The 52,025-nt window shown below is 34.8% G+C and overlaps 4 protein-coding genes across 15 annotated transcripts; all 4 read left to right on the plus strand.

Annotated features, from left to right (window-relative positions):
• Window positions 1–2,427: 2,427 nt before the first annotated feature.
• On the plus strand, window positions 2,428–3,806 carry LOC128204480 (uncharacterized protein DDB_G0271670-like; the record flags this gene model as incomplete). Its single annotated transcript, XM_052905894.1, has 2 exons — window positions 2,428–3,004; window positions 3,766–3,806. Coding segments are annotated over 2 exons (618 nt in total), but the record flags the coding sequence as incomplete, so codon positions are not given.
• A 3,775-nt stretch (window positions 3,807–7,581) lies between these two features.
• LOC128205628 (receptor-type tyrosine-protein phosphatase mu-like) lies at window positions 7,582–37,347 on the plus strand. 12 transcript variants are annotated; one of them, XM_052907417.1, is made up of 23 exons: window positions 7,582–7,623; window positions 20,456–20,563; window positions 24,520–24,840; window positions 25,366–25,803; window positions 26,128–28,359; window positions 28,656–28,794; window positions 29,095–29,138; window positions 29,347–29,710; window positions 30,008–30,306; window positions 30,497–30,584; window positions 30,917–30,981; window positions 31,268–31,304; window positions 31,949–32,052; window positions 32,264–32,389; window positions 32,816–32,964; window positions 33,921–34,056; window positions 34,271–34,402; window positions 34,718–34,817; window positions 35,067–35,140; window positions 35,671–35,916; window positions 36,090–36,238; window positions 36,349–36,484; window positions 36,774–37,347. In XM_052907417.1, the coding sequence occupies exons 7-23, from the start codon at window positions 29,130–29,132 to the stop codon at window positions 36,846–36,848; spliced, it is 2,289 nt and encodes a 762-aa protein (XP_052763377.1). In that variant the 5' UTR covers window positions 7,582–7,623; window positions 20,456–20,563; window positions 24,520–24,840; window positions 25,366–25,803; window positions 26,128–28,359; window positions 28,656–28,794; window positions 29,095–29,129; the 3' UTR covers window positions 36,849–37,347. The 12 variants fall into 12 exon arrangements, with proteins under 12 accessions (XP_052763377.1, XP_052763365.1, XP_052763375.1 ...); XM_052907405.1 differs by having other exon boundaries at window positions 29,579–29,710; XM_052907415.1 differs by having other exon boundaries at window positions 29,597–29,710.
• Window positions 8,340–21,908, plus strand: LOC128204481 (uncharacterized protein DDB_G0271670-like; the record flags this gene model as incomplete). The annotated part of the gene is made up of 2 exons (XM_052905895.1): window positions 8,340–8,928; window positions 21,790–21,908. Coding segments are annotated over 2 exons (708 nt in total), but the record flags the coding sequence as incomplete, so codon positions are not given.
• A 211-nt stretch (window positions 37,348–37,558) lies between the features above and the next one.
• Window positions 37,559–41,593, plus strand: LOC128204482 (uncharacterized protein K02A2.6-like). Its single transcript, XM_052905896.1, has one exon. It carries the CDS (start codon window positions 37,559–37,561, stop codon window positions 41,591–41,593), a length of 4,035 nt encoding a protein of 1,344 aa, XP_052761856.1.
• Window positions 41,594–52,025: the final 10,432 nt, after the last annotated feature.

A 52,025-nucleotide genomic window follows, 5' to 3' on the forward strand; every position in this document is an offset into this window, starting at 1 on the left:
CTCTATGTTGATTTACTATTTGTAATTAAATGCAATGTGATAACGAACGGCTATTGTATATACTTTTGTTTCAATATTCGTTCATTTCAACATAATTATATACTTTTATTTCCAGGTCACAAGTTTATTATTATTTTTTATATGTTATGTATATCGGTTATTCATGTCGGAAAAAAGCTCATTGAACTCATGTTTCTTGTTAACACATACCCGACTGTAAATAAAGATTCTTGTATCTTGTATCTTGTATCTTGTAAGTCTTTAGCTTGAATAAAAAGTCATAATCATTTAACAATGAATGTCCAAAACAGTCGACCTTTCACGGCCGCGGTAATCTTAATTCACAGCCGTCCTTGTGGAGCACATATACTATATATAGGTCAAAGACGCATTCATCCATTGCCACTATTGCTGCATATTAGAAGGGATTTTCAACTATGTTACTTAGTTCTGCTATGTGTACCATGTGACGCAAATTATCAGATAGGTCGTACAAACAATGGTCATTCTTAAGAAAGTTAATGTTGAAACCTCAAGTGAAAATGATATATATCATTATCTGAATCGAATTTGCATATATCAATAATCATCTTATTGAGTTTTAACAAATAGTAAACTTTTTATAGTGGATATCGCTGATTTGGGTTATCGGCTTAATATGTATACCAAAATAAGGCATTGAAATTAAATACAATGTTGTTGTTTGTTATATATAAAATGTGTAAATATTTTTAATATAAATATATACTTATAAATGTATACGAGTCATAATATATATTTTTTTTACCATTTTAGACTATGATAGGAAATATGTTTTAAAAAGGTGCAAATATAAATACTTGGTTTTATTAATCAATAAAATTCAATTGTTGAAAGAAATTAAGTTCTTATCATTTTATAATCATCATCATGTCACTACATGCGATAGCCTATTAAGAATGCGTGCAAAGTGTTGATAATTGTATTGGTTCAATTTCCTGAGCCACTTCTCAAAATGATAAGTCGGATACGCAGTTTTCGTAGATTGAGTGGATATAAAGCTTACGGAAATTAAATGTAGTTAACAAATGCTTGAAACTCCATCACAACAAACGATAACAATCATACAATTATATTAACTGTACTAATTGGAATTATCATAGATGAATGTGCTGATACCGCAACGAAATAAAATAATGTGTTTGTTTGTATTTTTGGTAGCCTTCAAGCCTGTTCGATGATTAAAAATCCCTCTTATTGCACGTTCTCAGTATGTCTACAATGTTTAAAATTACAACAAGATTGCCACCACTAAGTTTTTCACCATAGTAGAGACGAGACGAAGTCATTCACAATAATAATTTTGCTATATGCTGTGGTACAGAATAATAGCATTTCATATTGAAAGCATTTAACATGGCGGGGAAAGGAAAATGTTAAAGTTAAGATCACTCATGTACGTTTTAAAAAAAATTGTTCATAATATTACCAACACTATTTTAGGTAAATTCATTTTCATTGTAATATTATAAATCAGCATTTGAAAATTTTATATATATTAAACCAAAGTTTGGTGATCGGAAAACTGATGTTATCTGAAAATGTAAATATATAGGAAATCCGCAATTACAAGATATGTTTAAGATAATTTAAAGGGTTTCTCAACAAGGACATAAACATTAAACATTTTAACAGGAGACGGATACTGTGACATTGAGATTTAAATACGTGCACAATATATGTAAGTTTGTTATTTAATAGTTTAATACAGAACTATCTATGCTGTAAATTTAATTTAAAAATACCATAATAAACATATTTCTTTAACAAAGTCATTATTTATTTATATAATCACTTAAATGATTAACAATGCAACATATACTACTATCAAATTGAATCATGAACACTGTTATGATTAATCATCTGTTTATTATTTAAATTATTATCTTTAAACCTTTAACCAATTATCATGAATTTCCAAAACGAATTTGCTTAGAATTAAGTCATTTTCAGCAAATATTAAAGATGCACTCTTACCCCAAAAATAAGATTTACCACAATTAATACTATTGTTTTAATATTACAAAAAGGATTGATAATGTCGAGCACAATTGTTCTTATGAAGGATACCGAGTTTAATTTGAACGAAAAATTATTTCAGTAATAGACTTTACTAATAAATCATCAAACAACATGTTTTAAAATTACATACAGAACCAACAACAGTATTCCTTTCACATATTTGTTCGGTTCAAAAAGAGGGCAAAGGTGATGACGTACATAGCTTACTCCATATGTTGATTGGCAACGTATACAGCTTACGATTAACGGTATTTGTTTGTCGACAACGTCTACAGTTAACTGTTAAGAAAGGTATTTCGTCTCAACGCCATCACCACCAGAAGTAGGAGTAGTAGTAGCAGCAGCAGCAGCAGTAAAATAAGTAGTAGTAGTAGTAGTAGTAGTAGTAGTAGTAGTAGTAGTAGTAGTAGTAGTAGTAGTAGTAGTAGTAGTAGTAATAGTAGTAGTAGTAGTAGTAGTAGTAGTAGTAGTAGTAGTAGTAGTAGTAGTAGTAAAAGTAGTAGTAGTAGTAGTAGTAGCAGTAGTAGTAGTAGTAGTAGTAGTAGTAGTAGTAGTAGTAGTAGTAGTAGTAGTAGTAGTAGTAGTAGTAGTAGTTGTAGTAGTAGTAGTAGTAGTAGTAGTAGTAGTAGTAGTAGTAGTAGTAGTAGAAGTAGAAGTAGTAGTAGTAGTAGTAGTAGTAGTAGTAGTAGTAGTAGTAGTAGTTGTTGTAGTAGTAGCAGTAGTAGTAGTAGTAGTAGTAGTAGTAGTAGTAGTAGTAGTAGTAGTAGTAGAAGTAGTAGTAGTAGTAGTAGTAGTAGTAGTAGTATTAGTAGTAGTAGTAGAAGTAGTAGTAGAAGTAGTAGTAGAGGTAGTGGTAGTAGTAGTAGTAGTAGTAGTAGTAGTAGTAGTAGTAGTAGTAGTAGAAGTAGTAGTAGTAGAAGTAGTAGTAGTAGTAGTAGTAATGGTATGTATGTACGTTTTCCAAATGTTTAGTCTTATATAGGTGCCAATTAGTGTATGGATATGCACGTATAAACTACTTTAAAACCTCAGATAACTCATGTTTAAGTGGCCGTTTCAACTCGGTAATCATCTCATTTATTGACAAAGCTATTTTGATGCCGGTGTGGTCTGTGTCTTTGAATCCTTATTTTGTGCCTATCACGAGGGTTATAATCAAACTCTTTACTATTAGGCTTTACCCTGTAGTCTTCTTTTACATAATGTAAATACATGTTTGAAACAACACATACATTTTCTGCAAGTGTGTGTACAGTTTCGTATCACTTAAACGAAAAAGATGCATTAGATAAAATGTTATGCCTACAAAAAATAGTTCATGTAACTGCGGAATGATCTGAATATACATTAAGTTAATGCTGTGCGTTGAACCGTACATAAAGTAAGCCTGACTTATGAGCTAAGCTATCCTAGTACAAGATAACCGGCGGTCACCTGGGGTGCCTAGGCCACTCATTTCCTTTACCCTCAATTTATATCAGAAACTAAGTTATATATACCGCCAATTTGATATGTTATTATTCAGTACCAAAGTATATAACAAAATGAATTATGATAGTGAATGTCCTAATTATTGTGTGAATTTTAGTGGTGGCAATCTCGTTGTAATTTTAAACTTTGTGGCCATACTGAAAGTTTGCAATATGTGTTTTTTTAATCAGCCGATATGATTATAATAGATTGACTGATAAGTTCCTTCTCTAGTAACTGATACAGCTCGGAAGATTGAAAACCTACCAAACTGAATAACTACAAGCAAACGATTTAAAATGTTTCGTTTGTATATCAGCACATATATCAATTATTAATCCAATTAGTACAATAAATATAATTATATGATTGTTATCGTTTGTTGTGATGGAGTTTCACGCATTTGTTAACTACATTTAATTTCCGTAAGCTTTATCTCCACACATTTAAGGAAATTGCCTATCAGACTCATCATTTTGAATAGAGGCATAATCAGTCATTGAAGTCATCAGGAAATTGAACCATTCAAATGATCACCACTTAGCCGGCAATCTTGCTAGGCTATTCAGTGTGGTGTGAACAATTTATCACAAATCGCATATCGTGACATGATTATGATTATAAAATGATAAGAACTTAATTTCTTTCAACAATTTTATTGATTAATAAAGCCGAGTATTTATAGTTGCACCTTTTTTAAAACTTATTAATTATCATGGTCTGGAATTAAATTAAAATATATTTTAACTCATATACATATATGTACAAAATTATATTATATGTATTTATACATTTGATATTACAAACAACGTCATTGTATTTAACTTCAATAACTTATTTTCAAATGGCATACATTTTGAGCCGGTATCCTAAATCAGCGATAAACACTTTGAAAAATTTGCTATTTGTTTACAAACAGATCCTTTAGGGTCATATAAATTATGTGTTTATTGATACATGCAATTTAGAAGCAGTTAATGAGATACATCATTTTCAGTTTACGTTTCAGTATTTACAATCTTAAATATGATCACTGTTTGTACAATCTATCCGATAAAGTGCAACACATGTCACAAATAGCAGAATTCATTGACATAGTTGAAAATCCATCCTTATAGGCAGCAAAAGTGTCAATGGATGTAGGCGTCTTTGACCTATACATTATAATAGCATATATGCTCCACAAGGTCGGCGGTTATTCAAGATGACCGCGGACATGATAGGTAACATGTTTTGGACATTCATTGGATAACGATTATGACTTTTTATAAAATGAGGTAGGATTACATGGAAGACACATGATTCAGTATTCTAGCTTTCCCGACCACCAGCACCCATTTACAAGACAAAAATTGTGACAGTGTGCATTTTTCGCCTAATATAATAGCAATGACATATACCTAGATGGCATAACCAGTCAGATTCGGGATATTGTTGACACTGCGTTTGAAAATTTGAACATTACTCTGGTAATTGTATGCCAAATGTTGCATTGATATTGTATCACTATACGATCTCGCTAACCAACTGAAATTGATTAATTGTCATAAATCTGACTGTAACTTACTTTTAAACAGTTTTATCAAATTCCGCAGAATTAGCAAGCGCTTCGAGAAATATGCTTAAAGAAAGTCGTTGTGTTCTTTGGGGTGCGGAACATGGACATGCCTTGTATAAGTTTTGGTCTGTGATCATTAAAAAGGCTGACGTAACACTTAAGGTCAACAAGAGCCAAACTTTCAATTTTTGTGTACTTTTACAGCATGAAAAGCATGCAATATATGTGGACAACTGTAACATTTTGAATTGGCAAAGTTTTGTGCATATTTGCTATCGTATGTGTTCGGATGTAATCGGTCTGATGCTAAGGGTATTATGAGAGTTAGCTGGTCAGTTAAGACCAATGAATTGTGTATGACAGTATTTGAAATTGGGTAGTCTTGAAACTTCAAATATTTTACAATACGGGTCTAATAACAACGTGTGATTTTCGTCATTTAATTGAAATATTTCAGTGGCTAGAATTTTCCAAAGTCGGCATTTGTAAGCATAGGATATTTTGTAGCAAGTATATCGGTTATTACGAAATGATCGGCGATTGATGACATTTTATAAGACTTTCGTCATTTCAGGCCATATAATTTTTTTAGGTTTTTTAAAAACATTTTATTACTCAAGAATCTGGTCTTATGTCGCCTGTCAATATGGTTCGGGTATATTGCACATGTCGCTTTTAGGTAGGACATCTTTAATTTAATATACCCTTGAAAGAACTAACCATTTTACAGTGGTGTGTCAACTAGTGGAACTGTGCGCGTGTGGATTGCCCGTACAGCTTGGAAAACCTGTTGATGTTATCACGGTTTTCAATGCTCTATGTTGATTTACTATTTGTAATTAAATGCAATGTGATAACGAACGGCTATTGTATATACTTTTGTTTCAATATTCGTTCATTTCAACATAATTATATACTTTTATTTCCAGGTCACAAGTTTATTATTATTTTTTATATGTTATGTATATCGGTTATTCATGTCGGAAAAAAGCTCATTGAACTCATGTTTCTTGTTAACACATACCCGACTGTAAATAAAGATTCTTGTATCTTGTATCTTGTATCTTGTAAGTCTTTAGCTTGAATAAAAAGTCATAATCATTTAACAATGAATGTCCAAAACAGTCGACCTTTCACGGCCGCGGTAATCTTAATTCACAGCCGTCCTTGTGGAGCACATATACTATATATAGGTCAAAGACGCATTCATCCATTGCCACTATTGCTGCATATTAGAAGGGATTTTCAACTATGTTACTTAGTTCTGCTATGTATACCATGTGACGCAAATTATCAGATAGGTCGTACAAACAATGGTCATTCTTAAGAAAGTTAATGTTGAAACCTCAAGTGAAAATGATATATATCATTATCTGAATCGAATTTGCATATATCAATAATCATCTTATTGAGTTTTAACAAATAGTAAACTTTTTATAGTGGATATCGCTGATTTGGGTTATCGGCTTAATATGTATACCAAAATAAGGCATTGAAATTAAATACAATGTTGTTGTTTGTTATATATAAAATGTGTAAATATTTTTAATATAAATATATACTTATAAATGTATACGAGTCATAATATATATTTTTTTTACCATTTTAGACTATGATAGGAAATATGTTTTAAAAAGGTGCAAATATAAATACTTGGTTTTATTAATCAATAAAATTCAATTGTTGAAAGAAATTAAGTTCTTATCATTTTATAATCATCATCATGTCACTACATGCGATAGCCTATTAAGAATGCGTGCAAAGTGTTGATAATTGTATTGGTTCAATTTCCTGAGCCACTTCTCAAAATGATAAGTCGGATACGCAGTTTTCGTAGATTGAGTGGATATAAAGCTTACGGAAATTAAATGTAGTTAACAAATGCTTGAAACTCCATCACAACAAACGATAACAATCATACAATTATATTAACTGTACTAATTGGAATTATCATAGATGAATGTGCTGATACCGCAACGAAATAAAATAATGTGTTTGTTTGTATTTTTGGTAGCCTTCAAGCCTGTTCGATGATTAAAAATCCCTCTTATTGCACGTTCTCAGTATGTCTACAATGTTTAAAATTACAACAAGATTGCCACCACTAAGTTTTTCACCATAGTAGAGACGAGACGAAGTCATTCACAATAATAATTTTGCTATATGCTGTGGTACAGAATAATAGCATTTCATATTGAAAGCATTTAACATGGCGGGGAAAGGAAAATGTTAAAGTTAAGATCACTCATGTACGTTTTAAAAAAAATTGTTCATAATATTACCAACACTATTTTAGGTAAATTCATTTTCATTGTAATATTATAAATCAGCATTTGAAAATTTTATATATATTAAACCAAAGTTTGGTGATCGGAAAACTGATGTTATCTGAAAATGTAAATATATAGGAAATCCGCAATTACAAGATATGTTTAAGATAATTTAAAGGGTTTCTCAACAAGGACATAAACATTAAACATTTTAACAGGAGACGGATACTGTGACATTGAGATTTAAATACGTGCACAATATATGTAAGTTTGTTATTTAATAGTTTAATACAGAACTATCTATGCTGTAAATTTAATTTAAAAATACCATAATAAACATATTTCTTTAACAAAGTCATTATTTATTTATATAATCACTTAAATGATTAACAATGCAACATATACTACTATCAAATTGAATCATGAACACTGTTATGATTAATCATCTGTTTATTATTTAAATTATTATCTTTAAACCTTTAACCAATTATCATGAATTTCCAAAACGAATTTGCTTAGAATTAAGTCATTTTCAGCAAATATTAAAGATGCACTCTTACCCCAAAAATAAGATTTACCACAATTAATACTATTGTTTTAATATTACAAAAAGGATTGATAATGTCGAGCACAATTGTTCTTATGAAGGATACCGAGTTTAATTTGAACGAAAAATTATTTCAGTAATAGACTTTACTAATAAATCATCAAACAACATGTTTTAAAATTACATACAGAACCAACAACAGTATTCCTTTCACATATTTGTTCGGTTCAAAAAGAGGGCAAAGGTGATGACGTACATAGCTTACTCCATATGTTGATTGGCAACGTATACAGCTTACGATTAACGGTATTTGTTTGTCGACAACGTCTACAGTTAACTGTTAAGAAAGGTATTTCGTCTCAACGCCATCACCACCAGAAGTAGGAGTAGTAGTAGCAGCAGCAGCAGCAGTAAAATAAGTAGTAGTAGTAGTAGTAGTAGTAGTAGTAGTAGTAGTAGTAGTAGTAGTAGTAGTAGTAGTAGTAGTAGTAGTAGTAGTAGTAGTAATAGTAGTAGTAGTAGTAGTAGTAGTAGTAGTAGTAGTAGTAGTAGTAGTAGTAGTAGTAAAAGTAGTAGTAGTAGTAGTAGTAGCAGTAGTAGTAGTAGTAGTAGTAGTAGTAGTAGTAGTAGTAGTAGTAGTAGTAGTAGTAGTAGTAGTAGTAGTAGTAGTAGTTGTAGTAGTAGTAGTAGTAGTAGTAGTAGTAGTAGTAGTAGTAGTAGTAGTAGTAGAAGTAGAAGTAGTAGTAGTAGTAGTAGTAGTAGTAGTAGTAGTAGTAGTAGTAGTTGTTGTAGTAGTAGCAGTAGTAGTAGTAGTAGTAGTAGTAGTAGTAGTAGTAGTAGTAGTAGTAGAAGTAGTAGTAGTAGTAGTAGTAGTAGTAGTAGTATTAGTAGTAGTAGTAGAAGTAGTAGTAGAAGTAGTAGTAGAGGTAGTGGTAGTAGTAGTAGTAGTAGTAGTAGTAGTAGTAGTAGTAGTAGTAGTAGAAGTAGTAGTAGTAGAAGTAGTAGTAGTAGTAGTAGTAATGGTATGTATGTACGTTTTCCAAATGTTTAGTCTTATATAGGTGCCAATTAGTGTATGGATATGCACGTATAAACTACTTTAAAACCTCAGATAACTCATGTTTAAGTGGCCGTTTCAACTCGGTAATCATCTCATTTATTGACAAAGCTATTTTGATGCCGGTGTGGTCTGTGTCTTTGAATCCTTATTTTGTGCCTATCACGAGGGTTATAATCAAACTCTTTACTATTAGGCTTTACCCTGTAGTCTTCTTTTACATAATGTAAATACATGTTTGAAACAACACATACATTTTCTGCAAGTGTGTGTACAGTTTCGTATCACTTAAACGAAAAAGATGCATTAGATAAAATGTTATGCCTACAAAAAATAGTTCATGTAACTGCGGAATGATCTGAATATACATTAAGTTAATGCTGTGCGTTGAACCGTACATAAAGTAAGCCTGACTTATGAGCTAAGCTATCCTAGTACAAGATAACCGGCGGTCACCTGGGGTGCCTAGGCCACTCATTTCCTTTACCCTCAATTTATATCAGAAACTAAGTTATATATACCGCCAATTTGATATGTTATTATTCAGTACCAAAGTATATAACAAAATGAATTATGATAGTGAATGTCCTAATTATTGTGTGAATTTTAGTGGTGGCAATCTCGTTGTAATTTTAAACTTTGTGGCCATACTGAAAGTTTGCAATATGTGTTTTTTTAATCAGCCGATATGATTATAATAGATTGACTGATAAGTTCCTTCTCTAGTAACTGATACAGCTCGGAAGATTGAAAACCTACCAAACTGAATAACTACAAGCAAACGATTTAAAATGTTTCGTTTGTATATCAGCACATATATCAATTATTAATCCAATTAGTACAATAAATATAATTATATGATTGTTATCGTTTGTTGTGATGGAGTTTCACGCATTTGTTAACTACATTTAATTTCCGTAAGCTTTATCTCCACACATTTAAGGAAATTGCCTATCAGACTCATCATTTTGAATAGAGGCATAATCAGTCATTGAAGTCATCAGGAAATTGAACCATTCAAATGATCACCACTTAGCCGGCAATCTTGCTAGGCTATTCAGTGTGGTGTGAACAATTTATCACAAATCGCATATCGTGACATGATTATGATTATAAAATGATAAGAACTTAATTTCTTTCAACAATTTTATTGATTAATAAAGCCGAGTATTTATAGTTGCACCTTTTTTAAAACTTATTAATTATCATGGTCTGGAATTAAATTAAAATATATTTTAACTCATATACATATATGTACAAAATTATATTATATGTATTTATACATTTGATATTACAAACAACGTCATTGTATTTAACTTCAATAACTTATTTTCAAATGGCATACATTTTGAGCCGGTATCCTAAATCAGCGATAAACACTTTGAAAAATTTGCTATTTGTTTACAAACAGATCCTTTAGGGTCATATAAATTATGTGTTTATTGATACATGCAATTTAGAAGCAGTTAATGAGATACATCATTTTCAGTTTACGTTTCAGTATTTACAATCTTAAATATGATCACTGTTTGTACAATCTATCCGATAAAGTGCAACACATGTCACAAATAGCAGAATTCATTGACATAGTTGAAAATCCATCCTTATAGGCAGCAAAAGTGTCAATGGATGTAGGCGTCTTTGACCTATACATTATAATAGCATATATGCTCCACAAGGTCGGCGGTTATTCAAGATGACCGCGGACATGATAGGTAACATGTTTTGGACATTCATTGGATAACGATTATGACTTTTTATAAAATGAGGTAGGATTACATGGAAGACACATGATTCAGTATTCTAGCTTTCCCGACCACCAGCACCCATTTACAAGACAAAAATTGTGACAGTGTGCATTTTTCGCCTAATATAATAGCAATGACATATACCTAGATGGCATAACCAGTCAGATTCGGGATATTGTTGACACTGCGTTTGAAAATTTGAACATTACTCTGGTAATTGTATGCCAAATGTTGCATTGATATTGTATCACTATACGATCTCGCTAACCAACTGAAATTGATTAATTGTCATAAATCTGACTGTAACTTACTTTTAAACAGTTTTATCAAATTCCGCAGAATTAGCAAGCGCTTCGAGAAATATGCTTAAAGAAAGTCGTTGTGTTCTTTGGGGTGCGGAACATGGACATGCCTTGTATAAGTTTTGGTCTGTGATCATTAAAAAGGCTGACGTAACACTTAAGGTCAACAAGAGCCAAACTTTCAATTTTTGTGTACTTTTACAGCATGAAAAGCATGCAATATATGTGGACAACTGTAACATTTTGAATTGGCAAAGTTTTGTGCATATTTGCTATCGTATGTGTTCGGATGTAATCGGTCTGATGCTAAGGGTATTATGAGAGTTAGCTGGTCAGTTAAGACCAATGAATTGTGTATGACAGTATTTGAAATTGGGTAGTCTTGAAACTTCAAATATTTTACAATACGGGTCTAATAACAACGTGTGATTTTCGTCATTTAATTGAAATATTTCAGTGGCTAGAATTTTCCAAAGTCGGCATTTGTAAGCATAGGATATTTTGTAGCAAGTATATCGGTTATTACGAAATGATCGGCGATTGATGACATTTTATAAGACTTTCGTCATTTCAGGCCATATAATTTTTTTAGGTTTTTTAAAAACATTTTATTACTCAAGAATCTGGTCTTATGTCGCCTGTCAATATGGTTCGGGTATATTGCACATGTCGCTTTTAGGTAGGACATCTTTAATGACCGTTATTTTACCCCTCATATACAATAATAGGAGTATGTTTTGGGACATACATAACAATTTTTAGGCCAAAAAAAACCCCAAAACGAATCGTGAATTTCATTGCTAGCAATTCCGGCTCTGCATTGGCTTCTCGTCTGATCATGTTCAATTGTGACCATTCATCAACATGCCAGCCATGGCTCAATGAGCATGTAGGTCCGATTCTTTGCCAGATTAAGATGTAAGTAGCGGCAACATAGCGTGTCATATACTGGAATAGATTTACCCGATACATACACAATATAAAAGTAATAATCTTTGCAAACGTGGTGCAGCTCTGTGCAGACAATACTTAAAATACTGACCATTGGCGTGTAGTCTCATGTCACATGTCTTTCGTAGTTATGTTGTCTTAACCTCAATAAGAATAATGTCCAAGAGTGAGGCTTTTTGCCAAGGTCAAGGTACGAAATGTATAAAAAGTATTTTTAGTATTATACTGAACTATTGGTCGAACATAGTCGAGCCAACTGGAGGTTCGTGATGCAGAAATAGAAAGCACATGCTAAAGTCTCATAAAAGTCCATTTCTAATAATATACGTCAGTTCGGATACATCACAATCTCCCGTTACATCGCAAACAAGTTCGCATATTCTTGAACAGGTATATCCTGATCACACACCATCAATACATCCTCATATACACCAGCAATCACCATCCATAGTAAAGGGCATTCACAAGCAAAGTTTCATATTGTTGTGAACCAGCAAAAAAAGCAAAAGCGACGGGTTAGAAATGATGAAAATAACAATAACCTTTGTATTAGGTCAGGGAAACAAATCAGAAAACTGAGCAGCTAGATGTGTAAATTGTCAACGCTTTAAATTCTGTTCTTTTCTGTTATATTTTCCATTTATTGCTGTTTTCATCTGACTTTGTTTGAAAAGACAAAGTGTGGAAAATTATAGCATGGTTATATATAAAAAATGAAAGCCTGTGTCTATTTAATGTCAATTATAATGTTTCATGCGAAAAACAACACCAAAGTAACACTTAGAAACAATGAGTTAAGCAACACACCCAAAATGTAAACAGATGTTAGCAATGAAAGTAACTGCTAGGAACTCCATTGGGAAGTTTTGCTAGAGAAATTGAACTTTTTCATGGTATATTGCAAATTTTTAGTATGTGCCCTTAGTGGTCTTAATTGAATATATTCAACTTAATGTATACATGAAGAGAGAGATGTTGTATTATTTATTAACAAAGCAACACCACTAAGGACATCAACAGTCAGATAATATTTGTTTGCATTAATTCCCTTTAGTGAGATACCAGGTAATATATATTGTATACTGCTTGAGAACAGATTCGATACCGCTTGTTTATCGGACGCTGTAACGTTTTGTGTTAGTATTACTATATCGCATAAAGGACAATTCCTTCCTTGGGTTGTCGTTAATGTATGTATTGACAGTTGTCTGGTACATTTGGCGAATTTTAGAGAATGTAATTAAGGGCGTTTAAGCAGGTAATAAAAGTTGTTAATTAAATTATTGATCTTTTCTAAAATAAGTACACTGCAATTTATAATTTTAACTATTAATTTTACTCTTTTGTTAATTACTGAAATAACAATTTAAAACAAAATGGCGCTGCTCCTTCCATTTGCAGAAGTTACGTTATGTGGTAGACAAACGAAACGTCTTGTTGGGGGTGCTAAGCTCACAATGCCACGCCCCCAAACAGTCAGATGAAACAGCGACCAACGTATATTCGGAATTACTCTAAATGAATATATATGTGATGGTTTCATAGTTCAATGAACTGATATGCTGTTAAACAAATACGGATTTTCAATAAGTTTAATCATGATAAAGTTCAGGCCATTCTTCTACATGTTTTAAACAGCTGCGGCTGAGTATACGCTTTGTACAGATGGCTTGATGGCTGAGCAAGCTCTTGTCAGTCCTCCACGAAGCGCCTTACTATTTCTTATAGGACAATGCCTTATTTATGAATGTTGTGCACTCAAAATGTTTTGTCTTTTATCACATATTCGTTTCGTGTAGTGCATATCTTTATAATTTCAACTTCCTAATTCTGACATATTAATAAGAGTGTTTACCGATGACAATAGGAACACTCGCAATACTGAAATGCACCATAATTGATTGTAAATTCTGGAGGGGGGATTTTTATTCCGAAGGACAACTATCATACTTAAATATATTTAAACAGTTCTGGCCGAGTATACACATTGCCCGGAGAGCTGGATGGCTGAACATATCATTTGCTATTACTTCAACGAAGTTCCACATAACTTCACGGAAGCGCAGGATTGTGATTGTGTATGGAGCAACTAATCTATAATATATCATTTCCGACTTTGTTTGAATTTGCGAATGATGCACATGATAAATAATTTCTCAAATCGGTCAAATATATACGTATTAAGTTTTGACAACGACTGATAACCTAGTTTCAAAACTTTTTTAGCATAACGTAAAACATTGATGTACTTAAAAACCCATATGCAGGTCGGTGCTAATGCACATAAAGTAAGATAGTGTACAGGTTATTATGTTGAAGGTAACGTCTTAGTCATATCTTTCACTATGAAGAAGAAACATTAACTGTAACAGTCCACATAAATGGTCAGAAGTATTGGTCATGTCTTTCACCATAAAGAAGAAAGTTTAAATATAAAAGTCCAAAGAAACTGTTCTAAATCTTGGTCAAATTAGATAACGAAATGTTGTGCAACATTCACACACATATGCCATTATTTCTCGTTTGAATATGATGGCGTTTTCATGTCGAATTGCCACTGCGTAACTATTTCATTTTAGCAGCAATTATAATGAACTTGTCAGAAAGTAGTCATTCCGTCTTCTTTCATTCTTAGCGACATTTCATTTATATTTTATTTGTTCAAGAACTTATTTATACAATTTGTTCAGCTACACATTCATGTCTGCTTTTAACGTACTTTAAATACCAATTTTGTCAATCTGTCGCTTCAAACATCTATACCAAACTTTTAATACGTTGAAAACAATCTGGTTATATATTGTATTGCTATATAAAAAGAAACAAAGCATGCCTAGGATTTCCAAACGCGTCATATTCATGTTTAATATTTGTAAATAAGCGAGAACCATCATATCTATAACGAACATTGTGTTAGAAAATATATGTAAAGTATGGACATTGCTTTTTACATTTTGCATTTATTAAGGAAGTCATGTCAATTAAACAGAGTTATTGAACAAAGTGTACTTTATCTGCTGACACGTGACCCAACCTGAGCTGTGTAACAAATGAGCAAAACATAGTGGGTCTCAACATAGGACTTGTTCTTTAAACCTTATACGAGTCCGTATAAAACTCTTTGTATTAGATTTGTGCACTTAACATGGTAAATACAATGTTATCTTATTAATTATTCTGTGTTTTATTTAAGTATTAGTTAATTAATAAATGGACGATTATTTGTAAACACATGCGATATAATCTCTACATGAACTATTGCTATATCTTTACCCTGACACTCATGACCGAGTTGCAGTAAAATCCATACATTATCGGCGTTCGTCGGCGTAGGCAAATCATATGGCTCTGCCAGAAACCATTAGGCTGAATAAATATAGTGGCATCTATCAGGTCATCGTTCGGACAGTTCTCTGCCCACAACGGCGTTATTTACAACTTTCCGTTCTAGGAATTATATAAACTTACAAACAAAACCACAGACAGCATGTTTAACCAATAATAGAAACCTTCTGAATACATGGAGATATATGTGCATAGGGTAAGAAATGTAAAGATGTTTTAAAGTCGTGACAATAGTTGATCATGATAAAGGTTCATCGTGACATTTTAAATACTCTTGTTATACGTATTGAACATGTATATTAATATTTCATCAGAAGCATTTATAGGTCATTCACATTCTACACTCTTATAGATTACATCTCAAGAACACATACCATGTTATGTACATGATTTAAAAGGGAAAACGAATTAAATATTTGTATCTGCAAACAACACTGCATAATTGTCAGTGTTATTGTCATTGGCATTCTGGTAAATGGGTTGTTCTGTTAGCATTCGTTTTGTGACATGTTTTACATCCTGCGTAACAAGGGCTATCACAAATATCACCAGTAAGACCATCAGCACATGCACTCCAACAGTAGCCGTCACTTTTCCTACAGTTTGTTCCTGGCGAACAATGAGTACATTTATGTTCAAAAGTTTCTCCATAATAATATCTATCAACGCACGAGTCACAGCTATCTAATGAAGTACATGTTGAGCAATTAGCGGGACAAGAACTAGGAACACATTTTCCTACTTCCAGCTTGTACTCTTTTCCACATGCACATGACCCATTGTCTTGGTCGCATCTATTATTTAAACAATGTTGCCGACAAGTTTCATTACAAAGACTACCATATGTTTCTTCTTCACATGCATCACATTTCTCGGCCATTAGACGATGTTCTGGGCATTGGTTATCTTTACACGAACTACATGTAAGACTGCACGAAGGCCCGAAATAATTGTCTTTACATCCAATGCAGCTGTTGTTTTGATCGCATTTGCAATTAACAGGACAAGTATTTTGTTCACATCTTGGTCCATAAAATCCTTCCTTACAACCTTCAATGCAAGAACCATCCTGAGAGCAAATGCCGTTATTGCAATTTTCTGAACACGAAACATTGCAATAATCCCCAAAATATCCATTCTTACATGAACCGCATATACTCAAGCTTGAACAATTATCGTTGTAGCAATTATCCGGGCATTCCAACTTCACGGAGCACGTGATACCATTAAACCCTCTTTTACATGAACTACATTTAGTTGCAGAATCACAAGATAGACAATTTAGAGGGCAATTTAAATCGCACTGACTGCCATATTTTCCTTTAATGCACCTATCACATGTACCACCAGTGAAATTTTGGTCAGCACATTCCAGGCAATTTCCATTTAAGTCGCACTCTGATTCCTTGCACTTATCAATGCAGGGGTACTGGAAATAGTCTTGGCACCATGCCTGGAAAACAAAAGGTAAAATCAATACAAATGGGCGTACATTTAATCGCTTGTTTCTGCAGTTTAATTAAAAGAAATTGTCTTGAAATTATACCGTAACATCTGATAGCTGAACCTCGTCATTATACTAATATGTTGTTTCTTGTTCAATAAGACCGTTTTTTTACATGTATGTTGCGTCTTATAGTAACACATGATATGCATTGAGCGTGTACAATCAAGTCGATAACACAATGTACCATTATTGGTCAAGCTCAAGATTCAATATTAAACAATAGTATTCATTGTAATGCATAACACGCTTAAGAAATAAACAGCGTTATTAAAAGCCTTAAAATGAATGTACTAATTCAACAGCCTTTTAAATAACACTTACATAATGTCAGAAGAAGTGTTGTGAATGCAATAATGGTTGATCCGCCTTTGATCTTCATCATTCTGTCGTTCTGATCGTAGTTCTTAATTGCTTATCCAATATACAATTTCCGGGAAATGTGTATTACATGTTCGATTCTGTAACGGTAGGAAAGTATGTAGATAACACAGATAAATTATTTTAAAGACTTTGAATATGTCTAGAACTGTATAGTTTAACAATAATGTATAATAAAGAAAACGGCGGTTTACTTCAGGTCCCATGGGAGTAGGATGGACGTGTTCACCCTTACCAGCCCCAACCCGACCCTTCAGTTGGAATCCAAAACACAGTTTATTAAGGACCGAAATGAATAAAACGCTCAATTTTTAACTGAAATCTGCATTATATACTATATAGTACAACTATTTACCGTGTATATACTTGTATAACACGTAATAACCCCTACGGTAGGGATGCAGGTATATGTTTATTAAAGTATGCCTGTTATCTTAAACCTTGAATGTTTCCTGCACAACTAAGACAACTAATAACATATGTCTTTTCCTTTAATGTCTACGTTTAACTAAAAGAAAATAGAGGATAATTGTTACTGTCAGTGAGTTATAATTTCTGTGCGCCCTGAAACATGATTGAAACTGAGAACGGGCTAAAATATAAAGTCAGAAGAAAAATGTTTTACTGATATTTCACTGATGAGTCTCAAAAGTTTCACAGGAAAGCAAATCATGAGTATTATTTAATAATATTTTGATATTTCAATTACTTTCAAAAAGTCAAATATATTTTATACATAGAATTAAGTTAAGCAAAATTTTAATGTATTTTTTTGCATTTTTATTTTATTGCTAATGGCATACGTATGCTATCTATTACAATCTTGACACATTCATACAGTAACACATGACATACTACTACTACTTCTACTACTACTACTACTACTACTACTACTACTACTACTACTACTACTACTACTACTACTCCTACTACTACTACTACTACTACTACTACTACTACTACTACTACTACTACTACTACTACTACTACTACTACTACTACAACTACTGGTGATACATATTGATTGATCTTGCGTGAGACTATTTTTTCCAGCCTTAAGTATTGCAAAGTCAACATGAATGTTGTACTTGATTAGAAAGGGCAATCTAAAATCAAAACAAGAACACGTTTGTTTATAAATGTATAGTTTCACTATAATGGAGTGTGGTAGTTTGGCACTCCATTCTGATATACACATTATTCTCAATAAAGACTAAATCATAAAATGACGTTATCATGTCGAACATTAACTCAAGACCCTTCAAAAATAAACCTCCTGGGCAAATCAATTGCTACGTTTAAATAAAATATAATACCCACGCGAACTATAAGCATCTTCCATGGCCGAGAGTGTAAGAGTGTGGGAGGTTTATCCAAACCCGAGCGAAGAGTGTTTTGCGGAAACGTGGTTTATCGAATTTTCATAGAACACCATGCGCGAGGGTTCAGATGGACCGATCATACACGAAAGGCTATGGTAGATGTTTTTTATTCCATCTTTATTTCAGTAAGACAAAATAAAGTGTTTAGCTTGAGCTCGATGAACGTAGTGAAAATAATATGCGTAAAGATATTTGATGGTTCGTGGTTGTCATGGACATGCGCGCAGTGATTCAGATCATGTAAATAGTCGTTCTTTAAATAGTTCTGATGAGAGTGTAACATTATTATTGAATTCAGCATGTAAGCCTTTTTGGTGCCATTTGAACCGAAGAATAATTATTTTTGATTTAAAATATCGCCACAAGACAAGGTTTTTATGATGATACAGAAGAAGTTTTTTAACAAGGGGGGGTAATTGTGTAATGACAAGAAACAGGAGTTCCAAACGGGTATTTGTTTAATCTTTGCCCGTGGGCAAGATAAGAATTTGCAGCATGGCCAAATTTTTGGTTTCTACTTATCCTGAGGTTGAGGAAAATATGATCTCACCTTCGGACTTCGCCAACCCAGAATTTACACCCGTTGCAATTGGTTTTTGCGTATATAAATAAGCACATATTTGCCTCCCCCCACCCCATTAAATCCCATTATTTAAACGCGACATTTGATAATCGCTTTTGTCATTTTGTAATGAATTGAGCGATTTAAAGCAACTGTGCACCAGATGATCAATTTGCAAGAAAAAAAGAAAATTGTCGAAAACTGACATAAACTTGGTATTAATGTGTACAATGCATTGAAATTTATTAACTGAAGTACCACATAGTTTACAATTTATTTAAGTTTAGCAGTTATTTCGTATTTTTCCATTAAAAAAGATTACTGGTTATGTCGACCTAGTAGAATTTATTCCTTATGCGTGATTGGCTAGTCGATGTTATCACGTGATATTACCAAGTTAGGTATATAGATTAAATATACCACTCGTTTGGGGTAAGTCTTCGTAGCACAGTGGAAACAACACTAGTCTGCAAATTTGGCGACACGGGTTCGAACCCGGTCTCCGACACAATTTTTTTTACATTTTGGTACTTTTTTTACAATTATGATATCAAAGCGTTACATTCTATGAAATAATTATCCTGAGATTCCATACAGAAAAAAAACTTTTTTTGGTGCCAATCTGGTGTACAGTCCCTTTAACGTTTGTATAGATACATTTAACAAAGTTTTGCTGACCGCAATACTTGAAGTTATCAGAAAATATGAATGATCGGAAATCCGTATTTACAGGACACAGACAATATACTCATGTGGTTTAATAAACAAATATTTATATACACAAATCGATAGTTAGAAATCTTGAGCATCTATACTGTGACTTAGACAATGATAGTGAACCTACGTCGAAAAAATGTATGTTTGTTACTGTATAGTTAAAAACGAGACTATGCATTCTGTGATTGCACTCTAAAAAAATAAACATCTTAGTTTAATATGGTCATTACTATTCAATTTTATACTAATATATAAAACATAAATCATATACATTTAGACGGTGTTATAATTCATCATCTGTTTATTATTTTTGTTATAATCTTAGAACTTTTCAGCAATTACATGGACTTAAAAATCGAATTTGCCAAAAATGTACATTGCATCAGCCAACATTTAGCACTATAAGGATTTCGCCTGCCTTTTGTACGCCAGATTCTTGCCCATTGTTGTGTTTTTTTCAGATGCCGTGCCTAAGAACGCCAGATTCTTTACTATCATAGTGATGTTTTTAAATGCTAGATGTACGTAAAGTTCCAGCGAATGTATATGTTGTTTTAGATGCCGAAATTAGGCTTCCTTCTCATTATTACGCTATTTCAGATGCCGAGCTGAATTACGCCGGGTAAGCGCCCATTATTGCGGTATTTAAGATGCCAAGTTTAGTTACGCCGGGTAAAAGCCCATACTTGCGGAATTTCAGATGACAAGGTTAGTTACGCCGGGTTCCAACCCATTATTGCGGTATTTCAGATGCCGACATTAGCAATGCCGGTTTCAGCCCATTATTGCGATATTTCAGATGCCGACATTAGCAATGCCGGTTTCAGCCCATTATTGCGGTATTTCAGATGCTGACGTTAGTTATGAAGGGTTCCACCCCATATTTATGGTATTTCAAATGCAGGTATTAAGTATGCAGCTTACCAGCCCATTATTTGTTTAAACAATCTTTATTTTAAAAGGAAAAGGATACACAAGGTATGAGATTAATCAATATTGAAGGATTTTCTGAGGTAATAATACATGAAAGGTAAACAACAAAACCAATCTCAACAGAACTGAGAAGGAAGCTTTTGAAATTATTAATATAATACTATGCCTCTGTTCTGCGTGTATGGTGTAAATGTTTTTTTTGTTTTTTTGTTTTTTTTTGTTATCGTTATAATTTGATGGATAAGGTAAAAGATGAATGACAAATGTATGAAGTAGAAGGTAGCAAAATGCGTTGGAAGTATGGAAGAAGCAAAAGAGTGGGACACGTGAAAAAGGCAGGAAGACGGGGCATGGCATGTATAGGTCAGGTCAGTTGTAGAATCTGTTTTTTAGTAATTATCATAAGAAGGGCGAAAGCGTTTGGCGAATGTAGTTCTGTGTGAGAGTGAATATCGTTGATTGAGTCAAGTCCTTGGCTGTTTTTGATCCCAACAGTAGTAACTGAAGTTACATAGACATAATAGAAGGCAGTTGGACGAATAGGCGATGCCTTTAAGCATGATAAGGGGGGGGGGGGGGTGAAGAAGAAATGGTAGGTGTCCTCTATTTCACAACATACACAAATTGGGCTAATGATATTTTGTTTAGAGAACATTTGTTCATTGAGATTACTATAATGGATCCGCAGCCTTGCACGTGACGTTCAATTGGCGTTCACCTTCATAGTAGAAAGGAGGAACTGATTGTTCATTCTTGTTAAGATTATATTTGAAGGAGGGCAGGGATGTAGAAGAACCATAAGGATATTGTAGTTGCCGAAAATAATTCGATAACAACTGAGTTTTCAAGAAATATTACGAAGGTTAACAGAATTCCGAAGATTGCAAGAGCTTATATCACAAACTCGGAATGAAATAAGTGTAGTGAGATGCTTGCTGGCGTAAGAGAATGAAACATCTTGTAAAATTAGTGAGTTTATGTTCCCGCCTTCTCTCCTTCAGAGATTCAAGTCCTGTTTCAATATAAAGATTTGAAATGGAAACAAGTTGCTCCGGAAATTATTCGCGCCGCGCTGCCTCATGCTAAAATTTCTCTAGATCCTCTACGCAAGCTTGCGTAAGATGGTCCCAAACTCGTCTGCATATTTCAACGGTGACCGAATAAATGTTATACGACTCGTATATAACACTTCTAGCGATCTGCGATTGATGACATATTTAAATGATCTCATGGGGTAAATACGTTGACATACCTTGGTTTTGACTGACTAAATATGCTCATGCCATGTGAAGTTACTGGCGAGTGTGACGCCCAGATGTTTATGAGTAGTAACTTCCGATTTGAACATTATCCATAAAAATAGGTACAGGTGCCTGTCTGTTTTTCGAGAGATTCGAAGTGATTCGGTTTCCGCTGGGTCGAATGATACATACAAGCCACTTTTCTGCCTACATATAAACCTTGTTCGTGTCATCATTCAGTTGCTGAGCGAAATACGACGTATTGGTGATTTTATATAGCATTTATATAAACAAGAAAGAGTAAAGGCCAAAGACAACCTTGTTGAACTCCGGCAAATATTGAAACGCTATCGGACATAGTACCATACAATACAACGCCCTGTTTTTTTACGGAGATAATCAGCAAGCCATAAAATAGGGAACCCGAAATACCTCTTTCACGAAGCTTGAACAGTAGACCTTTATGCCATATGCGATCAAAGGCTTGTGAGATGTCACAGAATACTGCCCTTACTGCCCTCATTTAGACAGAAAGAGTAATATATACATACAAGCTGTTTAACAGTGGAGTCATTTGGAACAAAGTCTGACTGAAATGGGGTTAAAAGTCGTTATGACGGAAGACGTTGAACATGTATTTATGCAAAATTCTAGTACCTTACTGATAACACTCAACGTGGACATTGGACTATAATTACCGTCCGCCTGGGGATCTGATTTCTTAAAATCGCGCAGATATAAGCTAGTTTCCACTGGTTAGGTACTTTACCAGAACGAAGAGAGTTATAAAACAGATCTCGAAGGGGCTGTGAAGTTTCAGTTGCTATATCTTTTAAAACAAAGCCTTTCCAGTTTTCCATGTTTACGGTATGTTTACGGACGTGACATAATAAAGGCGACTTTTTCTACCAATATATAATATGATTGTTAAAGAAGCAGCTACCACAGAAGCTTTAAATGGTTGTATGCCAGATCTGAAGGAAAAACAAATATAAATGTTTCTAAAGGTTATTCGTGCAACATGAGATATACGTTAAGAAAGGATACTCTTTATGGAACTAGTGCCAGGGGATTAGAAAATATGTTATAAGTAATTTTAACCGAATAATGCAGTAGTTTAGTACAAATGAGTATGTGCCTTTCATGTGTCAATATGTGTGCACGCTTTCTCCGGACAGGCGAGGATCAAAATGGCGTCAGATAGACTTAGATCTCATTGTATCACTGAACGTCTTCGCTGGCATTGCATACGGATTAATTGATGAAATTTAATCTTTTGTTGGATATAACGAATAGAGATCCCCGTGATGATGCCTACTTTTTATTAAAGTGAAATATCTGATTATTTGAATATAATTGATGTAAATTTTTACTTAATGTGTAAAGCTTTTAAGTGGTGGAATGGTTTACTCAGTCCAATGACAAATGATAAAGTGAGGATGTACTTCAGGCTTAAGAGTGAGGTGGTGCGCACAAACTGATTTCAACCCCCAGATCATTTAACTGATCGTTACAAGGCGGTACTTACCACTCCTTAATAAACAGACCTAGTTTTTATATAGTATATAATGAACAGTGTTGTCAGTGTAGTTTTGTGATGTTGTTCCATGTTTCTGGATTGTGATTGTTTGTTGTTGTGTTCTAAGTCTTTGGCGTTTACCCTGTGTCATTAAACGTGGTTAATGTTAATACCTTCTGCTACTGAGCTTGTCTCAATTGTAGATTTTCGTTTTATTTTAACGGATATTGATGCTGATGTGGCAACTAGGTGAATGTATTTGTATAAATATTTATTGTATGAAAAATGAGTGTCTTTGTGATTGTACATTTATTCATGGAGAAAACATACATGATCTTGGTGTAAATATATACATGGCATATGGTGCTAGAAACTTGAAAGAATCGCAGGATAATGACAGGGAGGGTTGAATCAGGTAGTTATATAACTGACTTTACATTTCAAGAAATAGATTATCCTATAAAAAAGCATGCTTATAACATAATGTCAGACGTATTGATGATGTATGATATTTTTACCATTATTAAGAGACCAAGATAATTATCCGACAGTACGTAGTAAACAATATATGGTATTGTGTTGATTGTCAGATTAAAAAAGCAATGTTATTTTAAATACAAAGAAATTATTTCAAAATACAATAGGTAATGGCAGAAGTCAATTTAGCCAACTTAAACATAAGATATCAAGTGCCTGGACAAACTTATGCATTTATATTTTTAAACTGAACAAGGCATAAAAGATAAACACTAAAACTGAGTAGGTAAGAAAAAATGGCATTAGTTAATGTTTCATCGTAAATGGTATCTGTCGTTAAATTATTATGCAGATATACTCAAAGTCATGGGGAGGAGATGAATTCACATTTGAGAGGGTTTTTGAAAATTATTCCAGTAAAGGTCCCATAATTGTTTTATTGTAGATGCCGTCGTTAGGTATGCCGGATTCAAGCTCATTTTTCGGTATTTCAGATAAAGAGTTTAGGTACACTGACTGCCAGTTCATCTTTGCGGTATTTCAAATGCTGAGATTTGGTACGCCGGATGCCAGCCCATGATGGCAATATTTGACATGCTGACATTAGGTATGCAGGGTTACAACCTATGGTTACGGTATTTCAGATGCTGTTTACGGGCCAGCCAATTATTAATGGTTTAGATGCTCCGTCGTTAGGTTTACCGGGTTTCAGCCTATATTTAGCGTTCCAGTCAATTATTACAATATCTTAGATGACGACATTAGTCTGGATCCAGTTAATTATTTCGGTAATCCAGATGTCGAGTTTATTTAAGGTAGGACGGATTCCCCAGCTCATCATTTCATATAATGTATACGAAATGTTTTGTTGTTAATGAAACTATCATATATTCAATATAATTATTATATTCATTCCAGTAATTAATAAAGCATTTTAAGTGAAATATAGATTTACTGTTTTGATATTTTAGCCCGCTCTCACTTCCAAATCAAACGTCAGCGCGCACAGTTATGGAATACTGTTTCAGCGACATCATTTACGAAATAATGTAACGTTCGCATACAATTTGGCGCTCTATTCTGTTAAACTTTAATTAACAATCATTTGTAGCCTTTCAATGGAAATAACATACAGAAATTAGGTTTGTTTTATTGTAAAAGTGCAATATGTTTCAAGTGTTTTTAAACACTAAAATAAATTATTTTACTCGTTTTTAATGCTCACTCGGATACGATCTTACGCTGAAACAATCAATTATCATCTATATCGTTTTAGTTCAACGTAGAAACTTACGACCAGGAAATATGTTATTGCAATATGTGTTATCTTATTTTTGCAGGAAAAGGGTCAAGTTTCAAGATAACGAGCATCCTTAAATACAGTTTTTGCCGTATCCCTACCATGCAAGGCTTTTTATTTTCATTAATAGCTGATTTATGTAAGGAAATTACAATGGATGCAAATATTCATATAACATAAAAAGTATACAGACAGTATTGGGAATTATTTTAATATTTGTACTAAATAGTTTTACCGATTCTATGCAAACAAGGAGGTTGTGGTGATTCCGGTCTCAAATAAACATTTTTCCGGATTCAAAGCATACGGGTAGGTGGGTGTATCGAGGGTTGCACTGTCCACCATGCTTCCATGGAACTTTAGGAAATGGTACTGAATTTTGGACAAATAACAAAGAACTATCTTAAGAATAAGAAAATGATAAAGATGACAGGCGGATCAAGCATTATTGCATTTACAACAATTCTTCTGACATTAGGTAAGTCTTGACTACAAAGAAGTTATAAATACATTTATTATGAGGTTTCAAAAAACTGTTGTTCGAAAATTCTTCTAAAGATACTTTAGTGTTGTTGCACATTAACCATGTGTTTGACTAATACTGGTACATGGGTTTAATCGTGTTGACTATAAACGTTTGATGCAATTAATATGCTGTTTTATGAAATAACGAACATTTTAAACAAGTAATTTTCAAATGGAAAAAAGACAACATAATCTAATAAGTATGAAAATATTTATACTATTTGCACTTATCATATTGTAACCCTATTCTGTACCGTCTTATTCATGTAACTTGTAGTTGTCAAGACATCGTGCCAGGATTGTTCTCCATGCTCTTGCTGCAATCGTGAAAAAGGATGCTCCTACAACAACCAACTTGGGATTGATCACTATTGCTGGAGCGGATGCATCGGTGGATTCATGAGTCCTAAGTGCCAGAAAACTTGTGTAAATCCGCGATGTCGATCATGTTCAACAGAGAGTACATGTGACACATGCTATAATGGCTATTACGGATATCAATGTACAAGTAGGTGCCCAACGACCTGTAACACATGTTCTTCAAGCACATCATGCACATCCTGCAATGATGGATTCCACGGAAATCAGTGCCAAAACTCATGCCCATCTACCTGTAAAACATGCCTCTCCAGCTCCTTCTGTACAGTCTGCAATGACGGATACTACGGAGATCAGTGTCAATACTCATGTCCATCAACCTGTAAAGCATGCAACTCTAGTTCCTTCTGTACATCATGTTGGGACGGACATCACAGCGGGTCGGGGGCAATGTGTTTATTTCATTGCAACCCAGAGTGTTTATCTTGCACAAATGAAACATCATGTACAGCATGCAAGACCCGAAGTGGTATTGGTTATTATAGAAATGATTGTTCTAGCCAATGTAGTAGGAAATGCAAAGACTACTTATGCGATATATATGGACACTGCCTGGAATGTGCTGACCCTCACTTCCTTGGGAGTAGCTGTGACAGATGTATTAATGGCAAATACGGGAGTCTCTGTCACAATAATTGTCCCGTAAATTGCTACAGCGATTGTTCAAGCACGGGTATATGCAAATCATGTAAGGATGGGTTCTTTAGTAATTATTGCAATATATCGTGTTCAGAAAACTGCAAATACGGCACATGCTACCGGAATGGATCTTGCATTGGAGGATGTAAGGATGAATTCAGTGGATCAAGATGTGAACAAAAGACTTGTCCTATAAACTGCAATTGCGATAACAATAACAGCTGCTTTGAATGTGATGCTTATCATTTCGGGCCTTCATGTTTGCTTTCCTGTAGCTCATGTAAAGACAACCGATGCCCAGTTGAACGTCTACATGCAGAAAAATGTGATGAATGTGCAACTTGGCGGTATGGCAATCTCTGTAATGAAACTTGTCCGCGCTATTGTTTAGATAACAAGTGCGACCAAGATAATGGGACATGTGTTTGTGACAAGAACTACACGTTTAAAAATGGTAAATGTGTTCCTAGTTCTTGCCCCGCTAACTGCTCAACGTGCACTTCACCAGATGTATGCGACTCATGTGTTGATAGGTATTTTTATGGAGATACTTGTAAACACGAATGTACTCATTGCAAGGCAGGAACACCCTGTCGGAAAGTTGACGGATATTGTTGGGATGCATGTGCTGATGGTCTATCTGGGGTTGAGTGTAATACTTCGTGTTACAATGAATGTGAAACTTGTCAACGTTTTTTCGCAAGTATGTGTGTATTGTGTAAAACTGGAAGATATGGGAATAATGGACATTACAACACATGCAAAAACCTTTGCAATATTAAATGTATGAACAACTCTTGTGAAGCTTTGACTGGTCAATGTAATCAAGGTTGTGTGAATGGATACCACGGGACTAACTGTATCGATTCATGTCCAATACATTGTTTGAACAAAACATGCAAACAGGTCAATGGTACATGTGTAAACGGCTGTGAGGACGGGTATTATGGCTTAAAGTGTTTAAATACATGTATGAGTGTTGAATCGAACTGTCTCGTTTGTACTTCAAGTCAAAACACATTCAGTTCCTGTACACGGTGCACTAAATGGTCATATCCAGGATCCAGCGGTAAGTGCGTTCCATGTGAACCGAATTGTTCTGGAGAATGTAACTCGTCAACAGGTGTATGCTATGAATGTGTAGATGGATACAGGGGATCGTTTTGTAACGTTTCATGTATATCAAATTGTAAATCATGCCTTCAGAATAACGATGAATGCAATGTTTGCAAAGAGGAGTTTTGGGGTAGTGACTGCTTAAACAATTGCAGCACAAACTGTAAACACGGAAATAATTCAATGTCTAGCTGTGATATAAATTCTGGGAAATGCCTACATGGATGCCTATCTGAATCGCATGGATTACAGTGTTCTCTTCTTTGTGGCAAACATTGCCTCCCTTCTGAAGGTGGAGTTCGTGAGTGCAACCAAATGGATGGTCAGTGTAGATGTGAGAATGGGTACAAACAGACCGACACAGGATGTACTGATGGTAAAATAAGCTTTATATTAAAAAATCACATAACTGTTAATGCTAAAAAAACATGTACTTTTAAATTATATGCACACATTATCAACCTTTCATAGTTTGTAATGTAAAAACCAGGAATGTTAGCGAGAAAACATATTTTACTGTGCACACTTTTAATGAGTATGTGGTCTCTTAGCGTTGTGCAAATTGTAATCAGAGGAAATATAATACATCTTCATAAAGGGAAATGTATGAACTCGCAAAATAGCTGCATCATTGAACTAAATCAAGATTTTTCGTTCTTACATGTTTTGAAGCATCCGTCGCAGACCAAATTAACCAAAATGGTGGCGCCGGTGATGGAACGTCTGGATCAGTTATAGGTGGTGCTGTTGGTGGTGTTCTCGGACTTCTTACAGTTGCCCTCGTTATCGGGCTTTTAATCTTCGTTAGGAGGTAAATGATTTTAAAGGAATAATCGGTAAAAACATAATTTAACCCTAACGCGAATTGTACTGTTTATGTGCATTCTAATTGAAATTGATATTTAACAGAATTACTTCTATATGGATCCATAACTTGGAACTAGTAGGAATAGTTTTGTGGATTGATCTCTCTCAATTAACACCAATTATGTGATTAAATATTCAATTTGATGTACAACATACCGTTTTTAAATAGGGACTTTAAATCTGCTAGATAATCAGATATGCTACATTGTTTCTTGAGCTTTGTACATTGATCGCTTTATTTCAGAAGAAGACTGGACAGCACCGACGGCCCTAGGGCAGATGCAGCAGGTTTGTACTTGGAATGAGTGAAATGACGTAAATGTATAATATGATGTATCGCATGAATAACATGAATAATATTTTATAAAAAATAAGTTCATTGACCATTACAAAAATGAAGTGATAACATATGTACACGAATTGTGTTCGATAAGATTAAGTAAAACTGTATTTAATTTACAACGATTCTTAAGAAGTTGTATTAACTTATACTTAGTCAATCTCGTTGGCAAGGTGCTACACGACAGTTTGGTCATGTGTTGTGGAGGAAACCGGAACACCCGAAGAAAGCCCACTTGTCCGGCTTGGTGCCCAAATTAACTCACACGCACCCAGGCATGGAAATCGAACACGGGTCGCCTTTGTGAGAAGCGAGTGCGCTAACCACTTCGCTAACCAAACAATCAACCATATTGAAACTCTTGTCTTAACTATATTACTATATTCAGACTTAGTTATTTTCATAGAGGAAAACAGTGTAGTCTACCAGAACAAGAGTGCTTCAGCCAATATTTACAATGAAATCAACGATAAAACGGATAAAGTGAAATCTAGCAAAGGGCGTAAAAACAATGCTAAAGGTCATTATGTTATTTGCAGTATAATGAAAGCAGAGTTTACATTAAAATTTGGAATGTTTACATATGTATATAGTTTAATTTCTTCAGTTATGGAGGAATAAAAGTATCTATATCTATCTATCATAAAAAGACTAAATTATTAACTATGTAAATTAATCAATACTTATTATACCAAGTAAATAAATGCATCTTTTCAATTTAAATGACAACAATAATGATCGACATATCATGATTAAACAACACTCACTATATGAAATATTGTTCCGTTTAATTAAATCATTAGTATCATTTAACTAGAGTCACCTACGACTTCAACTAATGACAACAAACTGGATCGTCTCTCCGACTCAAAATTGGGGGTTACAAGAGCTTCAACAGAACAACTAAAGACAAACCAGTTAAAATCATCAGAAGGAAAATCAGAACATTCGGAAAACAGCGCGAAGTGCAAAACACCTGTCGAAGATTCGCCCAAAGACATATTACAGGACAAAGACACCGATGATGTGTATTACAATCTGAATAAGGTTGCTGTCAAAGACCTTGGAGCTTTTGTGGCTGCCAAAGACAACTCATATTACCAAGAAGAGTTTAAGGTATAGTATAGTGCCTCACAAGATATACATGGATTTACGCTTGATAATAAAATCGGACAATGTTATCAGTGTATGCTAACTATATTCAATCACAGAGTTCAGCATCCTTATAACTTGTTTAGGAACTATATATTTGGTTTTATGTTGATTAAATACGTTAACCATTATAAGTAATTGAATCTGATTTCAGAAACTTCCTGATGGTTTGGTAAAACCCCATCAAGATGCATTGAGGCCAGAAAATCGTCCAAGAAATAGATATCAAGGCATCTACCCATGTGAGTTTCATGTAGAATGTGTAATACATACTGCACATACGAGTTGGCTTTGTTCGTGAAGATCACTTTACCCGTCTTTTTTGTACAAATCTAATGAAACCTGGACAATTTATAGGTCATTGTATAAAAATTTTGAAACAATCATCAATATTGCTTAACAGTTTTTGTTTGTTATTTAGGAAACCGATTTTTAAAAATGTTAATTATGATCTATGCGACCTTATATCAATATAATACGTGCCACCTTCGCTGATTGAAGTTTTGGCTCGTTTAATGGATTGCCTTTATTGATTTATTTTGTTTTTCCAATCCGTATATGTCCACACATTCAGATGACAACACCAGAGTGAAATTGATGGGCGGAGATACGGATTTTATCAACGCCAGCTTTGTAGAGGTAAGTTATACACTTCATATAACTAAAGTGACTATCTCTTTTTATTGGATTATTAAAAAATAAGACTGGTTATAGTGGGAAAACAGTTGAATTGTATAACTATTATGATGCAATATAAAGTTAAAAGAAGCGATGGTGTTTCATGCAAAGCAAAAATGATTATATAAACTTTGGTATTGATACTTTTGTGATAATAAATACTAAGCTCGATGTTTTCAGTAAATGAAATAATTGATTGAATATTTTGATTCGTTTTATTAAAACAATTATTACGTTTGTTTTCTAGGGATATAGACAGGAAAATGCATACATTGCATCTCAAGGTGAGTTTACTGACTGGTAATTTGTAAACGAATTCCGTTAACGTTCAAAATTCAATAGTTCATAGGTTTGTATTGAAAAGTATTATGTTTGTTATTTTACTGCGTCACACGTTACAATTATTCATAGAATAAGATGTATCTAATGTTCCGTTTTATTGACATTTAAGATATGACTCAGGCCACAACAATTTGATCATTTGTTCGTCGCACCTAAAATTCGAAGACAAAAAAAAAAACATATTTTGTTTGGGCTAGCACATATTATTTGGCCACACGGAATATTTTTTTTATTTAATTCTGAATTTCCCCTATTTTCTTAAAAATCATTTACTTAGAATTTGAATTTTGAGATAGAATTTTATGTGATACAATCAAATCCTTTTTATTTATAGCTGAGAACCTTTTATTGCCATTAAAAAGCATTTCTGGACATAATTGTGTCATAAATTTGGTTAGAAATATACATTTGTTTATTTTATTTTAATTTTTCGCTTTGCGCTCGCCTCTGATTTGCCTTAAATTTAAAAAAAGTATATTTTTTTTCTCTCGCTCGCTCCCACTTTATTCTGGCAAAATCCGTAGAAAATTTTTCTAAGTTTTAATTCCGCAATTCTAATGCTTAACATATGTATGGTATAAATCAGGTCCAACAGATAAGACCATGCAGGACTACTCAGTGTTTTGGCGGATGGTTTGGCAGCAGAAAGTGGGCAAGATCGTCATGCTCACCAATTTAGTGGAAGACGGGGTACGGTTTCGTACTGTTTAGTACAATTGATGTGATAATTCTGTTTTGTCACACAGCGAATTATAAACACTGCAATATGTTATATCTGTAATAAATGCAGAGGCCATTAAATCTGAATATGAGTTCTCATTTAGATTGAACTTCAGATAATCTTTATTTATATATATGTATATAAGTTCATTGCTTAATGTATCGTTACTTATATTCAAAGAAACCAAAATGTGACCAATACTGGCCCGACCATGGAATCACCAAACAATACAGCGATATAAATGTGACGTGTTTAAGTGAAGACATGTACGCCGACTTCGTGATGAGAACCTTTTTAGTGAAAATGGTACGTGGCAAGTCATGATTTCATTAATATTGCAATACATTCAGTGAATAAAAATTAAACAACAACTATTAATTAATACAGGGCGATTTTGACATACATTGTTTTTGTGTTTTTTTGCTTTTTGCGATTTAAATAATACTGAAAAAATATTAGATGTGTTAAACATTTCTGTGTTTCTGTAGACTGACCGAAGGCAGTTACCCCATCGTTTATTGATAAACGATAATTAGATATTCACGTCTGTTATCTCTATTAGTCTTATATGTTTCGGAGAAACTCTGATTTATTTATCATGAGAGAGTATTACCGAAATTTAAGACAGCTACCTAAGGTTTCTATTGTGCATTATAAACAGGTTAACATTATATTTATGTGAGTTTACTATAGCCTATAACGAGTTACTAAAGTATTTAATTTTGTTCATAGGATAAAGAGGACATGACAGTCCAACATTTTCATTTCACCAGCTGGCCGGACAAAGGGGTCCCCGATGATGTAACTTCCCTGGTCGATTTCCGTCACAGGGTTCTACAAACAAAATCGCCACTTGGTGGACCTACAATCGTTCACTGCAGGTACACGTAAACTTATCATAACCCGTTTTCACCAAAGAAATCCCGTTAAACAATTCTAAAGATTCCAAAGGGCAGGGCAGTAATTTTAATTCCATTATTTTCGCAATGATTACAATTACTTGTCGTTATGTATACTTTTAAGAAATATTACACACCACTGAGGGTCATATGACATTAAAAGGACCGGCCAGTCAGCCACCGAAAGTGAACATGGACCGAGGCGTTAGCCGATGTCCATTCAACCTCGGGGGCTAACTGGCCCGTCCTTATAATGCCATAGGGCCCGAAGTGATGTATAATATTTCTCATATTATACCGAACATTATATTACCATTCAATAATTATAAAGCACTTTAGATGTGTTTTATCGAACAAAGATAATAATGTTTACTTACGACAAATTTTCGTCGTTGTGAAAAGAGCAAGCCGCAATTACCACTTGTATGACGTCAGCGGTCTATATTACATTTTTGGCGAGGTCCGGACCGGCCAAAATATGATATGGACCGCTGACATAAAACTGAATTTTTATCAAAATACAGTGATGTACAGACTGATCGACTTTATATATACAAAGAAGGGACACGTTTATGTAAGGTATAATATTAAGGCATATACAAAACGTTTTGTTACATTGTAAGATCAAAATAAATTTATTTTCCTCGAAAACACAAAGTGTAAGAATATTACTCGTTGCTACTTTAAAAATCAAAATTTATAATAAAAAAATAATTTATTGCCATCGTACTTCCAAACAAACATTAATCTTTACAAATTCGAAAATTTCAAAGCTACGAATGTCGCCATGTTGATTTCGCTGACACAACGTCAAAGTGTTAACAGTAAGAACTTTGTCTGAATCAATATTTTCAGTTCGTATAATTGCAACAAGTCTACTTATCATGTGATGAACTATTCGAATAATGGAAAGAACGCTATAATAAGTTACATTACAGTGCTGGCGTTGGCAGGACGGGAACGTACATAGCGATGGACTTGTTGACAAGAGAGGGTGAAGCTGAAGGATCCGTTAACATACATGGTTGTGTCACCAATCTCAGACATCGTCGTACACGTATGGTCCAAACGGCGGTAAGATCATACACATTTCTATAAACATTTAAAAACCGGATAATATGTTATTTGGTTAATTACATTATTTAAAGTGCTGGCATGAACTCAAGTTGTATCAAGATACAAAACTGCAACACATATGATGCTTAATATTATAAATGGCATTTTTTATGTCATTTACATGTTACAATATGCCAGAAATGTATTTTGTATATAAATCCATGTTTTAAAGGATCAATATGCCTTCCTGCACCACGCAATTGTTCACACGTTAGCGTTTGACAGTAAACCCGTTCAAACGGAGGGGTTTGCGACCTACATGTCGGATTCGAAGAACAAACAGAGACTAATCAAACAATTCAAGGTTTTCATATTTTGGCATATTATTTAAGATTTAAATTCTGAAATAGCTTATAGTCAATAAGTTCAGCACAACTATCTAGAGCACTATGTTTATTTTAACGTGTATCGCCTAACAAGCCGTTTACGCTTCTTCCTGGAAAAGACGATATAACCAAAGCTTTCTCATTCACACTATCCGCGATAATTAAATAAGTTTTCATTTCATATTTAAAGTTTTCAATTGATAGTATTAATGATATATGTTGACGTCAATTGTTTCATAAGAAATAAGAAATATAGGAATGCATTATTAGAAACAAGTTTATATTTTGAAAAGCAACTGGAGATTACCATGGAAAGATCTGAAGAGGAGCGACAAGCATCTGAAAGAAATGCAGCCTTAACAAAGTCCAACAGGGAGGGCGCTGACATTCCAGGTTACAATATTCAGTGGCCTTTTGTGTTCATGAAGCATCTTTGTGAAAATGGCCAACTTTGAGAAACATTCCAATACGCATTTATGTATTCGATCATTTGCCACTAAGTTAGAATTGTAACCTTATTTGCTATCTAAAACGGCTGAAAGCTGTAAAATCATTTGCAAATGTTCATTTTCACTTAAACATTTTGTATTGCTAGACAAATTAAATATTTATGTTTATTTATGAGTGCTTCTTTTTTCTCAGGTAACTTGTACAGGCCTAGGTTGCATTTAGGTAAAGAACCGGGGCATGATTATATCAACGCCATGTATGTTAATGTAAGTATAACAAAGATCTTTATAAAACGTATTTTATTTTAAAAATGTACGTTATACAAATCAAATATAATGATTATGCTAAACGCTTATTAATAAATCAAACAAGTGATTATGGTTTTGAAAAGCTATACACAAAATATACTTTCCCATATTTTCTTACACAACATATTTGCTCTAAAACATAAAGTTAATAACTAATTTACATAATTATAAATCACGCCTCATACATGGACGTTGCAGTGCCATTGGGTAAGATTGGTTAGATTTTGACCCGATGTTTTTCCAAAGTGGTCATTATGTTATACCGTACCGAAATGGCGTCCATTTCCAATTCCGATAAATGGATTCCAGATAAATTTATTAATGAATACCATCTATCGAAGTGATCCATACGTTACGGTTCAGAAGTAAACCGATATGGTATATTTTGCCTTGTATATCCCGTATAGGGTTATGTTTTACCTCGTAACTTTTAATACCATATCAGCTTGGATTTTGTCAGTATAATACAGAAAAATGCATCTTTCCAGAGCTACAAACAACGGAATCATTTTGTTCTCGCGATGACTCCTCTTGAAGAGACCGTTACAGACTTTCTTTGCCTCGTGATGCAGGAAAAAGCGGTCTGCATCGTCGATATGGAGAGTGAATGCTCCCTGTACATTCCTGATCTTGGCACACAGAAGCAGTTTGGTTCATATACAGTAGACAATCTTCGACAAATGTCGACACCCTACAGTATCAACAGGGTGCTTAGAATGAGCTACAACGGCCTGGTAAGAGATATCTTGCACAAACATAATACCGTACAATGGTAAAGAGCCGTAAATGCTAATCAATAATTATTAGACACTTTTTATATTACCATTCAATATTGATAAAGCACGGTGAGATAAGGTTCGCTATTTCCACAAGTAATCTAGAATACCCTAAATTGTTGAGCTTACAGAGAGGACCTAATGAACATACGGTATCTCACTACGAAGTTACGGCCTGGCAAGACAATGTTAAAGTTCCCGAGTCGGCAACACACTTTTTGCAACTTGTCAAGGAAGTAGAGACAAAGGCCGCCTCTGGATCCGCTATTATGCATTGCAAGTAAGTATTTGAAACTATATTTGAGTTTTAAATTGTTTTTAAACATTCTTTTCTAATTTGGAGGTTTACACATATTCAGTGCATTCGTACAAATCTTACATATCCTGTAGGACTGGTGGCGGACGCTGCGGCCTGTTTGCGGCTGTTTGGACGCTTCTGGAGAAAACAGGCATAGAACACGAGGTCTCGGTGTTTAACACAGTTCGCCAACTGCGGGCGAGACGGCCAAATGCCGTTAGGACTAGAGTGAGTGCTTATCAAAAATAATTCATTCGGCTGCATAATTGAACAAGAATAGTACAACCTTTTAGCTCCGATAATATTTTATTGATCGATATATTTTGTATTACTCTTGTATTAGTCTGAGTATATATTTGATATGGATATATTTAAGATAGAAGGTTAATATAAAAATATTGTCTAATAATTGCACTTACTTTTATTATAGGCCATACACATACATAAGTCTGATATTAGTTCCAGTAGTGAGTGTCATCATAGGATATTGATATCTAAGTCTATTCTTTTATTTCAGGAGCAGTACGCTTTTTGCCACGTTTGTGTTCATGAGTATCTGCAATCATTCGACATCTACTCTAATTTCTCGTAGCAATTTAATATTGCCATTAACTTGTTCATAAATACATATGATCGTACGTAACATATGCGTACGTGAAACTTGACTGACTGTACAGATGATCTCGTCACGATTGTGTTCTGTCTGTCATTCGGTGCTTTCTTACATTTTTTATAAAACACAAACTATAACCTTGTATGATTGCTGTATAGCTGATTGTTGTTATAATATCTAATATGTATATATACATTGGAAATAGTGTGTACAAGTAAATCAAAAGGTGGTATTGTCATACACAGTGTATATAGACAAAATAAATATATATGTAAAAAAAATCAACGCTTATGCACATGTTTATACTTCGTTGATATATTTCCTTAAGTAGTGGTATTGTCTCAATATTGAGTAATTTATACTTAATTTTACGGCTACTGAGCTTGTTTCTTGTTCTATATCTATGGAACGGACTATAGATAGACTGACCACGTGATTGGCCAGAGCCCGCGGAGCCCGGCACGCTCCAGCGTCAGTCATTAACTATAGCTCGATAGGATAACATGCAACTGTAGATTGTGTATTAAACTGTTAAATAGACATAGCCTTTTGTACTTGCCTTCACCCTTGTGTTGACTTTACATTAGCACTACTACAAAAATAAAACATGATGTCAGAAAATAGACGAATTACGTAGTCCTGTGACAGTGATCTTGACATTATTTGGACTTAATTCATAACAGCGAAATATGGATATGTCAGGAATTACACCTCCGTGCATGGATTGGGACAGTACAAACCTCCCGGAGGCGTGGGAAAGGTTCAAGCGACACGTGGAACTCATCTTCACTGGACCTTTGAGCTCCAAATCAGAGATAGAGAAAATGTCATATCTTCTCTTGTGGATAGGCGACAAAGGCCGCGACGTTCATCAAGCGTGGACTCTGACTGAAGCCGAGAAAAAGAGCCTGAAATCCATTTACAAGAAATTTCAAGCTCACGTCCAGCCAAAACTCAACCCAATTTTCGCGCGCTTCAGATTCTACAACGAAGTTCAAGGAGCTGACACTATCGACAAATTTGTCACTCGACTACGACTACGCTCACGTGACTGTAAGTTCAACGCAAACGAAGACGAAATGATCAGAGACAGGATCGTTTTCGGCACGAACAATTCAAGAATAAGGGAAAAACTCATCAATGAAGGAGAGAAGCTAACGCTTGACAAAGCACTCCAGATAGCTCAAAGCTTTGAGTACTGCCAGACTCAAATGGCAACCATGAATTTGACGTCAACGCAAACGGACACACCGCCAGTCACCCCAACACCCGTGGACGCCATACACAGACGTAACGGACGTAAGCCACCGCCAGACAACCACCAACAGCAGCGCCAACCACCACAGCAGCGCCAACAACAACGTTCATATCAACGATATGAGAAATCATGTGACAATTGCGGACGAGTGCACGGACCTACCAAAACTCAGTGCCCAGCATTTGGCAAATTGTGTAACAAGTGCCAAAAACAAAATCATTTTGGACATATGTGCAGAAGTAACCAGAATTACCACAAATCTGTACATGACATTGACGCTAGTGCTGTAGACGGTGCATGTGGATATTCATGTGACACACCGGAATACTACATCGACATGGTAAGCACACGTTCTTTATCACAATCACCAGACCGTGCCTTCGTTCCCATCACTCTTGGTCCTAGCAAAGTACCAATACATTTCAAAATTGATACAGGCAGTGAATGCAACATAGTTTCACATGAAACGTTCAAACGCCTAAAATTAAGTGCCCCTCTCGAGCCCCCCGACAGCAAACTGACCTCTTACTCAGGCGACCTTCTCAAGGTTCTTGGAAAAGTGAGTCTTCCCTGCTGCCATAAATCTGATACAATCATGGCTACAATCTATGTTGTTGAGAATCGTGCCCCTCCATTGTTAGGACTCAGATCATCACTAGAGTTGAATTTGATCAAGCTGACCTACTCTGTAGAAAACTCCCCCAAAGAGCCCCAAGTACTGACTAGGGATTCTGTAATGTCTGAATACAAAGAGCTTTTCCAGGGAGTTGGGGAAATTCCAGGGTTTGCGAAATTACACCTTAAGGAAAATGCAGTCCCCGTTGTGAACCCCCCGCGAAAAGTGCCCGAAGCTCTTAAACCACGACTTAAGGACGAACTCGACCGCATGGTCAAAGACGGAATTGTCACTAAGGTCACCGAACCCACTGACTGGGTAAATTCGATAGTTTTGGTAGAAAAGCCAAAGACAGGTAAACTTAGGGTTTGCATTGACCCAAAGGCTCTAAATGACTCAATCCGTAGACCGCATTACCCAATGCCGACTTTAGACGACGTGACGTCAGAGCTATGTGGGGCTACACATTTCAGTATTCTAGATATTACGCATGCGTATTGGAGTGTCAAACTAGATCACGAGTCTTCCCTACTTACAACGTTCAGTACGCCTTTCGGCAGATATAGATACCTAAGGCTCCCATTTGGCATCACATCTTCAGGCGACATATTTCAGCAGAAATGCAATGAAATCTTTGAAAACTTGCCCGGAATTCATGCCATAGTAGACGACATTTTGATACATGGTCGCTCACGGTCAGAACACGACGAAAATTTGCGAAAAGCGCTCAATAGAGCACACGAAATAGGCATTAAATTTAATCCCGACAAATGCGTTATCGGAGCGACAGAAGTCCCTTTCTTTGGTCACGTCATTTCTAGTCATGGCCTCAAACCCGACAATGCCAAAATAGACGCCATTGTGAAACTCAAAACGCCGGACTCCCGCGCAGAGTTAGAAACATTCCTCGGCATGGTCAATTACTTGGCCAAATTCGCGCCAAAACTCGCTGAAACCACATCCCCTCTCCGGAGCCTCTTGCAGAAAGATATCGAGTTCTTTTGGGATGAGCCGCAGACGCGCGCGTTCGAAAAGGTCAAGGAGACGATAACAAGCTCACCCGTTCTAGGTTACTTTGACCCAAAGAAGCCCTTAGTCTTAGAATGTGACGCATCACAAAACGGGCTCGGATGCTCCTTATGGCAGGACGGTAGGCCCATAGCATACGCTTCAAAAAGCTTAACTAATACTGAGAAAATGTACGCAAACATTGAACGCGAACTCCTTGCAATCGTGTTTGGTTGTAAGCGATTCCATCAGTTTACGTATGGTAGACACGTAATAGTTCACAGTGACCACCGACCGATTTCTGCAATAATGAAAAAAACCCTGTCGGCAGCCCCTCCCAGGCTTCAGAGATTGCTGCTATCTCTGCAAAAGTATGACGTAACAGTAGAACACGTACGCGGAAAGGACATTCCCGTTTCTGATTACTTGTCAAGGCACTCAGTAAATGAAACTTACCCGACACTGATTGAAGGTTTGGACACACACGTCCATTCGGTTAAAAGACAGCTTCTTGTAACCGACTCACGACTTGAAAAAATAAGACAGGCTATTAGAGACGATCATGACATGAAAGTATTGAAACGGACTATACTACAAGGTTGGCCGGAATCGCGGTCAGACTGCGAGTCCGCGGTAACCGATTTCTGGAATCACCGGGACGAATTGTCATTCGAAGATGAACTATTTTTCAGAGGTCAAACACTCCTCATTCCAAAATCCCTGCAAGTAGAAATGGTTAAACAGGTTCACACAGGTCACCTAGGTGTAACCAAGACTTTACAGCGCGCCAAAGACTGTTTGTTTTGGCCTGGCATGCAAAGGCAGATCACAGAACACGTGTTGCAATGCCCTATATGTTTGACTCACAGAGATTCAAATACGAAAGAACCCATGATCTCTCTAGAATTCCCAGACAGACCGTACCAAGTTTTGTCAACAGACTTGTTTCATTTGGACGGCAGAGACTATCTACTTACGATTGATCATTATTCAAGATTTTTTGAAGTTGACCATTTGACAAATACACGATCTAGTACGATTGTTCACAAACTGCAGGCACATTTTGCTCGCAATGGAATTTGCGATGTTTTACATAGTGATAATGGGCCTCAATTTTCGAGCTCAGAATTCGCTGATTTTGCAAAATCATGGAATTTCAAACATCAAACGTCTTCACCTCTTCATCCCCAGGGTAACTGCTTGGCTGAACGCGGAGTAGGTATTGCGAAGAAAATTATGAAAAAAGCAAGAGATAGTGGTCAAAATGTATACCTTGCTTTATTAGAATATAGAAATACGCCACTAGATTGTGGATACACCCCTGTTCAACTACTTTGTAGTCGCAGAACCAAATCAGTTTTGCCAATCACAAACAAAGCTCTATTGCCCCAAATAGTGAATGCTAGCAAGGTGAAACAGACGGCTATTCATACAAAATCGAAGCAAAAGCAGCATCACGATTCATCATCAAGGCAATTAAAGCCCATATCCATTAATGACTCTGTTAGAGTTCAAACAGGAAAAATTTGGGTTCCTGCAAAAGTCGCGCAACAAAATGGACCGAGGTCATTCACTGTACAAACACGAGATGGAAAAATTTACCGCCGAAATCGCAAAGTTCTACATAAAACAAATGAAATTGTGTCAGACATTCTGCCTTTAGATTACAACATTTCGGCTAGCTCTCCGATTTCCCCAGATGCGCCCCAGTCGGTCAGCTCAGGTCAAATTCCGACTTCAAGCAATTCAAACAGTGAATCAGGCTCCCCTTATGTAACACGGTCTGGCAGATTTGTGAGAAGGAATGTGCGCAACTATGATCAGAACTGGGTTAACCACTAATCAGCGATCAAATGCTGATAAGCACATTTTCCTTTACCTGTGCTTTGAACAATGTAGGAGCAGTGGTTAACTAGCACGATTTATTGTTTTTACATGTAATGTATACAACTAATCCACATTGGTATTAGCATCTCATTTTGTAATGCAATAACTTCTTTTATTCCGGAACGAGGAAGATGTTCTATATCTATGGAACGGACTATAGATAGACTGACCACGTGATTGGCCAGAGCCCGCGGAGCCCGGCACGCTCCAGCGTCAGTCATTAACTATAGCTCGATAGGATAACATGCAACTGTAGATTGTGTATTAAACTGTTAAATAGACATAGCCTTTTGTACTTGCCTTCACCCTTGTGTTGACTTTACATTAGCACTACTACAAATATAAAACATTTCTGTAGTTTTTTTTATATATAAGTATGGTTTTTCATATACATAATTATAGAGTAAATGATGTTCTGTTTGTTTATATCAAATGCGAGTGGTGAAAACATGAAATCCATTAAGTGTTATAATTTATCGCCGTTTATTTCCTAGTTTTTCAAGTATATTTGAAGTGGAGTCCTTGTGTTTAAACGGATATTAATACCACTTACGAGCAACACTTCTAATCTCATGTATACGTTATATTAATGAAGAGCAAGCACAGTGAGAGAGAAATATTGTGAACAAGTTTGTGGATATCAGACTCAAACACAACGTGACTTACATGTTGAAGTTATTATGCACTTCAGACACAACCATACATAACTAACAAGACTACAGCTAATCAAAACTACACGAAAGGGGCCTATACAAGAGAAGCTATATCAGACAAAGGCCTCGACGATTTGTCTCCCTTTTTATTTGGTGATGTCAATGTCATTCTGTACATTTATATAGTATTTCAGATTTCAATTTAATGTATATACAGTGGAAACTCACTAAACCGGATCCCCACAAAACCGGAATCCTCGGGATACTGGACTTTTTTCAGAGTCCCGGTTTTCCCCTTCTATTTTCAATGTAAAATAATCCCTACAAAACCGGAACCTCGGAATTCCGGATACCGGACAAAAAATCGAGAAAATTTGTTAGTTGTCAACGTAATTTTACCTCACAAAACCGGACGTATATTTGTTCAAACATGTCAAAATGATTTTGTATGTTAGGAATTCGCGAATCGCGTGTCACTTTGTCACTTTGTTTTGACAGCCGGTTCGTCGTTGAATATTGCACCTGTGATGTTGTGTTAACTCGATAATCGGTAATGATGATTGGGCTGTGGATTGACGGCCGCCCGATAATCAAACGATAATCGAACCTGTGAAAAGAAAATTGATTGAAACATTAATTTGTTTGTTGCAGAAAATAAAGAACTAGAAACTGTTATTAAGTGATCATTTTGGAGGGTTGTTTATCTAAAGACTTTATGTGTTTTCATTTTATTCCAGTTTTCAACTTCCCTTTAAAGGTTAACTCAGTTAATACGGGCTTGAAGACAAACGCGAAGCGTTTGTCTGTACAAGCCCTCTTACGGTTTGTATGCAAGGGACTACTTCTTTTTTGCCGGAGTGATAGGCATTAAAAAAATTGGGCACCACTGAACCGTGAAAATGAGAACCAAAAAAGCTCGTCATATATTGTTCATATAAAGCGCGTGCATGCCGGCAAGCAAATTGTACATGTTTAGGGCGGGGTTTGACCTCCGTTAACCAATGAAAATCAATACGGAAATACCCGAGGTACATGTACAATCCACCTTCGGCACTTCCATAAAAGGAGTGGAGAGCACATATAATGGATACAAAAGTACTTCTTTTGACCGGAAATTAAATTTCATAACTCTGCAATAATAATACAAAACGAACAGGGTTTGTCATAACAATTGTTATTTTACCCAACATCTTAAAAAATACCGTCTAAACCGGATATCTAAATAATTAAGATAAATGTATTTATGCGCATTTTACGACAGTTGATGTAAACAATGATTTGCATATATCAATATCATGATGCAATAACACGGATTTAACGTTGTTTTTACGGTGAGTTGAACTAAGAATTATCCTTGTTATTGTAAATCGTTCATACGTTGCTTTTTGGACACCATAATGACATAACGTTGGTTTTTACGTAATGAACAAGCTAAAGTGATGCAAACGGTATCCACATCAATCACAAAGTGGGTGGGGAAGGTCAAAAACTAAAACTTTGAAAATGCTTGTTTTATTTAGATTTGAGAAACGATCTTTTTCGGGGTTGAAACATTTATTTTTGGCGACATGTTTGGGGTTATTTAGGAGTTGAACAAATTTTACAAAATTTTTTTTTAACAGATTATGGATCAAAAAGCATTCACAATATTACGAAAAAGTCTGTCGACATAAGTACTTCGTCATTATGTCAAAATGCCACAGAATACTTATCCAACAATGTCTTGAGAGATCCTGATAATATTTTGTCAAATAAGAATGTTATTCAGAAAAATAATGAATTTTCGCGGTTGAAATTCATTTCCGGGTTACAAAAATGCTTAAATCTTTTTAAAAATAGCTGCAATCAACACAAATCCAGAAGACATTGTTGATTGGGAAGTCCCGATAAATTTAACTCTCAAACATATTATTTTTGCTTTACGACATTTCCGGGAAAGCGTAAACTTATGCTTTTTGAATAGAAATCTAATAAAATATTCTTTTCATAAAAATTCTTCAATTCCTATAATTACAGCTTTTTATGTTGCATCGGATATATCTTTAAGTCATGCTTGTTAAATACTGAACCTCAAAACTACATAGAAGTTGATTTTTTCAATATTTTAGATTTTTGGTCCTTCAATCGACTTTTTCATCGATAAGTAGTGAAAAAACCTAAATCTAAAAAAACCTTTGTTTTTCATTAAAAATCATTGTGCAAGATTATGGTAAACCTGAGAAGAAAAGTGTGCCTGGTGTGGGGCTCAGACTCACGGCCGCAGGAACACTAGCACGGCGCTCTTGACAACTGAGTTAAACGGGCAGCTGGTCACACAGGCTAGACTCGTCCGCACATTAAAGGGGCTGTCTAACAGATGATAAAATAAAAATTAATATTTTTGTCATGGCAGAGTGGTGCAGATGACTCGCGAATACTTTAAGCGATAAAGATGTATGAATGAAATTACAGAAAACCACTTCAGCACAAATAATGAAATCAAATGTAATTCATAATTTGTTTTTCAGGGGAGGGTTCGGGAGGGTTTTCCCCTCCCGACAACCATTAAATTTGGCATGTTTGACCTGGTTATAACAAGCATAATAATGTGAGTATTATAGATTATGAACCCGGGGGAGATTTCAGCATAAAAGGCAGTGTTTCTTTTTGGCAGAATTACACAATAACACTATAGCTACAGCGTCTTACTGGTGATTTTTTTACCAAGGTTTTCAGAAGGATACCTTTAGACGAGATGAAATGTATTGACATGTCTCGCTTAAACAGGCACATATTTCCGCACAGAATTTCTTTAAGTTAACATCTTTTCAAAATTATTCAGCTGAAGGCATGTATAAGCATGCAAGACAGTTTTAGACAAACTCTTTCCTACAAAGTAAAAAATGACATTTAAGTAATTAATTATTTAAATGGGGTGGGTTCGGGAGGGGTTTCCCCTCACGACAAGCAATGTTTATAATACCCTTTTCCTTCTGCATATAATCAGAAAATGCGGGGTCATCAGTTCGGCACAAAAACAGTGGCGGTTTTCGCAATATTTTTCAGAAGTTTTTAACATGCTTGTCGATTAGTGATTTTTCTTCGTGCAGTGTGCAATTTACTCTTCCTAACTGCTGTTTCGACTTGAGATAGAATATGGTCGAAATATATTTTCTTCTCAATTGTTTCTTCAAACACATCTATATGAATTACTTAAAAAGCGATATTGTTTATGTAAAATTAACAAGACATTTACAATGCCAGCTCTAATATAGTAAAGCATAGGCATAGCAAAATTCAAAACATTTTTATTATATGTGCCTTGTGGTGATTTATAGACATTTATAAACAATAGAAAAACAATCTTTCACTGTTTCAAACATATTGATATGTTTTTACTGTTTGAAATTTCAGCCAGCTCTCAGATAAATATCAAATGCCAGTGCTAAGAGGGCTGGGACACAATTTGAACAACTTCATTACCAAAATAATGTAACCTTTGTATACAAATTATAATTTGTTGCCCTACTTCAATAATTATAATTGAATGCCATTTTATACACTTTTAGGGTCTAAAATTAAATTATTATGTTTGTGGTAGATCGCAAAATATTTCAGTACGTTACTCTTAAAATATAGCTTTTGATTCTCACTCAGTGAAATTCATGTACATCACGATTTTACACTAAAACAAAACAAATTCACTACTTATTCTTTCTTTAAGTTATAGCACATAGGTTATGGCATGGTACAAGCCTCTTTATTTAGATTGTCAGAAAATGTGAATGCATCTCTGTAGCTCAGTTGGTGAAAAACTCGCCCTGTTAGCAAAGGGGTCCCGGGTTCCAGCCCTGCAATTGTGGTACTTTTTTTCTGTCCCAGTTGTACTTCAATGGATATATTCAAATTCTGAGAATAAATAATGACAATTTAACAGGTGGAGCTATGATCCTATTCATGTCATGTATTTTCATTTCTCAGTGATTTAATTTAAAGCTGCACTCTCACAGATTTACCGTTTTTACATTTTATTTTTTTTTTGCCTTGGAAAGAGCAACTTTTTGCGTAAATATCTGCAAACCAATGATAAAAGATTGCTGATAAAAGATCTGATTGCAGATTTTTATATTTCCTTTAAATTATGCACCAGTCAATTGTAACCACGCCACCGGGGATAGCCGGGGAAATGGGCCGTGTTTTTACTTTCCAGGTGGCCCCGCAGGGCAGGGTAACCGTGGTGGTTTTGTCTTAGCGCTAAATTTAGAGGAGATTGGGCCTTATTTTGAGTCTCTGGGGTGCGGGGGCATTTGGCCGGGGTTTTACCACCAGTTTGTTCCCACAGAGCGGGGATTTTACCGGGGGTTGGCTGGACCGAAAGTCAAAGTCCCCGCTATTCCCCGGACCTGAGGGGGGGGGGGCGTGGTTACATTTGACTGGTGCATTAATGTTTTATGTTTTTAAAACGTTACTAACGGTTTAAGAAAAATGAATAAAAAATTATTATTTTGAAAAAAGATATAAAATTTTGCGATCAATTTTTTTGTCAGCAGTCTTATATAACTTGTTTCCATGCATTTACACAAAAATTGGCTCGTTAAAAGACAAAAATAAGAAAGTTGTCAAAACGTTAAATCTGTGGGAGTGCAACTTTAAGGGACACCAGATTGTACAGTTGCAAGAAAAAAGAAATAGTGAAAACCTTTGCTAATGGCGCAATGCTTCTTTCGCTGTTTTTTGTGTTTTACCAATTTAAAATTTAACTGTTTGTGTACCATATAAATACCTGTTGATTTAAAAATATTGTCAGTATATGAGTCTGTTCTTATCAAGTCACTTTACCGTGCTAAATATTCACCATATGAACTGGGAAATAATATATTTACTGATGTTTGGACCATCTGGTGTCTAGCCCTTTCATAAACCATCTATCTGCCAATGTGAGTTTTAGATACATATTTGACAGTTTCATTGGAATTTATTTAGTATAAAAAAATATGTTTCATGGCTAAAAGCGTAATACATACTCAGGGCTTTTTCTATAGTACCCACGGGTTCGACTATCGGACCCATTCCCAAATCAAATATAAGATGTTTTTCCCAATCTTCAGAATTTTTTTTTAGACAGTCTTTTAAAATGTACTGGTTCATTTTCAACATCCTAATAAATTATGTGATGTAAAGTTTGTTTGATAATTGTACTCGGAAAATTGATTTTCATCACATTCAGATATATCTGTATGAAATATTATCTGTCATAATTGATTAATTGCAATAGATATTTACACCCAAGGATTGATATTTCAGCCATTTTGGTTCTATTAAAGGGAATTAAACTAATATAAAATCATTACCTAATTCGCAGGAGACTAGACAGCTTTTTCTTTAAACAGTTAATTTAACCAATTTCAGCTTTTTCACAACGCAAAATTATCCAAAATGTCTAGGGTCTTTTTCCAAATTGGGCAGAAAAAGCCCTGTTACTTAATAATGTTTTAAGAAAAGTGTAATTCAAGGGACATTTTCATACAATTGAGATCTTTTTTTGTAATGATACAAAAAAGCTGATTCTTTCATCTAATTCAAAAACTAAATAATGTCTAAACTGTCAAATGTGAGGTTGCATCTGTAAACTTCATCTTTGTTTAGGAAATCTGTGAATATAACTTTCACCACCCAGAACAATAAGTATCAATATAAGAAGTAAAAAATATTCTAGTTACTATTTCCTCATGTCAGGGACAATTCAATTAAAAAAACAATGGAAAAAACTGTTAAATACTATCATGTTGTTGTTTTTTTTCTAAATTTTAATAATATTTATTCCCTGTGGTCGGTCGGTTTGTCGGTCGGTCCGTTGCAACTTTGTCCGGAGCAAAACTTAAAATCTACTGGATGGAATTGGATTAAACTTCATACAATGGTAGAGCATAATGAGAGGAAGTGCCATGTACAATAACCATAACTCTATTATTGCTTAATACTGAGTTATTGCCCTTTGTTACTTTTTTTGTCTAGAGTATAACTTGAAAAGTACTGGATGTAATTCATTGGAACTTCATACAATGGTAAAGCACAATGAGAGGAAGTGCAGTGTTCAAGAACCATAACTCTATTTTAGCAAATTACAATGACAATAGTCCATATAAAGATAAAGTTGTCATTTATAGGTTGGCTTTTCAAATAGTTGACTGCAACTTCATATCAGGGCGGCGTTCGGGGGTATTAATCACCTTCAGTGGTAGCTCTATTTACCTTTCAGGTGGCCCCGCAGTACCGGATGAATTCGGTGGTTTTGTCTTTGCGCAAAATATAGCGGGGAATGGGCCTACCAAGAGTCCTTGGGGTGCGGGGGCATTTGGCAGGGATTTTACCATTTGGTCGTCCCCGCAGGGCGGAGATTTTAGCCGGGGGTTGGCTTGACCGGAAGTCAAAATCCCTTCTATTCCCCTGACCTGGGGGGGGGGGGGTTACAATTGACTGGTGCATAAATGCCAGCTTCACCAACCCAACTCGAACCCTTTAGTGAATGTCCTTATGAAAATACTATTTTTAGTAATTACATCAACCAGGTATAGTGGACATTTTTTAGTAATCCAATTCCTTAATAACTTATTATTAATTTGTTATTGTTTGCAACAGGTTGGAGATGGGGATGATGACAGACCAGCCAGCCGAACTCAAATTGGATTAGACATCATGCGGTAAATTATTAGTATTTCACAATCACTTTATGAAAATGTATCCAAACTGCAGCGGGTTTGAATCTTTTAAGGTTATCTTTTCTGTTTGTTTCATTCCTAAATGACATTGTTTCATGCTGGTTGTAAATTATTTCCGGCCACGGCCATGAAATTATATCATTTTCAAATTAACTATTTTGTTTGCTTTTTTATAAATTTAAGGTTTTTGACTTATCCCTGAATACTTCTTAATACATTTCAACATTCTGTAAAAGCACAAATGTATTGGTTCTTTTTTTATAGCCACCTGGTTGCTGAAGCTCGAGAGGACTTTTATGGACAAAAAAAGATAGTTCTGTCTGGAATTCCATACCACTTCCAGAGAATGGAAAGTGTCTTCAAGTAAGATGAGATTCTAAGCAAGTGCATTTCTGACTCCTCCAAAATGCTTCTTTGTAGTCAATTACCTTGGAGTTGTTTAATTCTCATCGCAAAATATTCAAACATAATATATTTCATCTATTTTGTCTTGATCTTTGAATCCGTCAAATTACACTATGACTATCATTATGTGACTATATCAACGTTATCAACGTTGACGTCATTTGATGTTGACGTCATTTCCTGTTCATTATATACATACAACCTGATGAAGAGTGAATGGCCAAAACGTTGTTTCATAAATAAATACATAATTTGTGTTGAAGTTGGACTTCTTTAATTATCACCATATGTGACTATATAAAATCTATGACTACTTAAAGAAGTGTGTATGCCTCAAATGATTGTTAACTGGTATACCTTCACAGTAGTAGTTAGTACTTTTATTCTGTTAAAACATTGCATTTATGTTATTTGCAGATTCTGATGTGCCAGCAGCCTGAAGTGGTCAAACAATTTGAAACTGGATGCAGCACAGAATCCCATATTTCAAGAAAATGCAGATGTTAGTCACCCTTGTCAAACTTGTTTGTGTGAATAATACAAAATGTGACATTTACAGCAAATATGTAATTATTGAGCAACGTAAAGATAATTGCAAAACTCTGTTCTGTTAATTTTTTGCCATATTTAGCATTTAAAACCAGATACTCTCAGTTTCTCTCAAATGCGCACATAGACTAAAACAGAAATACGCACATAAACAAAAGCAAAAATGCGCACATAAACTAACGCAGAAATGCGCTCATAAACTAAAGCAGAAATACGCACATAAACTTAAGCAAAAATGCGCACATAAACTAAAGCAGAAATGCGCACATAAACTAAAGCATAAATGCGCAATAAACTGAAGCAGAAATGCGCAATAAACTGAAACAGAAATGAGGTCTTCTCAAAGAAAACCATTTAATATATCAATAATGAAACACAATTGTTTTCTGTCCAAATTTGACATCCGTGGTAAATACAGATCTAATAGAGTCCATCCATCAAACTTCAAAGAAACAGGCTTTAAATGGAAATTTACAGCTGACATTCATTACACCTTTATGATGGATCAACAGTTACAGTTCAGTGGAGCTAAGTGCCCTTCAATCTTAAACATAATTGCAGCTAGTTAAGTACCATATTAATATCTGGACCAAATCTCATTAAAAGCTTTGTAATATAAAGGATGTTAAACTACAAGAAAATTGAAGGTCCAGCACAAAAAAAGTGTGTTAAAGCAATCTTCTTGATTCACATAATCAATGAATATCTGTGTACTGCAAGAAACAGTTGATGAAATAAAATTATGACTAGGATACTTTATGTGGACAGAAAGGTTACAAAAAAGCACATCCAGACTTTGACAGGAAATCGTTCTCATCCAGTGTATCTACTGTTTGTAACGCAAGATAGGACGCAGGATTCCATACGTTGGTTGCGTTCCTGAGACACTTTCGACGGGACTTAGCCTTTGGATGACGGCCGCCCTTACATTTTATTAACATTGGTGTCTGTAAAGCCTTAACTCATACCATTCCTGGTTTTCACATTTATTATGGTTCCACATGCGTGTGTTATAACCTATTATTGTACAAATTGACTTGAGAAACTGAGTTAGGAAACAAAACCGAAGGTCACAAAGGGAGTCTTTGCACACTTATTCTTATTGGAGAATAACAAAACATACAACCAATGGTAAGTATCTTGCTAGTTACCTTGCTTATGAATATGGCCGTTATTTACAGAAATTCGGATTCGTGGAAACAGAGACATTCTTATTCAAACAAGCACTAATTAGAAATTAATGAAGAGTGCTTTGACGACCTAAAATTGTTAAGAGTCCTGGGGCGGTATTCAATAAGCATCTTAGTATCAATGTTCAACTTAGTGAAAAATGGCCTTTTTTCTAATTTGAATTTTAAGGAAACGAACAATGTTTGTTCACAAAAATATGAAAAAAAAACAACAAGAAAATGGTCTAAACGATATATGCATATGAATAAATCTGATGAAAAGAAGCGGGTATTTAAAATAATGGCTGTCAAAATTTACAAAATTCTAACTAAGATGCTTATTGAATACGGCCCCAGGTAGGATTTCCCCTTTGTGGAGTGTAGAAACCAGGAAGTAATAGGTCCTTTAGGTCCTCTTTACATACATTCGTTTTGTATGTAAGTGCGTGTGTGAGTGTTTGTGTGTGAGAGAGTGGATTAAATTGAGTTTAATTCAGAAACATATATCAGAAATTGCACTAGAAATGACATTGTATATATAAACAATATATATATACATACAATTGTTAATCATTTCCCTAAATACGACATGAAACAAAATTCTATACAAATACTAAAACAATACCTTTTTGGCGAATATTTATGTTCATATGAATGCAAAAAAATGCAGGTTGAAAAATGCTTTTTGAAAGCATCTCAATACCCTTCCATTATATAGCAAAAACTGTCAACAAAAATGATATTTTTCTTCTAAAATTTTTCAAACAACCTTAGTTAAACATTAACAATACTTATCAAAATGTTAATCTCTAATCATCTGCCGGAAGAATATTGTTGTCTATTGTTTCTATAATATGCTCGTTATCATTATGTTTATAAAATCAAATTATGTCTTAACAGACAGACAGACAGA

The sequence above is a fragment of the Mya arenaria genome, chromosome 10 (genome assembly GCF_026914265.1).
Source record: "Mya arenaria isolate MELC-2E11 chromosome 10, ASM2691426v1".
In the NCBI taxonomy this organism is placed as follows: Eukaryota; Metazoa; Mollusca; class Bivalvia; order Myida; family Myidae; genus Mya; species Mya arenaria.

What these genes read in the sequence shown, in the direction of transcription:
- LOC128204482 (XM_052905896.1), top strand. Translation starts at nt 37,559, where the DNA reads ATGGATATGTCAGGAATTACACCTCCGTGCATGGATTGGGACAGTACA.
- LOC128205628 (XM_052907405.1), top strand. Translation starts at nt 25,692, where the DNA reads ATGGTACTGAATTTTGGACAAATAACAAAGAACTATCTTAAGAATAAG. An exon ending in CGACACAGGATGTACTGATG is followed by an intron (nt 28,360 to 28,655) that starts GTAAAATAAGCT and finishes CATGTTTTGAAG; the next exon opens with CATCCGTCGCAGACCAAATT. An exon ending in GGAGGGCGCTGACATTCCAG is followed by an intron (nt 34,818 to 35,066) that starts GTTACAATATTC and finishes CTTTTTTCTCAG; the next exon opens with GTAACTTGTACAGGCCTAGG.